At 43.9% G+C, this 72,089-nt stretch overlaps 1 protein-coding gene across 2 annotated transcripts; it reads left to right on the top strand.

The window, feature by feature from the left end:
- The first annotated feature begins 31,344 nt into the window (after positions 1-31,344).
- On the top strand, positions 31,345-61,817 carry ARHGAP36 (Rho GTPase activating protein 36). 2 transcript variants are annotated; one of them, XM_040999703.1, is made up of 12 exons: positions 31,345-31,535; positions 54,278-54,436; positions 55,729-55,794; positions 56,335-56,570; positions 56,789-56,981; positions 57,202-57,257; positions 57,562-57,712; positions 58,222-58,370; positions 58,541-58,717; positions 58,950-59,047; positions 59,195-59,301; positions 60,566-61,817. In XM_040999703.1, exons 1-12 carry the CDS (start codon positions 31,478-31,480, stop codon positions 60,721-60,723), a joined length of 1,608 nt encoding a protein of 535 aa, XP_040855637.1. In that variant the 5' UTR covers positions 31,345-31,477; the 3' UTR covers positions 60,724-61,817. The 2 variants fall into 2 exon arrangements, with proteins under 2 accessions (XP_040855637.1, XP_040855636.1); XM_040999702.1 differs by lacking the exon at positions 31,345-31,535 and having other exon boundaries at positions 54,184-54,436.
- Positions 61,818-72,089: the final 10,272 nt, after the last annotated feature.

Here is a 72,089-nt window from a genome sequence, read left to right as displayed (position 1 = left end):
TTGCACAATACAATCAAAGCAATGTCTAAAAATAACCAATGCCAGCATCATACTAAATGGGAAAAGACTGGAAGGCTTTTTCACCAAGATCTGGAACTAGACAAGTATGTTCACCTTCACCAATATTATTCAACATAATATTGAAACTTCTCACTGGAGCTATTAGGCAAGAAAAAGAAATTAATGCCCAGAGTGATGGCCCAGTAACTAAATCCTCACCTTGCACATGCCAGGATTCCATATGGGCACCAATTCAGGTCCTGGCCACTCCGCTTTCCATCCAATTACCTGATTATGGCCTGGGAAAGCAGTTGAATATAGTCCAAAGCCTTGGGACCCTGCACCCACACGAGAGACACAGAAGAATCTCCTGGCTCCTGGCTTTGGATCAGCTCAGCTCTGGCCATTTCATGCACTGAGGGAGTGAATCAGCAGATCTCTTCTCTACAAATCTCCCTTTGCAAAAAAGAAAAAAAAACCTTAAAAAATATATTTTAAAAATAAAGAAGAAGAAATTAAAGAAAGCCAAATTGGAAACAGGAATCAAAATTATCACTATTTTCAGATGACATAATTCTCTACCTAGGAGAACTAAAGAATCAAGAGAGTCTATTGGTCCTCAGAGAGTTTGACAGGGTAGCAAGGTGCAGAATTAATGAACACAAATCAGTGGCCCTAGTATACACAAACAAATCCATGGCTGAGAAAGAACTTGCAAGTACAGTCTCCTTTAAAATAATGGAGAGAAACCTTTAATACCTTGGAATAAACCTAACCAAAGGTGTGGAAGATGTTTATGATGAAAATTACAAAACATTGAGAAAAGAAACAGAAGACATTAAAAGATAGAGTGGTTTATTATGCTCCTGGGTCGACAAGATCAGCATCATTAAAATGTCCATATTACCAAAAGTAATATACAAATTCAATGTGATCCCAATGAAAATTCCAACAACATTTTTCTCAGAAACAGAAAAAGATGATACAAAGTTCATCTGTAAACGCAAGAGCCCACGGATAGCCATAGGTATCCTAAAAATAAAATTAACCTGGAGGAAGGACAATTCTAGGTCTCAATACACACTACAGGGCAATGGTCATCAAAATAGTGTGGTACTGACATATAAACTGAGAGGATCAATGGAACAGAATAGAAACCCTAGAAGAAAGCTCAGACATGTATAGCCAACTAATCTTCAACAGAGAACTGAAAAAAAATTCCAAGAAAAAGCCTGGTCTCTTCCAAAACTGCTATTGCAATAACTGGGTAGCAGCATACAGAAGTAAAACGAAAGACCCCCACTTATCATACACAAATATCAGCTCTAAACAGATCAAGGGCCTAAATCTGCACTCAGAAAGCAGCAAACCACTGGAGGAAACCATAGGAATCACCTTGTAAGATACTGGCATTGCTAAACACTTTCTGGAAAAATCACCCAAAACACAGGCAGTGAAAGCCAAAATAAAGAAATGGGACTATATCAAATTCAGCATCATTTGTATAGCAAAGGTAAATGATCAAGAAAATGCATAAGCAATCAACAGAAGAAAATCTGCACACTAACAATGGAGGAGTAATATCCAGATTTAAAAAGAGTTTCAGAAACTATAACACCAAAAACAAGCAAACAAAAAGCATGAAGAAATGGGCAAAGGAAATGAACAGATATATATTTTTAAAGGTTTACTTATTTTTATTGGAAAGTCAGATTTACTGGGAGAAGAGACAGAGAGAAAAGATTTAACTCCTCTGATTCACTTGCCCAAGTGGTCACACTGTCCAGGACTGAGCCGATCTGAAGCAAGGAGCCACAAATTTCCTCCAGGTCTCCCACAGGAGTGCAGGGTTCCAAAGCTTTGGGCCATATTTGACTGCTTTCCCAGGCCACAATCAGGGCAAGTGGCCACACATGGGAAATCAGGAAACACATGAGAATTGGAGCAGCAGGGATATGAACTGGCACCCATATAGGATCCTGGTGGATGCAAGGCAACGACTTTAGCCACTAGGCTACCATGCCAGGCCTATGAACAGATATTTGTAAAAGAACGAATTCAGAGAATCAAGATGGCAGAACAGGGTAAGGACACATTTAAACAGATGGTGAAATATTAGCCAGTGTGAAGCAAAGCGGGCACATTCCAGGAAACAGAAGAGGACAGAACAACAGCAGAGGGGCACCTGAAGACTGACAGACACAGGAAAGCAGCAGACACAACGGCGTGATGTTGCAGTGACTGATACCCGAGCGGCATTCAGTGAATGGAGATCTGTATTGCACTGGCAGTCAAAACTGCACCAGCAACCAGGTGGGAAGGAACTTTCACCAGGGAAGCTCAGGAGGTGGACCCTGACCAAGAACTGCCCATCATACTGGTCTATTTGATTTGACCATAAGCAGAAACAGAGCAGCAGATCCCTGATGGGCAGTATGGGAACAAGGTGGATTTCACAGCCCATTCTGCCCCCTAGAGCCGTATCGGGCACCATTTTATTTAAGGAGGCAAGGGCAAGGGAAAGTACTGCTCATGCACTGAGCTGGAAGTAAACTAATTTCTGGCTCAGCGAACTGCAACAACGTGACTTCCTAGAGGTTTCATCCAGAAGAGAATGGAGCAACACATTCCAGATTCTCAAAACAAACAATTGTCGGCCCAGGATAACGTGCCCAGAAAATCTTTTCTTTGTCTTTGAAAATAAAATTCTTCCACAGTCAAGAAAAGTTAAAAGAATTTGCCTCTTCCAAACCTGCCCTACAAATGATACTTAAAGATGTTCTCTTGAGAAAGAGGAATAGTGCCCACCAAACCGAAGGCAAATGCGAAGAACATCCCAGTAAAGTAACAGAAGACTAAATCAAACAGGACCAAATGACCACCTACTTATACTAACCCTGAATATAAATGCTTAAACCCACCAATAAAATGTCATAGATTATTAGACTGGATTAATAAACAAAACCCATCTATCTGTTGCCTACACACGACACATTTCACCAACAAAAATAAGCAGAAAAGATATCTCATGGATTTTGATGTTTTTGTTAGTTTCATCTGTTCAAAACACTTTCTTCTGATTAAATTGTTTAATGACTCATAGATCATACAGTAGCATCATTTTCTTCAAGAAGGTTCTTGGTTTTTTATTTCTTCAGTGACACATTAGTCATTCAGTAGCATGTTACTTAAATTCATGGTGTTGGTAATTTCTTTTTGTTTTCTTTCTGTTGTTGATTTTGTTTTGTGTTTTTTCATGTAAAGTGATATATAGTAACTGTGTAATGGAGACTATCATATCTAGTAGCATGTTATTTAACTTCATGGTGTTGTTAATTTCTATTTTTCTTCCTGTTGTTGATTTTGTATTGTGGCTTTTCATTTAAGGGGATGTACAATAACTGTGTAATGGTGACTATCATATCCAGATATCAGAATGCAATGTAGTATGCATCTCTACTTCCAAAGATGGACTCCGAATGAAACTGTTTACTGTATCTTGACAATAGGATGCTGGACTCTCTGCCATTGCCCATGCCTGCAATGATGGATATATGACTGTGTATGAAGAACTATAATATTTTAATAATATAGGGGAAATCAGTAGGGGAGAGAGGTTTTGGGGAGGGGATAAGGGAAACCACAGGGCCTATGGAACTGTACCATAAAAGAGCAATAATAATTTAAAAATGGAGAAAAAGAGGTAAGAAAAAGTTTCTGTCAACTTACTGGAGATCAGAAATTTCGGGAGCTTCCCTGCTAGGCACTCTTTTGGGCACTCTGGATGTGTCCTCTCCATCTAGCCCTTTTTTCCTTTAGTCACTTATTCCTGCCTGCAATGCCATCTAAGATGACAAACAATAATCCGCAAGCAGGAATGTGATTTGATGTTAAAGACAACGTGAGGGCCTGCACAGTCGTCCACCTTGTACTTTTCCAAGCTCAAAACTTTTTGTTTGTTTTTAAGGCCATTTAGTCTCTCATTTCTGCTTTTTTCATGATGATCTTCAGGTGGTTGCTCTGCCCTGTAGTTTCTATAGGTGACAGCAAAGAAAAGAGAGAGATTCTAGGATTGTGTTGAAAAGTATGTGGAGCGAACTACCTAGAAATCTTCATCTGGTTCTAACTTCTGCTTTCAGTAGCAGCACAATTCTTCATTGAGGAAGACAGAATAGTGTAGTGGCTCTTGGCAGTTTAGTCTCCTTGCAACTTAGATCACTGGGAACTCCAAGTTAGTGCTTCAATGAGCTGAGGGTTTCTGACATTGGAATGAATAAAGCTTTTATGATTAGATAGCTCAAGGAACTACCCATGCCCTTGATCTGTCTGAAACTGTGGTCATGTAGCTATTCAAATGCATTTTGTAAACCAGAGACTAATGCCAGAACACACCACATAATTATTGAATGTGTGGTCTGGGGCCTGGAAGGTTGCATCTTCAAAGCATCCAAGTGATACAGATGCACACCAAATTTTACCCATGACACTCCAGTCTTTCAGCTACGCTGTGGGAAAATAAGGATGCCACAATGAAGGAAGCTTGAGACCCACTATTTACTATGCCATCCTTTTGGGAGACTTATAATGCGCATTAGCCTATTAAAAACTCTGAGAAGCCCATTAAAAAGGAAGTAATCTTATATCCACTGATAGAGAATTAATTATATAAATAATCATATAGATACAATAAATTCATACGGTGTATTTTAAAGAAAGAGCAAGAAGGATCTCAAAGTACTAAAATGCAGCTTGTCATCAATGTTAAGAGTACAGGTTCTGGAATCAGTGGGAACAGAGCTCAAGTATAACTTAAGTTTTTTAATAATTATGACTTGGGAAAGTGCTCTAAACCTACTGTCTATTTACTATAGGGATAGTAATTGTACCCAACTCATGGGTCTACTGTGAGTTTCATTTTTTAAATTTTTTAAAGATTTATTTTTTTATTGGAATGTCAGATATACAGAGAAGAGGAGAGTCAGAGAGGAAGATCTTCCATCTATTGATTCACTCCCCAAGTGACCGCAACAGCTGGAGCTGAGCCAAGCTGAAGGCAGGAGCCAGGACCTTCTTCCAGGTCTCCCACGTGGGTGCAGGGTACCTAGCTAGGCCTTGGGCCATCCTCTCATGCTTTCCCAGGCCACAAGCAAGAAGCTGGATGGGAAGCAGGGCAGCTGGGATACGAAGTGGCGTCCATATGGGATCCTGGCACTTGCAAGGTGAGGACTTTAGCCACTAGGCTACTATGCCAGGCCCCACTGTGAGCTTTAAATGAATAAAAACATGAAGTACTTTCAGAATTATGCTTGGCACATGGAAAATGCTCAATAATTATCTGTTCTTGTAATCACTAGCATGGGAAACTTCCCATGAAATTGGGGAGCATACTTCAAAATGTTCCTAGAAAATGTACATTATGAAAAAGTCTTAAACACAAATATAGGTTTATCCCTTAATTCAATTTTGTCATAAACATATTTGCCATGAGCAACATATTTGTGTTGCTAAGTTAAAGGCAAACCCAGTAACAATATGCATAGAATGCTTTCATTTGTGTGAAGGAATTGTATATAATAGATAACTTCATAAACAACAAGTGTGAAAAGATACTAAATCTGTTAAACAAGTGATTACCCTTGGGGTAAGAGGCTGGGACGGACAATTTTTGCTTTACACATTTGTAAAGCTCTTTTCTTCTTTCCATCCAGGTTTACTAAAGTAAAATTGGCAAATTAAAATTGTGCACATTTACAGTGAATGCATTGGGAAATGATTAAATCAGGTTATTTAATATATCAGTCACCTCATACCACTTAATATTCTGTGTCTGATGGGAATATTCAAGATTCTCTCTTGGGGTTGGCATGATGGTGCAGCAAGCTAATTCTCTGACTGTAGTGCTAGCTTTCCATATGTGCACCACTACATGTCCTCTCTGTTACAGTTCCAATCCAGCTCCTTACTTATCACCTGCGAAAGCAGCAGGGTCTGGCTCAAGTCCTCGGATTTCTTTATCCACGTGGGAGACCTGGAAAGAAACTCTTGGCTCCGGCTTTGGATGAACTCAGCTCTGGCCGTTGCAGACATTTGGGAAATGAATCAGCAGACAGAAGATCTTCTTTCTCTGTCTCTCTTCTCTGTGTAATAAAAATCTTCTTTTCAAATAAAAATGAATATTAAAAAATAAAATATGCTTCTGAGAGATTAACAGAATCTTGCACAGAACTGAACTCCAGTTTGGATGGCGTAGACAATGAAACATCCTGAAGTGTGAGAGACTAGTTCTTTCTTATTTCTGGGGAGGCCCATTGTAGCTACCTAAGTTCAACTCTTGTTCTCTTTTGTTCCCTGTCAGCCTCTCAATTCTTCTGACTCATCGAGCTGTCTTTCCTGCTGACTCCTTGCGCCCTCTGTATCCTGACAGCCGCTCTGTATATAAACTTGTCTTTGTACACATGAATTTCAGATTCTTAGTGCTGGATATTGCATTTTATGTAGGTCAGCCCATGCTCTATCCTGTTGATTGTTACACAGCCTACCTCTCAGATCCAATCTGTTAGCTGGACCCTCCAGCTTCCCAAAATCCCGTCTCAGAGTGCACACCATCTGTTTTTATTCGTACATGAATCACTACAGAAGAATGTAGACTTAACTGGGACTGACGTAGAAACCTGTGACCTACCACTGGAGACCCCAATCCACATTATCAGCAGTCTCCTGTCAGCTCTAGAGTCTCACCTACAGACTGTATTTCTTCATCTGATCTACGAAGAGTTCCTAAGAGCCTAAGTCAAAAGCCCTGTTAAAATCCAGATACATCCTGTCTACAACATTCTCCTGATCTACAAGCCCCATAACCTTATCAGAAGAGTAAATTAAGTTAGTTCTGCCATGACTTGTTTTCCTAAAGGCCCTACTTAGTGTTATTACTAAAAGAGATTTGATTTGAGTCCAATTGCGGTTTCAATTTAGACATATTTACTGTATTTGCTTACCTGTTCAGTGTCCCTCCCTGTCCCCTCAAGGCTTGCCTGATGACTAGAGGTAATTGGATATATAAATTCATGCAAAAGGAGCAGTGGAAAACATGGGCATATAGTACCCTTTGCAATGCAGCAGCAAGAATGAATAACCTCAAAAGTAGAAGTGTTGATATATATGTGGGAATTTGGATTCCTCATGCTTGACATTGCGTAGAGAGAAATGGAAAGCATATTTTAACTAGAGGAGGATTTTTATATCGGTCACACTATAACATGAAGGTTATTTATCATTCTACCTGTGATATGGGTCCAGTAGTGGAGGACTACACTAATTTCTCAGGTCAATTGTAACAAGTTACTGCAAACTTTATGGCTTAATACAACAAAATTTTATCAACTCCCAAGTCTGGAGACCAACAGTCCAGTATCAATTTCACTGGGTCATGATCAAGGTTTTGGTGGGGCCTAGCTCATTCCAGCGGTTCTAGGGGAAGAATCTGTGCATAGCCTCAATTGGCTGCTGGGAGCAGCTGGTATTCCCTGGCTTGAGTCTGCAGCACTCCAATATCTACCTCCATGGTTGCATTGTTGCCCTTTTTTCTTTTTTAAGTAATCTGTCTTTGACTGACTGTTGTAGGGTACTTGTGATTGCTCTTAATGACCAGGTGGATAATCACAGACAGTCTTGCCATCTCAAGATCTCTAATTCCAGCTACCAAGTTCCAAGAAGGTAGTGTTAACAGGTTTGGGGGATTAAAATATAAATATTAAGAAGGGAATCATTACTCAGCCTATCATATGGAATCAAATCAAATGACTAATGCTGCATCAGTCCCTTGATTAAATAAAGAATGAAAGACAAAACTGGAATACGGAAAATCAAAGTTTTGCAGAAATTGCCTCTTGCCTTTCTCTCTTCTTATGAGCCCTGGTGGTTCATCAAGTTGCAGGTCTGTTCCCGTACCTAACCAGGTCCTGATCATATACACCGTGCTGGGAAACAGCACAGTACAATCCACTCCTGAAATTCATCTTTGCCAGTCTTCACTTATTTGGGTGGCTTTCGACCTCCACAGCATAATTGCTGACGCAGTTGAAACTTTCACGGGATGGGGATAGGAGATGGGAGGGGGAAGATTGATTGGCTCACCAATAACATTTGTCTCTTGGGCTGGCAGTGAGCACAGGGGAGCCATTTATGCAATCTAATTATTACGTCAATTGGGGGGATGGAGTAATGTTTCCCAGATGCCATTTGGCACCTGGAGAGCTGCAAATCAGCACTATCATATAAGCAACATTAATATAGACCATTGATTGGATTCATTGATCTTTTCCCCCTTCCCCTCCCTCTACTTCCCCCCTTTACCCACTCCCTCGTCCTGCTTTTGGCTTCTTATTTAGACTTGGAGCAGAGAGCAGAAGATTTGCTTTGCTTCTCCTAGTTGCCATGTTTGAGTAGGGAATCAGATTGATTAGATGTCATTTACAATTATATGTTCTTAAGGAGCGATTTGCATTGCTGAATTGCTGTTCCTTTTCCTAACCTTGCATCATTCAAAATATTCTCAGCCAGTAGGACTGAGAGATGAACTGCTAGGAAACTGGAAACAGGCAGGAGGGAAGAGAAACGGCAAGGCTGCTGTTAAAATCCTGGCATCCGAGCCTGTGGAGTTACATACTCAGGGCTTTTCCCTAGGACCTTCCCATTCATTGTTGCAATGGTTCCTTATGTCAAGAAATCGCAAATCCCATATGGGGGTTATTTTTCAGTTGTTCTTTTTTCATTAGCTAAGTAGTGTGTTGAGATTCGTCTCAACAAAATGCACGGTCCCACAGCCTAAAGAAAGAGAATCTTAGACTATAGGGAGGTTAATAGTAGTCCCTGCTCCCTCATTCTTCTTCCACATATACTTCTTCCTCTTACAAGCAGAATTCTACAATTTCTTTAGTAAGTGGCAAAGCAATTAAATTATGGAATTGGAGACAAATACTAAAATGTAGCTAAGCCAAAAAATTAATGCACATAAACCCAAAGAGAAGAGACATATGTGTGTGTGTGTGTCTCTGTGTGTGTTTAAGTTCATTAAATTCATACTATGGAGTAAATGGCAGCCGCATCAGACTCCTAGCTTGTCTGTGAGATCTGGAAAGGGCTTCCTAGTCCCAAGTCCAAACTCCTCAATTTTTGGAAGAATGGACTGAGAATTGACTCAGCCAAGATCTTACAGCAATGCTGTAGCAAACTCACTTCGGAAAGAAAGATTTAATAGAGGAGCACTTAAAGGGCATAGAAGACAGACCAGTTCTGGACAATTTCAAAACTGTTTATAAAACAAGTCAGTCATTAAAGAAATTAAAAGTAGTTCACCATCAATGCTCAAAAAATTATTCCTATGCTTCTGCCCTGGTGGTCTTAACATCTAGCTCAGTGCCTTGCTCAGAGAAAACTCTCAGCAAGTGTTTGATGAATGACTGGATGTCTCCAGAAATAGGGGAGATTATTCATTGAATCTTGCAGTCTCTCACCCTATTGCCTTTCAACTTATATACCTATTGTTTAAAGAGCTGTCCAGGTTAGAAACATTGCCCTTGGGTGGGATTAATAATTCTGTCATTGGTTGGAGACCTGGGTTGAACTCATATTTCTTGCCTTGCCCGAAGCATGAGAGAGGGGCTGGTCAGGTATTAGGATCAGAGATGATGGGATGCATGTGTTTTTGGAGTCCAGAGACACCAAGTCTGTCTCAGAACTATGGGTATTCTTCAGCAGACAATGCAGCTTCTCTTCCCTTCCCAATGCAGCCACCATCCCTTTCCCAACCATCTTCTCTCACTATATTGGGAGGAACCCTTTCCTGGCTATGGTTGAGGTCACAGAATGAGTAGATAGAGCATCCTAGGGTTTTTCACAAGCCACTTGGGTACTTACGGCCTGTGGAAAGGAAGTAGCAAGAGTTCGACATGTCAGTATCTGCTCTTAGCTTCAGTCCCACAGTGCCCACTCCCACCGATTCTACCTTCTTGTACTCCCTTTTCTGGCTCACCTGCAGTCATCTAAAGAGACTGGGTCCAAGCATGGCCCCAGTCCCCAGCATGCCTACCTCTCATCAGGCTGCCTTGATTAGGTTCCACTGCTCATGCCTTCTGTGTTCATGGCAAAAGTTTTCAATCAGGGATGACAATGGAGAGCCAGGATAGCCTTTGAGGCAGGGCTACCCATCAGCCTCAGAGGAAAACAAGATCCAGCAGCCAGGCCCACTCTTGTTGGCTGGTGGCTCAGCATTGGCTGAGAGTCGAGAGAGCCTTCAGTTGGCCTGAGCCAATGAAAAGGAGCCAAAGATACAATCTCTCTGGTCATTAAAGAGACACTTCAACCTGTGATTGGCCCAAGGATACTTCACCTCAGGATTCTCCCATTGGCTTGGAAGAGTCTGCTGGCAGCCAGATTGCCCTGTGGTGAAGAGGCACCTACGTAGGCATGCAGTCAGGCACAGCCTGCTGCTGAGCCCACAGGGGGAGAGGCAGAAAGAGGAGGAGATGTCACGTTCCTCCCTCTACTTGTGACATAAGGCCCACCCATTTCTCCTTTTTGTGCCTTCCTCCCTGGTCTGGGCCTGCTCGCTCTTCTGGTCCCATTCCCCAAAGGACTTCGATTCCCAGTTATGGTGGTGACTGGCAACACAGGGTAAGATGTAGCCTTTTCTCAGGGTTATTTGCATTGTCATAGGGTTTTCCTGGCTCTGAAAGGCTGTGATATTCCAAAGAATTCATAGGTTCATAGGATTTTGGTGCCCACAGGGGACTTAGAAATAACTTCCCACATTACAGATGAAAAAACTGAAAGGTGATAGGGTTTTGTCAAAGTCACACAGTGGAAAGTCTCCTGACCACAGACAAGGACATGTTTGATACATCACAAATCTTGAGCTGTGGTATTTCATGTACTTTTCTATTCTTTAAACCATAGGTTGTCTGATGATGGGAAATTCCTTGTCTCTCTGGGGAGCTCTTCAAACTGTAAATTATGGATTAATTAATGTTCCCAACAGATTTTTAGCCATGTCTTTAGTGGATGAAGAAAGAGACTTGCACCATGGGCTTTGGCTCACTGCTTACTCTCTCCTTATGATTATCAATGCACGGTGGCAAATTGACGGTGATCAGGGCTCTGGAGCTATGTAAGAAAGCTAGCTACCTAGGACATTGTCCTACTGGGGACTCTGGCCACTATCACCATCACTGTTCAAGATGCAGCAAGTCAATTACTAAATAAGAAAAGGTCTTAGCCTAAGTTCCCATCATGCTAATACAAGTGCTTCATTTTTCACTCATTTATCCTCTAAATCCCCTTTAAGTTAGAGACCAGCATTTATTTGTTCATCTGTAAGACGATGCCCTGAAGAGTCCTGAAATCCCGGCCATAGGTAGCACTGTATCATCAACAATAACAAGGATAAAGGGATTTCAATGGCTTAATCCAGCTTTCCCTTGTTGTTTCTGTTTCCTGATGCTTCTGCTTTCGTCATTCCTCCTTTCTCATCCTTCAAAGGCCAATCTTTTCCAGGGGTTTTTCCTCACTTCTGCTGTCCACATCCAGCTCTCCCTCGTTTAGATTCATACTCTCCTCCCAGCCTGTTCCCCAGAATGACATTTGATTATATCCCATTTTGTGTTTTCAGTCATAGGTTGGTTTGATGCATATCAGTCTCACCTTCTTATCCAGATCTTAAGTTTCATTAAGTCAGGGTACTTAAAAAAAAAATTGAAGTGTAGCTTACAGTGTCTAGTGGATGTTCCAATCAGTCTAGATTCATAGTCTTTCTAATGACACAAAAAGTTCAAGCCATGCGTAAGTTTATAATTCAAAATAGACAATTTTATTGTTGCACTTTTATAAAGAGATGGAAAATGAAAGCAAGCAAACAGAAAGGAAATGACTCAAATATATGAGAGCTAAGGTGACAGGTGAGTTTAAACTTTCCTGAGAGGGTACATCAGAAAACTTATGGAAAACGGATTTGAAAGATAAGTTTATTTGGGTGATAAGTATCTTAAAATCAAAGCATAACTTTCTCAATACATTTGCCATGAACATCTTGCAAGTTTACCTACTTTTCTAAATTTTCAATGAGGATCATGCATGACGCTTATGAAAAACAATAGCTATTTGAAAGTGAATCAGATTAATGGGTGCTAAAATGTGGACCAAGAAGAGAATACAGCTCATTTGAATCCCCGACACACATTCTTCTAAGGTTGAAAAGTTTGGGGTGGGAATATATCAAGCTGATAATTCACAGTATTCACTTTCTAGGAACAAACACCCCAGTACCCTGCAGCTCTAAAGCCAAGTCACCTTGCCTCGCCTTCCTTCCCATTCCTCTCCTCTCCTCTCCTCTCCTCTCCTCTCCTCTCCTCTCCTCTCCTCTCCTCTCCTCTCCTCTCCTCTCCTCTCCTCTCCTCTCCTCTCCTCTTCTCTCCTCCCCTCTCCTCTTCCCTCCCCTCCCCTCCCATTCCCTCCCCTCCCCCCTCCTCTCTCCTCTCCTCTCCTCTCCTCTCCTCTCCTCTCCCCTCCCCTCCCCTCCCCTCCCCTCCCCTCCCCTCTCCTCTCCTCTCCTCTCCTCTCCTCTCCTCTCCTCTCCTCTCCTCTCCTCCCTTCTTCTCTCCTCTCCAATTCACCTTTTCCACTGTTACCCTCTAAGTATTGATCCTGCAACTGGATTCTTGGTTTTCTTCTACTTAGTTTTCACATACTGCCACAGCATCTCCTGGGTCAGGAAGCCTGAAGGTTTGGCTTTGGTTTATGCTGTTGGTTCTTGCTTGCCTCTCCTGTCATTTCCAAGTTTGCCTCTAGAGAGCGTCTCAGTGTGATAGGACTTAGTACACCTCCCAGTTGGTTGGATGTAAAAACAACTAGCTCCATTCTAATAATAGTAGCTCATTGCTCTCTAAACACTGGCTGAAGAGCATGATGATCTCAAATTCAATGCCACTCAGTACCTTTGCAGAACCTGGCTGACAGCAGCATTATTTAACAATCACCTGAAAATGATATAGGCAGCCCCCCTTTCATTTCACGTTGGTGACGGAAGACTAGTCCAAGTATCTGCCATGCTGATTGTTCCTTTAGTTAAGGCTACCTTATTTATAGCCAGGAAAGAAGCTGGTAGGTTTATTCACAGGAGTAGCCACTATTGTAGACTGGGAGTGGTAGTCAACTGATACAAGGTAGGTCATCTATGAACTGGTAACAGAACTATGTGTTAGATTTTCCTGACAGTCTTTTTTTTTTTTTTTTTTTTTTTTTGCCAACAGTGAAACCTTTGGGTACTTTTGGTTTAAACTTATGAAACCCTTCTTAACTGTACATTTTCATGCACTGAATCCATCCATGCTTCTATCCCTTCCATCCATCCACCAAACGTATGACATACATACATACACATACATATATGTATATCATGACATAAATATTAATGTACTTGATATGGGGAAGTATGCACCAACTGCTAAGGGGATCATGTAAGATAGGAAAATTCACATGATCATACAGGCAAAATTTCACTTTCTGAAACTTATTTGTCTCTGAGGATTTCAGATAAAGGTACTTTGGTCCTGAAAGACCTCATGGGCTTCTCTACTTGACTCAGCAAGGAACAGAGGAAGTCTATCATACAGTGAGGGGAGTAGGTATTCAAGGTCTTATTGAGGGGAGGAGGGTTTGCTGAGGCTCAAGTCAAGAATGAGTCACTCACCTTTAGTACATATGGCATGAACCAGGCTGGAAACAGAAGACAAAATGAAGACTTAACTGGAGTGAAACAAGAATGGTTTGAGAATGAGGGAAATGTGTAACATATTTTTGACTTCTTTGCCTGAAGTCAAAAATCCTGAGATGGGTAGAATTCAGGATCACATTGTTTGCAACAAATGTTTGTCTTCAAATTTTTCTTACTTCTCTAATTTAAAGCATTGTTAAATTTTGAAATATGTTATACATAAGGGAAAAATGTATAAACCGTAAGTGTACATATGGTTTATTCTGCCACCAAGTTTTTCTTTTAAGTAGAATATGTCCAGTGCCCAATGTTCGTCTTGGATCCCTTCCCTAATCATAATTCCTTTCTCCCTTCCTTCTTGAAAGGTACTAATTATTATTTTACATAAACTGCTTCCTTGCTTTTATTTGTACTTATACACTTCAGCATTTCTAAACATTATGGTTATGCTAGTTACTGACTTTGCTATGATTACTCAGAATGTACCCTTTTGTATGTTTTGGCCTTTTCCATCAATATTCATGCATATGTGTGAAACTTATATTGTTCCTTCTCACTGTTGTGTAATGTTTCTTTTTGTGAATATGTCAAATTCATTTAGCCATTCTGCTATAGATGAGCATCTGAATCATGCCCACATTATAATTAGCATTACCATAGATATTATGTTTGACTTTTGATGCAGATGTACATACAATTTTGCTAATAGTACAACTACTGAGTCACCTGGCCTATACATGTTCCATTTGAATGGATGCCCCAGTTTTCCAAAGCGTAAACCAATTTATGTTTTTCTATCATTCCTAATCCTTGTCAATGACATGTATTGACAGAGTTTTGAGTTTTAATCATTCTGGTGGTATCTCATTGTGTTTTAATGCTCAATCTCTGGTAATTAATGAGGTTGAGCACTCTTTCCTATGTTTATTGTTCTTATACTTGTTCATGCAATTATTATTTAAGTCTTTTGTCCATTTACCTCCAACTAAGTTGCCCTTTTCTTGCTCATTCTTGGAAGTTCTTTATGCATTGTAGATACAAACTCTTTGTTACATGTGTTTTTAGTACATTCGGTAGCACTATTGCTTCCCACTTAATACTTTTTGAATCACATTTTCTTCTGTTGAGGCCTTAATATTGCTAAGGTCTTAGTAGACTCACATGGGCACTGGGGGACCCCTCACTTGGTTACAGCACTGTTACTCCCACCTTCCTTTCCTGCTTCCCTCTCATCCTTCCTCTTTCTCATCTTTCCTGTGTTTTTCTTCCTCCCTTCAAACCTTGCTCCTTCTTAGGGAGTTATTCATTATTTACAGTATGGATCAGAACAACAGGGTGAAGACTGTCAAATTTGTCATGTGCCACCACTGGGCAGAAAACCTTCGTTCTGGAAATTACTTGGAGACTATGTAGTTCTCTTGTCATTGAGGAGGAATGTGAAACTCAGAGAAATAAAGGGAACTTGCCCAAGGTCACACTGCAAGTTGATGGCCATGAGAGGACAAGGACTCAGGTCTCTTGCATCCATATCTTAGTTGTTTTCACTCTGCTTTGCTAAAAATGAACAGGACACACAGCTGGACATTGACTGGTGAGGTTTTTTTTCTTATGAAAATAAGTGCTATCTGTATCTGTGTAACAATGTAATCAGTACAGACTATGGCTCATGTCTGTCTGGACCCAGGTTGAGAGATCACATCACCTCTGCTACTTTTCCATCTCCTGGCTGTCAGAACCTGAAGGACAACAAATGGCTTGAGTAATGAGATGAGTTAAGATAGTGTCTCCCACGCTGAATTATGTGCCAGTTCCAGGACTACAGGATTCTGCCACAATCCATTTACACAAGAAATTAAATTGAAGATCGCAATGTAATATTCATATATTAAATCCTGGCGGACAATCAAAGTAATTAAGGCCAAATGCTCTGAATCATCTTGTGGCATCATGAACATTCTATTGCTGGATTTTTAGAAGGACTTATTTCTACAACCAATTATCTTGGAAATCATTAAGTCTCCTTTGGAATGTGAATAATCTGAAAGCCACCACAGTCTGCAATACTACTCAAAACTCTTTGCCCACATGAAAGAATTCTGAAATATAGGGGTGCTGGATGAGCAAAGACAATGATTTCCAAAAGCTGGAGTTTGGGGATAGAATCCAGTTTCTGACCATCACCCTCCCCTGTGGTGTTTTTCAAAAGGTGTGGGTATATTTAATCCCAAATGAAAACTATTAAAATGAAACAGGCTACCAGGTTCCTCCTAGCCACATACAGATTGCTTGTTGGGTATAGTCCACTGATTGATTTCAGAGATCTTAGCACAGGGACGTGGCTCTGGAGAGCCTCACAGTGATGAACAGGGTTGAGCTACAGACCTCCTCCACAATGCCCCACCATGGGTCCCTTCACCTCCCAAACTTTCTCCAAGCAGCCTCATCCCTTATCCCCCCTTTCTTCTCAATTGTCCTCTGTCCCAACTCTACAACAGCGCTGAACATAAAGTCATCTAGTTAGACGTCAATCTCCTTTCTGGAGAAGAAGTCAGAAGTTAGGTGTTGTGTCTTAATCTTTCTATTGTCCCCATTCATGACTCAGATGATACATCAGAGAAGGTGCATAGTACATGTGTGGTGGACGCATCAAGGATCAAAGAAGCAAGACAGTGAATTAACAACCAAATAAACGGCACAAATTTACACAACTGCATCTTTGTTGGGAAATCACAAATTGAGTACCACAGGAGCACTGAAGAGAGAAATCAAGCTTCCCCTTCTTCCTCAGTAAATATCTTAATTCTTTCCAAAACCAAAAGAAAAAAGCAATGCTATCAAACTATCACCAACCAATGAAACCCTGTGACCATAAACATAACTAAAAGGTAAATAAAAAATAGTAAGGACACTGGTGCTTTTAAGAATTGTATTCAGAAAGCGGTCAAATTCTTTTACCTGGCCTAATTACAAGATTTCTATGCATCTTGAATACCGCATACAAAAAAGGTCTCAGAATCATCAGTTTTGCCAGTGGGAATAATTAAAAGCGTACATATACGGTAATATGCCTACCAAATTATTTCTTCTCATAAATATTTATTCACAGCCTAAGTTTGTTGATGCTGAGCAGCATCAATATTTCTGGGCTTTAGCTCTCATGTGCCCCCTGTCTGCATTGATTCTGATTCACAGATAAGGTATTTGAGAGACATCTGACTGCATCATGTTCATGTCTCCCTCCCTGGCCCCAACGCAGAGCTTGCCACATAGGAGGCACTCTTTGGTGTGAACAGATGTATGAATATTAAGGGGAAGAGAAGCTCTAAGAGCGCTTACTCATTCTCCAAGCTTAGCTGCACAAATCCAGCCCCGTGCACTACAGCATCCTTGAACTTCCAGGCCAGGCTGATCCACCTAACAAAACAGTGTGCACTCTGCAAAGGCAATCGTCTTGTCCCCTGCTTATGCCTGGCCAGAGGAGGTGGCACAGTCTGCGTGTCATCCACAGCAGAAAGGCACGTCTACATTCATTTGTGGCTTTACTGAAAGGGCATCTTGAAACTGCATGTTTTGTATCATCACAGGCCTACTACTAGTCAGTGTCGGAAACTGTGCCAAGAAATATTGATACTGCACAAAATCAATAAACTGGGAGCACAGCTAAATATTTATCGGGGCAGACAGTGACGCCATGTTTGCTCGGAAATTCAATCGAGTTCTGTCCAATTACTGTGGGTTTACATTTGAACAAATTAGCTCTTAGTCATAGAATCCCCAATGTCAGAGCTAGAAGGACCTGGTAGGGAAACTCATCCGACCTTGTGCAATTCTGAGGTTTTCAAGGTTTCCTTTTGCAGGAAAAAAAAAAGTTTTAACTAGGGTCATCTCACAGTATTCTTCTCATTCAAATGGGTATTCAGGAGGCCTCTGTTGGATCTCCACTCTCAACTGCTTTAAGCTGCAGAGAAGAAAGGAAATCATGTGAAATTAACCAGGATCACGGCCCACTGGGGAAACATGATTTGGAGTGGGCATCAAGACAGCCTCCAAACTCTCCCATCACAACATGGAGACAGGGGGGTACTCCACCATCTGCACTATTGCCTGAAGGAGTCTTTTTGACATGATCATTTAAACTGGCCAGGGACATCTGTTCTCCAGGAGGGTGACATAATGCTTAGCAGGAGTGAGTTCATTCAAAGAAAATACACCACTACCAGTTGTCACCGAGTCCAGAGGAAATCCCGACACGGGAAGGTAAATGCCATTTATTAAGGCACTTACTGAAGGCAAAGAAGGGAGGACGGCCAAAGCTAAGGCTCACCCCTCTGCTCCCACTTGGTTTGGCATCTGCTTCTGACGCTGTCTCTTCACACTACACCCCCATTATGTCTCTGCTTCGCCTCCTGCTCCAGTGTATCAAATTCTTCGTCAGTTTGTGTCTACACCTCTAGTCTTTTAGCACCTGTGTCTTGGGACATACAACTTTTCACATGCTTCTTTGTTTCTGAATGTGTTTCTGACAGGCTAATGACGCAGGTGCGCATGTGTGTGGGCATACGCTCCCATATGTGCTCAGAACTCTGCCTCTGTGGCCCGAATTTCACTTAGTGTTTGTTTCTGCCTTTCTGTTCCCCTCTTTGGTGCTTTTACCTCCAGAGAATGGTTAATGGTGAAAGTAGGAGGGAGGGAGGGAGCTTTCAGAGCAAAGAAGGAAGCTTTAGACCAGACCCAAGGCATTACACTGCAATCACATGTACCCTGCAGTCCAAGAAAAATGATACTAACAGGAGAAAAACATTTCTGGTCCCTCAAAAGCCCTTAGTCTCTTCTATGTTTGTTAACTTTCTTCATTTGTCTTGCTCCAGCCATCCTCTGCTCCCTAAACCTTTTCCTTTCATTGTATCTTCACCTTTGATGATCTTAATTTTCTATTTTATTTTATTTTATTTTAAAAAATGTTTTAATTTGTAATGGCTTTATAACAGATTCAATGTGCTTTGTAGATATAATTTTAAGAACATAATGATAGTCCCTCCCACTCTCTTCCCCCTATTTTTAGCTATTGAGATAACATATTTTAATTTCACACTACAATTAAAAAGTTTGAATATTTGGACGAATAAGCAATTTGATAAGTAAAAAAGGAAAAGGACCTTAGTGGGAATGTAGACAGTGTCCCCTTTCTCGTGCTTGTTCCTAGATTTCATCTTTTCCCATGTACTTTCCCTTTTTTCTTGTTTTCCTTTCTATTTTTTTCTGTATCTGTTTTTATTTCTTTACTCCCCCTCCCCCCGCTGCCCCTCTTTTATTTCTTCTTGGCTCCACTTTCTGTATTTTTCTTTTTACTCTCTTCCGCCTGCTCAAAGTGTGTCTTTTCTGTTTGGCCTTGATTTTATTCATTTTTCTCTCCTTGTTTCCCTGCCCATCTTTTTAGCCCTTTCTGTCTGGGCTTCTTTTCTTTTCCCATTGCCCATCATTAGCTCTGTTAGTGACTCTTTGTATATGAATCTGTCCACCTCTTTTGTGCTTTTTTTTTTTCCAAAAATACTTTAATCATCAGGACAGAATAGCAGTTATTCCTTTCTGCCCCAGCCTAGGTGGTGGCTGGGTAGGATTCATGATCTGATTTCTCACTCACAGGTGGGTGGGGTCACTACTGCTCTCAGGAAACCCTCACAACCCTGCTCCCCACCTCACTCACCATCACCCACACCCTAATCTGCAGAGTCACACTCCAGCCGCCGCTTGCATTCCCTGCACGTCCCATGCAGAGCGATGAGCCCCCAGGTGCAGTGGGAGAATTCATCAGCCGGCCGACAGGGCTAACGATTTACTCCTGAGAAATAATCCATATCCGGATAATGGATCACCCCTGACTCTCTGAGACCATTTGTCTTGGCACTTAAATGGCACCAGCATCCAGGGGCAGAGCCAGGACTCTATCCCAGGTTCATTGGTAGTTGAATGGGGGCTGGAATAATAATGCTAAGGATTATGATAAGGAACACTTTGCATTTGCACGACACTTTCAAACTCTATAAATTTGGAGGGAATTAACCTCCTTCCACTCATCGCTCTTGCAGCTCACACTGTGGACAGTGCTTGCAGATTCAGAAACAGGGAACTTAAAGTGACTCACCTGGAGTCATCTAGCCAGTTACTGACCAAAATTGGGAGGAAAACTATTTTCCAACATTTCTGAGATTCTTTCTTCTGAATGCTACACGGCCTTTCAATCACTGTGTCTCACTGTTTGTGTCTGGAAAAGGGAAGGGAGTGTAAAGAGTCAGGATATTGGATGGGGTTCATCCAGAACCCTGGGTTTGAATCTTGGCTTTGCAGTTAACAAGTTGTGTGGCCCTGGGTTGGTTGCATATTCCCTCAGGCCCTCAACTTCCTCCTCCACAAAATGGGACTCCTAATAAACCTTCCTAATAAAACTGGTGGGAGGAAGAAGAGAAATTATGCACATAAAGTGCTTATTACAGCACCTGGCTCAGAGTAAAAGCTTCACGAGTGTTAGCTAGGATTATTACCACTGCCTGTGTCTTTGCCGTGTGTTAAGTGAACTCATGCAAATGCATGAGAAAATTGGTCTGGAGGAATAGAAGAGGTAATTGATGAGGCAGCTTCCACCAAGGTGTCCCTGGGGCCACTGATGGGGGAAGGGGTGTGCAAGGGTGAATTCTGATTGCAGGAGGAACTGATGATTCTCCTTGGGCTGGGAGATTCCAGCTGGCTCTGGGAACAGGCCAAGAGAAGGAAGGAGGCTAGGAATCTGTGCTCAGAACCCAAATACGCTGTATTGCCTAGCAGGATAGATGGCTAGGTTTCAATTGCAGCCTCCTCAGTTTCCTCCACTCAAGGCCTCAGCTGTCTCTGTTTTCCTGGGAAGCTTCCCTTCCCCCCAAAGCTGGACTGATGACTAATTCTTTCAGGGGAGGGGGCAAATATAAAAGCGAAAGACTTTATGGAAGGCCAACACAAACCAAAAATAATTAAGTCTTGCACAGGAGGCCTTTGTGTAAATGAAATTTCACTGTACAAATGGAAGAAGGATTATTAATATTTCCAATAATAACAGTGACAATCCATCTTTAGAACTCATTCTATGGCACGTGGCAGCTAGAGATGGCGAGAAACATCCCCAGGGACTATCTGCATGCAGAACCACAATGTGCATTCTCTGCCCTTTCCCTGGGATGGCACCCTTCCGGAATCATACACGGAATTAAGCCTTTGGTGAAATCATTCTGACACTATTGAGGCTCCCTGGAGAATGGATGCTGTGTGGAGGTGGTAGCACCCTGACGCAGGAAGGCAAGGAATTGAAACAACTCCCAAGCACCAAGGTCAGGAATGGATACATCTCCCAAGCAGCCAGGAGAACTGATACATCGCCCAAATACCAAGGCCAGAAACTGATATAGCTCCTAAAACACCTAGTGAAATTGAAACATTTCCCAAGCACCAAGGCCAGGAATTGAAACATCTCCCAAGCACAGAGAGCTTACTCCTTTGGAGATGAGAAGGGTTTTGTCAAAGCCTAATGACTTCTTAGTAATTCTCTTAATTGCTGAGAGTTCCAAGCTTACCAATTAGTAAGTATTTAGTGGGAACCCCTTGTGAGGTATCTAAAGAGGTTTGGCTGAGTTCTCGATGTGGTTGAGAAGAGAGACCACAGACACATGAAGATTTTTGACAATACAAAGTGGTCCATTGAACAAAGAGAGGCCACTTAGGCTTGCTGAGCTTCAATTTTCCTACGCTTTGGCAATGGCAGCCCCATGTTGTTGGGGAAAAACATTAGTCTTGGAGTCAGGCCACCTTGAATTTAAAATCTCAGTCACTTTCTAGATCAACAAGGGGTTCTTGAATAAATGATTGCTCTGAGGCACAATGGCCACATGTACAAATTGGAGTGTGGTAGCAGTCCCTACCTCATTGGGTTGCTATGAGGATTTTCATGAAAGTACACATGTAAAAAGGCTCAGCAGAATGTCTGGCTGAAAGTAAGCTCCCGATAATCAGTTCTTCTTCTTATAATATGCAGGAGGAAAGGCGGAGACTGTTTGGAAATAGAAGGGTTTTATTTTCCTCTTCAGCCCTTTATAGGCCTGACATTAAATTTCATAGGAATGCAAACCAGAAAAAAGAAGAACTTCTATGTAAATAATAATTATAAATCGGCTCAGTGATACCTTTTGTGTGCCTCACCAGTACTGCTCAGTAGATTTAGTATGATCAGATTTTCAGAACAATGCACTAGCAGAGGAGGTAAATTACATAGTCTTGTGATCTTGGACTCCTTCTCTGCACTTCAGTTTTCCCATCTGTAGAATGTGGCTAAGAACACCTACATCACAATGCTATTGTGAAAATTAAATTAAAATGTGTATAGAGCACTTGGCCCCGAATAGGCAGAAAACAAATGTTAGCTCTGTTCCACTGCTCTCATCTCTAAAAATGGGAATAAGAAAGAAAGAAATCAACCTCACAAGGCTGTTCTGAAGAGGAAGTCCAGTAAGTATAAAGGAAATGCTTGTAAACAGTAAAATCCCAATAATTGCCTTTATGGAACGTTTGTTATACACCAGGCAGTAGGCAATTAACAAGTCTTAATCAATTAATTAAACACCAAGTAAACATCTACCATTTGCAGGACACTGTTTTACAGGCTGCAAGTAATCCAGAGACGTAAGTGCCCTAGGGTGGATGAGCTCCTCCCTATCACAAGAGTGTGAAGGTCAGGGTCCTTAGGGATACTCTCCTTTGGGCTATCAGAAGAGAATGTAGAGCAGAAGGAGAAATGCGAGGTGAGAGTGCTCCGATAATACAGTGAATCCAGAGACAGATGAGGACAGATTTTTACTAATAAGAGGTGCACAGGGTGGCATTGTGTGGAGGAGAAGGCAGATCCAATTAGCACAGAGGTGTGTCTTTTGCAATTAGGTCCCAAAAATGACTCTGGTGACTGTCTTCAGAGAAGTAAAGCATGTGTGTGTGTGTGAGAGAGAGAGAGCTATTTTACTGCAGATGAAGGAAGGAGTGTATGGGGAAACTCCAGAAGACATCTTTGAAGGCTTTCAGGACCAAAAGCTGATAGACCAGGGATAGATGAGGCTCCAGGGTCAGCACAGATTGGTTTTCATGTAGGAACATTTCAATATCTTTGTGGGCTCTGGGGACAAAGAAGCACATGAGCAAAGAGAAGTTGAACAAGTGAGTGAGGATTATTGAACAGGCAGAAAAATTCTGAGACAAGACCTGTGAGGTTTGGCTACAAGAAATTGGTCTTTCTAGTAATAAGGAGAAAGTGCTCATGGGACAGCAAATGCTTTCAAGTGACTAGGAGGACTAAGAGCTGACCAAGGGCTGTCACATCTAGAATTAGGAGGCTCGAAAGGCCTCCAAGAGCAGCTGTGGAGTGGGAAAAGGTCAAACAGCGAATGGAGTGCACATACCACATACCCGAGAAGTTCTGTAGGTTTGGGGCTAATGAAAGAGAAGAGGTTGAATGTAGGTACAAGAGAGTGAGAGATCCGTTCAGGTGACAGCAGCAGAAGGCCAAGCTTCGGAGCAGTAGCACATGATTTTGAGTATAAATGGAAGAAAGCTATCATTCTACCATCACGACACTAAGACCCTGGGCCTAGTTTAATACAGAAGTCACCCAATGCATGACGTATGCCAAGTCAACAGCCTGTTTCCCCCCTTTTGCTGACACTGCTACTCCAGAGCCACTAAACAAAATCAGACTCCACAGTTGCTCAAAGACTTCCGTTTTCCTGCTCCTTGCTAAGGCACTATAGGCAGAGACCTGTGATCAGGCCCAAAGCTTCCTTTCCTGAAAGCAACAGGAAAGACTTTCTGGATGTACTGTAGCATTCAGCTCTTTGATTTGTACACACAGCCTGCTGAAAGCGTCACATCACTTTCCTGCCACTTGACTCTGTCATAGCCACATTCTCACTTCCCCATCATAGCTGTTCTCTGATCATATAGACAAATGCATTTCTGATGGCACCTCCCTATCCTAACCCTTGACTTCCAATCTGATAAGTCTACTGGGATCTGGAGGTGCAAACTGCAGGGCAGCTCCAACTACTGTATGCTTGGTAGGTGGGGAGGGGGCTAGGAGAAGTCAGGTGAGGAGGTACTTGAATGAGTGCCGATTTCAAAGTATCTTAGAAGATAAAGTCAGTCCTCCTCACCTTTGATCCTAGGGCTAGTTCAGGTGCTCACAGGCCAGTCTTGATGGTGCCTGGGATGTGTGAAAACAGGCGAAAACAGGACAAGAGCTCAACAGCTAGGAGAGGCCAGGGTGCTGTATCTCTTGTCCGGTTGTCCCAGGATTGAGTTACAGTGGAGAAAGACTTACTTGCATTGACAAATGGCCATTAACTGAGGAGAGGATTAGAAGTGAAAGAGGCTACAGGCTCAGAAATGTCAGCAGTTAGTATGCAGAATTCCTTCAGCTTATTTCCCCCTCCCCCTTCTCGTTTTTTTTTTTTCACTTCCCTCTATGCTCTTTTCTCCCTGCCTCTCCTTTGCCCTCCTCCTGCTTACTCCATCCACCCCTACCCACCACTACTGATGTGATTTCTCATGATCTACAGTCAAATGCCATTAATCCCGACAGGCTCACGAGGGTCCAGCTAAGTGGTCCTATGAACCAATCCTGTGAGTAGACAGACCAGGGGGAGCAGCATGCAGACAGTTCCCCTTCCCCGCCCCCTCAAGGGTAATAGCAGCTAAACCAATGAACCAGAGTGACTGCCCCTAAAATAATCAATAAATCACTTGGGGTCCGAGAGAGAGGTGGAAAACTCCCCAGCAAACATTGCTCAGGACATTTTCCATGACCTCCTCTGCCTTGAATGTCCATGGCACACCAGCCGCACAGGCCAAGACTGACTGCTCGCAAGGTGCCGCTCCCAGATTCCGGCCAGCCAGTTTCAGTTTCACAGGGAGGTCATTCATTCCAATGGGATGTGACAGGTGCCATCTTCAAGCTCCTGGCTCTGCTCCCAGCAGCAGGGACTGTCGCTGACTACAAATCTCCCAAGTGCCATGCTGGGCTGAATACAGTACACCCTGATGTTTTGCAGATGACCTTTCAAGGATCCAAGAACCCAAGTTGGCATGGCAATGTGATGTAATGGACCAAGCCCTGGACTAGTCTCATTTCAACCACTAACTTGCTAGACGATGTTGGGTAAGTCAATTCCCTTTCTGGAGCTTAGTGAACCCCCTCTTCTGGATCTCAGCAACTCCTCTAGTGTGATGTAAAGAATTTGGACTAGATTTTCTCTAAAGACACTTTCAGCTCTGATGCGCAAATTTGGAAATTTACAAAAAAAAAAAACCAGCTATTTTTGGAAAACTTCCAGCTGTAATTAAAATTGCTTTGGGCATTCCTTCTCTAAGGCTCCAACTTAGCTATTTTGTCCCCAAAGCTTTTAGTCTCCATTTCCACTCAGGATATGCAGTTATTTCCTAGCACCCAAGTTTTATCTAAAGCTTAAAGACCCCAGCAGGGCAAGCTTTTCCTACTGCTGAGCTAGCTATATGTTTCAGCATGGACAAGCCTGATGGAATCATGAGATGGAAGGAATGTTCCACTGGACCCTAGATTTTAACGTTGGCAAGTGGAGCAGTAGTTTGGGGGGATTCCCCCAGGCTTTGCATTTTTAGACTTTATAACATTCAGATTAAAGAATGGTAGAAGAAAATGCTTGCTAAATACTCTCATAACAATTTGCCAGATTTGTGTGCACTTTCTCTTTCTCTCCCCCTAACCCCAACTTGAAAGTATGTTGCAGTGATTACACCTCATGCCTAAATATTTCAAGCTGTTATCTCCTAAGAATAAGGATATTTTTAGTTGGGAAGATCATCAGACTGTCTTAGGACTTTAGCTCTCTCATTAAAGGGAAAACATACTGTCTTTGAAATCAAAAGAGGGTCAGGTCTCAACATTGAATTTTAGGCTGAATCAGGGGAAAGGGAACCAAGAGAAAGAGGAGACATGAACTGTGGTTCAGTTGCAGACTTGCTCCAAATCACTTTCCGTCATTTACTTTGTTCATTTACAAGGGGACTTCACAGAGTTCATGAACAACAGGATTTAAAGGCAAATTTACTTGAGTGCCTTCAATTTTTGAAATCTTTGCCTAGTTTTTTCATAAACTATGCAATTTCTATGCACTGCTTAAAGACCCCCTGGTATTTAAATGGGAACTGTGCTCATCTCTGTCATACCAACCTCCCCAAGCTGAAGCGGTACAAGGTTCTGATAGGAAATAAATGTAAGAGCAGCAAGTGGTTGCAGAGATGCCCTTCTGAGCTAGCAAGGCTCAACGGCAAGGTTTTGGCATCCCCACACCTTTGGTAGCTTGTATAAGTAGATGGTTCCCCTGCTAAGCCCCCAAGCTCTTGGACTAGAGGAAAGAATTTCCAACTAGAATGGAAATCTCAGTGGCTTGCTTTGCTCATGGTTTTTCAAAGGCATAAGCACACACCCTGGTATTTTGTAGTTCATTTTTTTTAGATAACTCCAACTTTTCCTATTGATTATGGCATAAAACTGAAAGATCACCTCCCCACTTTTTCTTTTTGACATTTTCCCTTGCCCTGCCCCACTTATTTCCTACTATTCCCCTGACCCCACCACTCTTGGGACTTCCAGAGTGTAAAAACTCTTTCATCTTGCCTACCCCAGCTCGAAGAGCAAAATACTTTATGAAATTAAGAGAGCATTTGGGATTTTAAACTTGATTTTATCTTTTCATTCAACCAGGGGGTTATGTGTGTAGGAGATGCACTTGCCAACTAAAAGCAATTTCTCTGCCTCCTTGGGGACTGAAGTGTAATCGTAGCTCTGTCTTTCTGGTGTCAGGATGAAACTTGCATTTTCCTGAGTGGTGTCAGCATACTGACAGACAGCTCCGGGGATCTGTAGAAGAGTACTGGAAAAGAACCAGCAGGAGGGCAAGAGATCTGGAGACTAGTCTGGGCTGCTGTCTCCTCCCTGGGGTGACTCTGGGCTAGTCACTTACTTTACCTCGCTTTTCTGACAACAGAAAAGGCACTAATATCCTCTCATTGCCCCTTTACAGTGACGGTGCTAGGCTAGGACTTCCGTCAGGCTTTGGTGATATGAGCATGTTTGGAAAGTAATAGAGCTATAGACTAAAAAAAAAAAAAAAAAAAAAGTGCTATAGAAGCCACATGTCCTAAGGATGTCGTTAAATAGTTGGAAAGGAACTTGCAGCTCTCTTTGTCCAATTCTATTTCAGAAATGAGGACAATGGGGCTGTTTTGAGGTTCACTGACACCCCCTCAAAGCAACCCTCTGGTTTCAGTGATCAGTTCCCCATGAGCCTGAGCTCCCCAAACAGAACAGAGTGAACAGAGTGATTGGGTCTGCGAGTCCTGGGACTTGGAGTCTGCTTTAGAGAGTGTTTAGGACTTCCGAGAAGGAGGTGTTGGCAGGTAGGATTGCTCATCTGACAATTCCCTCTATGGGCTAAGGGGTTTGTTTGAATTACTCCCGAAAATGCGGACATGTTCACAACAACCTGTGCGCAAAGGTGGCCAGGAAAGCTGAGACTCTCCTCCCTCCATAGTTTGAAGAGTAGAAGTCTGAGGTGTAGGTTTAGCAGCAGACACCCTCACGTTTACCCAGCCGGTTAGATAGCATGTCCAGCCTCACCCTCGATACTTTTTCTTAAAATGCCATGCTTTTTTCACTGTGCTTTAGTTGCTTCCTTCCCAGGGCCTGGAACCCAATAGGAAGGAAGTACTATGTCAACATATGCACAAGGATGTCTAGAAAGTCCACTTGGATGGCCTGTATGCTGATTTTAAACATATGTAGACCCCAACAGGAGTTAAGTTTCAAGATTTGTTCAATTTCCTGTGCTATGTGTTTGCCCATGTACCCAAAGGAAGTAGTCTGAGGTTAAAGTGGTCAATTTCCCCAGATTGCTGTCCACTTGTGGTTTCTGGCTAGGCTGTAGTGGAAAGAGGTGGTTGGCACCTTGCAAGGAAGGACTACTTTCTTCCCTATTAGAGGTCCCCTAATACTGGTAGGCATAACATCTCACACAGGGAGCCTGTGAAAAATGTTGCATTTTGGTCTCTAAGCCTAGAAATTCTTGTTCAGTAGGACTGCAGTGGGAGCAGGAATCTGCATTGTTATGGCACATCCAAGGTGATTTTGATGCACCTAATTCAATAGACCATATCTCTGGAAACAGTGATCCATGACAAGATTTAAAGGGATTTGGTTCTTAGAGTTCTTTTTAATTAGCAAAGGTTTTCTTGGCTGCCAAGAACTTTTAGGGTGTTTTTTTGAAGGGGGTATAAATGATAGGAAGGCTTCAAGTCTTCCTTCTCAAGGTCAACAAGCCCCCAGACTGAAGTCATTATTGCGACTGAAGACTCTAGGGCAGACAGGAACCTATGCTAGCAGCAGATGACTTGCTTGGCTCGTAATTGGGATTACAATGGGAGACTTTTAAAAAGCTGCAAGCTGTGCAACTCTATGGCTTGAACTGTAAAGAGTGAAAACAAAGATGCCCAGGGTTCCCTTGGTGAGTGTACACCTGGGGATGAGGAATTGCAGATCCAGGCTAGGAACCTGCTGTTTGCTCAAGGATCCCTGCATGCTTGCAACCCGTGGTGTGGCCATACAGAGAAAAGAAACTCTGCATTTCACTTAGACACCAACTTCCTCAATTTTTCCTGGATCATCAAGTGCCTTGTATCATTAATATATCATCCACCTGCAGATCCTGGGCATCCCCTGTCCAGCCCAATCCTTGATTGAGCAGAGATAAGGTTCCAAGTTTTCTTCTATAAGTACGAATTCCTAACTCCAAAAAATCATATGGGTTGATTAAAGAAAAATTAGAAAATGATAAATTTGAAAATAATAAAATAGTTAAAAATTACCTATAATTGTGTTGCTGAAATAAATCACAAGAACGTAGTGGGTTTATTTTTAGCCTTTCTTTCTTTCTATGTCTAGGCTCTTATTTATATCCACCATTTATGTTATAGTTTTTCTACATTTTGAATCCTGCCTTTTTATTTAAACATACAACTAGGGTATTTTCAGGTTATTATATACCTTCCAAATTATATATTTAAAAGTAACAGCATAATAGTCAATGGACTGAATCAGTCTTACTTACTGCCACTTACAGAACATTTGATAAATACTGGTTGAGTGGATTAATAGACAAAAGGATGAATGCAAGCTCCTATTATGTGATCAACATTTTCAGAGAGAACTTAACACTAAGTAACTGAGTGGCAGTGTAGGCTGGCCAAAGAAAGGCAAATATGGAAACTGTTAGTTTTGGTCCCTAGTCTTTCATTTTGAAAATATTTTTATTTCTCTCCTCCTCCCCCCCCACCCCCCAATCAGCATAGATGCTTTAGTTTTTCTGGGTCTGATTTATAACTAGTACCGCTGTCAGTTAACAGCTGAAAGAACTGAGCATCAAAGAAGTCAAATAACTCACCCAAAATTGCATAGCTAGGAGATAGCAGAACAGGCCTTCTGAGCCACATCTGTGGGCATACTTAGCGTAATTTCTCCATCACATCACACCTAACAGCAAAAGATACCAAATACGGGATTGTCAGGATTGTTGCTCAGGTAGGGTTAACCTGAAAGCAGAAAGATTCCAGTTAGCTAGGATCCTGGGGTTGAACTGGGTAGGCAGGCAGCCTTTGTACCCAGAGGGGGCCAGAGAGCAGCTCATTCAGTTGCAGGGGGAAGGGTTGGGCAATGAAACACAGGACTCCATTATGAATGAAACGCAGGAAGCCATTACAGAAGTTAGTGCTGGATGCGCTCAAGGCAAGAGACAAGGCTGAGATTTCCATACCCATAACCTGAAGCTGGATATTTCTAGATGTCAGTCTTGTTTGGCTTGGATGACTGGGTATTTGAACAGAGGGGATTGGTGAAAGAGCAGGTCTGGTCAATGTTTGTTGTTCTTGATTGCTTATAGAAAATAGAGAAAAATGGAAATGACTGAGAAATTGGTACAAAGGCAGAGTGGTTCCCAGAAAGGAAAGAAACTGGACAGAAGTCCTTCAGATTGTGGCTCTACTTGGCTAAGAACTGCGTGACAAGGTATGGGCAATTTTTTCCATTTTATGCACCCCTCCTGCTGCATTAATGTTAATATCAGTGGTTAGCAAAGCAAATGCAGTAACTGCTCTCCCTAAAGGACTCATGATTGCAGCGTCCGCCCCTGGCCGTTGGAAGAGAATTTTCCATATTTCTTTCTACATTCTTGCTAGCATTTTGATGGACAGAGTTCTGTTTTCCCGGTGGAGAAAAACAAGGCGCAGAGTCATGTCTACAGCTGCCATTGGAGAATTGGGGGAGAAATTAATTTGGACCCCTGGGCTTGAAGAGAAAAAAGAAATTTCACATAGAAGACTGTCCAACCCACTGTGTTCCAACTCTGGTGTCTGCTTCTAGGCCAGGACCGGGGAGTGGAGGAGAGTAGGGCTGAGGTACCACCACCAGAAGCCCCAAACACTGAACTTGCCCTAGCCTGTGCTCTCATATGTATTTAAAATGCAAAAATGCACAGCCATGAAAAAAAGTGCAAGGAGAACCAGCCCAGTACCACCCCCCCCCATTGAAACATCAAGTATCAAGTTGTTTCTAAAAATCAATGTGGGTGCCCCCTCCATGCTAGTATCCTGACAGACGCACGGCTGTGGAAGGGTAGCATCTGGGGAGAGGGCACCCCGACATTATACCTGTCCTTTTGTCTCGATTGGGAGCCAGCCTTCTGCAAACAGAAGTTCCCGGGCCAGAGAACATCTCCCTCTTTCTTGGGGGAAGGGAAAGGGGATTCCCAGGCTACAAAATTCATCTCCCATTCCAGGCTCTTGGAAGGGCAAACAAATCACTGCTCCTACTCCCACTTGCGGGCCTGTAGAACTGAGCCCTGACTTAAAAATCCAATCTGCAGCTACCCTGAAGGCTGAAGGGATTCCTCCCAAACACTGGCCTTAGCGGTGGGGGTGGGAAGGTTCCCAAGGCCTGAGCCAGTGCCTCCCGTTCACATTCCACGATTCCTGGAGCAAACAGCGCTTCCCGCTTGGATCGGGCTAAGATGAAGTCTTCGCTAAACCGTGGGAGTTTCCTAGAGCTGGGGTATAGTTTCTCCTTCAGATCTGTGCCTCCCTGCGACAGGTGCACCACCTTGCCCTCAAATTCTATCTTCTGGGGACAGACCCGCTTCCCTGCGTCGTGTTAAGGGTGACTTGGGAGAGCGGGGACCTACCCTCCCTCTCGGTTTCAGGTCTCATCGGGGCTGAGATGGCGTCTCCCCTCAGACTCTGGGCTCCCTGGGGTAGGGGCAGGAGCAGGGTCCCGCCCTCACAGCCAGAGCTTCTCCGGACAGTAGCTGTGTATTGGCCTCCCTGTGCGTGGGAGAAGGGGCTGAGGGACTAGCGGCCTCCCCTCTGGCGGGAGGGGGCTCCCCTGAGGCCCTGCCCCTTTCATGACATGCTGGAGGTGTCCGGTGACCAAGACACTCCTAGCTGGGTGCAGGGTGCGGCCCAGGGCGTGGTCACCGGGGGGGGGGGTACTTAGGGCTGGCTGGTGCGAGGGCCGGGCCGGCGCGGAGCTTTAGCTGCGAAGCTGCTGGGCACTCAGCGCGGGTCATGGCGTGGATCCTGGACTGCCTTTTTGCGTCGGCCTTTGAGCCACGTCCGCGGCGTGGTGAGTGGGGCCCACCGAGGCGGGGGGCTGCGGGGGCTTGTCCGGGAGCGGGAACGGAGGTGGGGGTAGGCAAACGGCGGCTGCAGCCCCGGCTGGGTGCCCTAGGGCTTGGCACGCCGCCCACGTTGCCTCCCTTGCCGCTGGCTTTTAGCTAATTGTTCCGGGCTCAAGGGACTGCCCCGTCGAGGCCCCGCATAAATCACCAGCTTTGCCGGGAACCAGCGAGCAATCGCGCTAATGGCAAGGTGGGACGCAGGCGAGCGCGGGGGCGGAGTCGCTGGCTCAAACTCCTGCGGGGACAGCCAGAGCTTCGGGGCTAGAAGCACAGGAGCGATGGCCTGCCATAGGGAATCCCGAAAGGCCTATAGATGAAAGTCCCTGGCTGTCCAATCCGGCCAGTCTGAGGCCAAGGATTCTGAAGATAAAGCTGGGGGGTTTCGTTTGCGCTGTTCCAATCTCGACCACGGCTAGAGCGTGGGCAGTTTATGGTCGTCGAAATTCAAACCCTTCATGTAAGAGATAGTGACACAGAAACCCAAAGATGGGAAAGGCCTGGTCAAGGTCATCCAAGGAGTTGGCAGAAAAAGTGGGTAGGCTTAGGTTCTGCGCTAACTGTCCATTGTCCCAGACTTTCTGACAGAGGAGGCCTGGGCTCTCTGGTCCTTATTTTCCCTTGGGTACTTAAGACCAATGCTTGGTTTCTCTATGCCTTTGTGGAGATCACAACCTGGGGGTAAGTATGTGGGTGACATTTCATCCCTTTCTGGGAACTGCTTCTACAAAGTGGATTTTAGAAAACTTTTTTTCCTCCTTAAAGTTCCAGGGAACTTTAAGTTTCTTTTTAAGATTCCCTAGAATCCTCACCCACATTGTCCTTCACTCTCCCTTCGTAGGCCCCACCCCTTCTGGGCTGCCACCTGCCCCCATGCCACCTGTTTTTCCATAGTCTCCACCTCCAAAATCTATATTGGTGGAAGTGCGTCATTGGTCCACAGCCAGCAGTAGACTAAACCTGGGGTTGTCTCCTCTTTCCTCTGCCTCCTCATGGGTAGGAGTGGAGAAAGAGGGAGGCCAGGGCCTTGGGCCACTTAATTCAGCAGAGATCTCTTTTGCTTTCTTGCCAGCTCCATCACCCTGCGGAGACTCATCCCAGGAGTCTGACCTCCTGCTAGGGTACTGCAGTGTGCATGCTTAGCCAGTTCAGGTGCAATCCCTGGCAGGCCACAGGCTCTCAGCAGAGAGATCTGCATGAACACAGGCAGTTGATTTTTTTTTTTTTTTAATCTTTCATGCGGTTTTTCAGTTGATGTGATCTTGGTGAATTTGAAAATATCTGGGAATTTCATTAGGGATCTACTAAGGGCTGATGGATACTGTGCCTTTGAAAAGAGTATGGATGGAACTGCTGCACCCCTGCCTGGCCTGCAAGATTGTCCTGTGACTCCAAAGAGATATGAAGGCCCCTTGGTTAACAATCTCATGGGAAATAGTATGTAACACACCATGCAGCTTCATCTAAAAACAATGATGTTTAGTAGCATTTGAAAGCTTTTCACTTAACAGAGCTCAAATCTTTGTCCTGGGAACTTCTGAATCTGGCCTTGGCACTGACCTTCGTGACCATCCTTCCTAGGGAACAGTGTAGTCCCTCTCTATTCCTCCCACTCGCGTTTACTCCTATTCTTATCAAGGCCAGACCTCTCCAGCTACTTCATCTGTTTCACATGTGACGTCACTGTAAGGCCCCTACCGACATCTCACTGTTCTTCTTTGAACATGCTCCAAGTTATAAATGCCCAATGACCTGGCCAAAAGAAGATTTCCAGCTGTGCCCCTATAAATATAGTCCTGGAGGGCTGACTTTCCCTCTTTTGGAACCTATGCCACACCCCAAGTACACACATACATAGCCATAAATATACCCGTACATACACACCCCACTCTCATGCCACAAGCCACGTGCCAGGGAATAAACACACACACCACATGCCCCCTACACACACACACACACACACACACACACACACACACACACACACACACACTTTCTATGTGTCCTATTACCTTCTTCACACAACATAGTTTACTTACATATCACATGTATGTTCTACTCATAGATTTTACATTCATGTCACAGAACTCACACAAAGCATTTACTTATATTGGAATTATTTTCAATTAAGCCATTCTTTAAAAAAAAAGTAAGCTCTTTTATGAGTCTGCATTCAATATTAGTTTCTATTTGAACTGAGACTACTTTACAGTTACTGGTGTATTCCCAAGTCTGTGAACCCTGTTGCCTATATATCCTGAAGTTAAGAGAAGTTAATACAAGGGGACTTCTGAGAAAAGGAACCTGAAAGGTAAGTTAATTTTGTTTCCCCCAAATTCTTCAGATACATGCATAGTTCTCTCGTAAGGCACACCTCCATGACCTTCCTGTAGACTTGGATCTCTCTCTTTTTTTTTTTTTTTACTAAATGATCATGTGATTCCATTTTCCATGAACTTTGTGGCCAAAATGCTTCTCATATGATAGCCCCTCAGGCTCACAGTACATTACATATACAAGTTTACTTACTGAAGTCATATCAGATTGAAATAAATAATCCTTGAGTATAGAGGTTTTGACCAGATAAGAGCCCACTTCATCATCCTTTAAGAAATGCTATACAATGTGAGGGTAACATTAGGAGTAACTATTGTTCATTCCTGGGATTATAATCGCCCTGGGTGCCTCTTTTCATACTCCTTTTGTAACTCCTCAAGGGTTGGGACAAGAGTGTTAGCTGGATGCTAACTAGGCAGAATAGGGGAGATAACTGACATGTTTCTTCACCTCTATCCCTCTTATCCACAGGGACATTCTATCGTTGGCATGTCAGAGTAACCTGAGGGTCACAGTAGGTAACAGACAACCAATTGTGGGCATCTGGGGAGAGACATCCTTGGAGTCTGGGGCAAATGGGGTCCCAGAAAAACCATCTTTCCCAGGGAACAGGACAACATGTTTGGCCCACTTGAAATTCTCTCCCCAGTTCACACTTGGCATTGCATGTGGTCTCAAACAATTGGACTTCTGCAAAGCAGCCAAAATTTTACTGCTGAAGGGACCCTGGAGCCCACTTTACATACAAATTTGATCTTTTCTTAGAGATGGGACCCAATCAGTTTGCTGTAATCAGCCCTGGTTGAACTGTAGTAGGCATCAGTTTCTAGAGCTGAGGCAAGCTTGTCCATGAGACACCTCACTTGCTTGGTCAGGGTGTCAGGCAAACATCTCCCTTCAACAATTGGCAGAAGTTCCCCAAGTTCTTTTGTGAATGGCATGTTTGCACCTCAAATGACATTTCCCCATGAGAAACGGGCCAAGTTAGCTCGCACTTTCGGGATCATGAGGATGAACTGCAGAATCCACGTGCTTGAAACTGGTCAGAAAATTATCCTCTTGAAAATGTACCTCAGGTTCCAGCAATAGAGCTGACATTCACCAAGTTTAAATAGCAGGTGATGGAAGGCACATCGAGCATTGATAGGCCAGGACACCAGATCCTTGGGGATGACTATGAAAGTGAGGAAAGCAACATTGTTCCTTTGTTTTCATTCTTATCTATTAGGACAAGATAAATGCCCAACAATAGTAGAAATGTGAACTAATCCCTGTGACATATCCACTTGTTCCATAGTATGCAATCATTAAAAGGGTGTTTATGAAAACGCATAATAACAGGGAACATAATGTGATTATAACTATGTTAAACACACATTTTTTGAAAGGCTGGAAGAAAATTCATCAACAGGGTGAAGGTTAGAGATTTCTACCAAGCTGGTGGGGTAATAGTTATTTTTTTCTTTTTTTCCCCCGAAGTCTGTATATAAAGTTTGATCTCAAATTACTCTTATAATTTAAAAAGGGTTTTCAAGGTCTAATTGAGGATCCGTGATAAGTAAATAATCTATGTAATGCCCTAGATTTCCTCTATGCATAGTTTCATCTCAGGATTTTTTCTGTTCAAATTTGTTTAAATGTGTTGACTGAGTCAAGCAAACAACATCTTTCTAGTGCTCATGAAATGGGCCCCTCACTTTTGGGTAGAGAGGGAAGAAACACAATTGATTTGAACCTAGGTCCACTCTTACTGTGTTGCTATTAGCAAGTGACTTAACCACTCTCATGACTCTTATATCTCTTTTGTAAAAGATTTTATTTCTTTAAGTGAGATGGGAGGGGGAGGGAGAGAGGGAGAGAGAGAGAAAGATGGAGATCGATTTCTCATCTGTTGGTATACTCCCAAAATGGCCATAACAGCCAGGGATAGGCCAAGCCAAAATCAGGAACCAGGAAATTCATCTGGGTCTCCCACATGGCTAACAGAGACCCAGAATGTTAGAGCATCTCCTGCTGTCTTCCCAGGCACATTAGAAGAGGAGCAGCTGAATTTAGAACCAACACTCTGATATGAGACATAGCATTGCAAGTAACACTACCTACTGCACCACATGGTTAGTCCCTATTATATCTTTTAAAATGATGTCAAGAGACCTACATGTCTTGATTATTAATAATAATGATAATAGTTACTATTGCTGTAGATGTTGTTATATCAAATGTCTTCTATGGCTCAGGTGTCAGAAAGCATGTGCTCTATTTTCTCTCCAAATATTTATTATTTGTTACCATCAGTCATTTTACATAGTAAAGTATGACATTTAACTGTCATGACAACTTAGTGAGGTACTGTTTAAATATAAAGGCTCAGAGACGTTCAGTAACTTGCTTACTGTCACACAGTGGCTGAGCCAGGCTTTCAACCCCTTCAAGCTTCAGTGCAATCAAAAAAGATAATGTTCCTAGCATGATACGTCCTGCAGATCTATATAAGGAGGTCAGTGTGAATATGATGCTAGTAATCCCTTGCCCAAAGCCTCAGTTCCGATCTCTGTCTCATTTAATTATCTTTGACTTTCCTTTCTGCAAAACGGTGTGCATTTCAGGTAGGAGAGGCAATGCAAACACCACCTGTGTCCTCATTGCACAGATTCTGAGTCACTACAAAGCGATCTCGCCTTCCTTCTGGCAGGATCATTTGTTCTCACATATATCAGCAGAAGGAGGTAGATGGCACAGCTGATGTGTCTTGGCAGCACCTGTCACATCTCAGATACACCTCTTGAGAAACAGTCGGCTTCCCTGGCATGGGCACCCAATAGCCACAGCTGGCAGATCCCTGCCTATTAAGGAAACTTAGTGTTAAGGAACCTCATTAAATGTGATGGGCATCTCTGGAACCCCTTTTCCAATTATGTCTGTCCTTCAGTGTCACCCCTGCAGTATCCCTTCTCAAACTGGAGGTTCTGCGGCCTCCTTGGAAGCAGATAGGGTTTGAGAACTGCAGAGGTTCCCTCAAATTCCTAAATCATCATAGATTCCTCATACAGGGTCTTGCTGGGGGGTGGAGGGCTGGGAGAGCAGTCTCAGGTTAGGGAGGGGTAGCATGCAGGATGACAAGCACAGATGAAAAGAAGGGGAATGTTAAAGGCAGTGTCCAGAAAATGGCATTATCTGAAAACCAATTCCAATTCTCAGAGTTTCCTGTCCCAAATCATGACACCCTTCTATTTTGTTAGTGTCTTTATCCTTCTCTTCCATTATATCCACTGCCTCCCATCTCCCTGACCCCTTCCTGATCCTAAGGTCTTAACCTCCTCCCCTGCTCCTTCTACTCCCTGTGCCAATTCAGCTTTAGCATGTAGTGACCTGTTTATGTCTCTAGAGGGAAGCAAAAGGCTCAGGGAGGAAGGGGCACAGATTTGGGGGTCTTCTCCCACTTCATCATTTTTGTCAAAGGGTTGCTATTGTTTTCCCCTCACTGGAAACAAGTGCATAAGGGCTCATCAGAGTTGTACTTTGGGTCCTGCAATGTATACCTCTTGATCTTGTTCTCTCCCCCATCATCTCAGCTTGCTGGCTGTTGGCCGTTGTATGGCCTTGTAGGGTAGAGAGTCTGACAAAAGGAGACAGTGGTGAATCTGAGCTGGCATTCTGGCTGGGTCTGCAGCTGGGTGAGGAGTGGGAGTCTGGCCATGTGGAGTATTACAGTTCAAGCTCGTGTTTCATTAACACTGTCAGGAGAAACTACAGGGTGAGAATTGAACTTATAGGCTGATTATTCTGGGGTTGCTTTGGGCTGATCAAAACAATATGGCAAAAGAAGAAGGGACTATTTTAAGAGTGTCAGACAAACCATTAATGAGGAAAATTGGCAGCTTAGTCAACTCCACACTCTGAGCACCCTGGCTAAGATATTCTGAGCTATGTGACAATGCAAAACAAACAAATAAATAAATAAAAATAAAGGAGGATGGGAATGAACTAATCCTGTGAACTTGACCAGTTACTCTGTGTTTGGTCCTTGGCTGGCACTTTACAAGGTTTGCCTCTTTAGTCATCCAAATAATTCTAAGGTAGGCATTATCACCTCAATTTTACAGCTGAGGAAATGAACACAGAGAGGTGAAGCAACCTTCCTTTGGTCACACAGCAAGTTAGTGATCAAGCTAGGCTATCAAGTCAAAGCTACCTCATCCCAAAGTCTGCAGACAAGATGAATGACCCAACCTTTGAGGGCTTTACTGTGTCTCTCTGTGTGTCCGCAATAAAATACACATCTTGATGACATGCCTCTATATATTCTTGTTTTTAGGATGAAAGCAAGCAAATGGTTGTTTGCATTAGAGAGTACCAAAGGTCATTAAAGTGCTTCCTTTCCTAAAAATTCACCCATAAAATCTTCACTTTATGGGAATACAGTTCTATAACTCCAAAGAGAGACTTAGGGTAGAGTAGTGTGTGTGTGTGTGTGTGTGTGTGTGTGTGTGTGTGTGTGTTGGGAATGAGAGAATGGAGAGACCTGCATGGGGAGATGAAACTGAAGCTAGCGCTTTCAGAAGAGAGTTAGATGGCAACTTGTTCCCCCGCCAGCCAGAAAGAGCCTTGACATCAGCTATAGGGAGGAGATTCCAAAGTTTGCCTCAACTCCTTGAACAAACTTCATTGAGATAAAGCCAAGGGAATCTATGGCTTGCAAGGCTTAGAAGGCACTCCCCCATTTCCGCCACCTAAAGGAGACAGTCTCGCTGCAGAATAACTTCAAGCAAAGCTTTTCTTGTCCCCTCCTCCCTCTCCTCCCACCCAGGATGAGGTGCTGACTGAGACCCAGCTGGAGGAAAGCTTTATGGATGTTCCCACTGCTTTTCCTCCATGTACCAGGCTCATTTGTGCCAGTTGAAAGGGCACAATAATAACAGTGGCAATTTAAATCGTGCTTCTCCCTGCCCCCCTGAAAAGTGCTGAAGTGAGTCACCATTGTTGAATGGCCCTCCTCTCTCCACCCTTCCCTGACCTCTTTGTAGCAGTCCATTCTGGCTCCCTGGGGGCTAAGCTAGGAGCCAACCTTTCCAGCTAGGTCCTTTAGCTGTGACTGAGCTGACACCACACCCCCATCCCTATTCCCCAAAATGCATCCCCTACTAGAATGTATTGTTTTAATCTGGATTTCTCTGATGAGGATGCCCCAATAGCCTTAGAACAGCATGAATTCCATGAGCCTAGCACTGTGCTCTTCCAATCATGAACACTACAAACGGGCCCACTCAGAATCTCTTCTGCTGGGGGCTCGGATTGTTTTCCTGGGTGCACTTTGATACAGAAATAAGCGGTCTGCCTGAAACACACACCACATACCAACTTCTGGTGCTGCCGCTTAAGAACTGGTCTGGGGGAGCTGACAAATCTTGCCTTATTCCACCCTGGCTGCTCACCTCCATTCCTTGCCACTCTCACCCCAACTACCTCCCACCCCTGATCCTGTGGCTAGAAAATGCTCATTCTCAGCTCTTTCAGCACCAGCCCAAGGAGAGCTCCAAGAACTGCAGAAATTCTATGCCTAGTGTAATTAAAACTTTGGGGTGTCAACACAAAGCAGGTAATTAGATGGGGAAAGTATCAGCTGGGTAGAGAGAAAAAAAGAAATCATGCTTAGTACTCCTGGTACTGTTGGCAAACTCAAAAGAAAAGACTTATTGGGAAATGATGCTACTTGACAGAGATTTTGATAATTAGCAGAAAGCGGGGAGGGGGGAATGGGGACTCTGTGGGGCTGCCTGGCAGCAAAGAAAGCTTGAGGAAGCACAGCACATCTGAGTTCAAATCCAGCTCTGCCTCCAACAGTCTGTGTGACTTTGGGCAAATTACTTAACAACTCTGAGCCTCATGTATGAAGTATTAGAAAATGGTAATGACTTCCCTACTTCACGGATCATTGGGAAGACTCAAGGAGATCATTTTGGTAACACTTAGCACGGTCCTGATCCACAGTAATGGTAATATTATGATTATGATTAATTATTCTTACTATATAGACCAGGCATTCTGTGCAGCAGTTCTGAGTTTGACAGGAAGGACCACTCCTTGCAGTCAGATGTGATCATGTAATGAACAGTGTGAAGAGTGTCATTCTGGTGGCTCCCAAGAGGGAACCCTTCATCTGGAGGGAGTTGGTACAGAAAGGCAGAAAAACTTTTGTGATTCTTGAGTTAGGGCTTTTAAAATAAAGTAGGTGTCTATCGTGAGGTCCCAGGGGGGTGTAACTGCTTCTAACCAACTGGATCTCCCGCACACAAAGCCCAGGTGGGAAAGAGCCAGGTACTGAGCAAACAGTTGGGCTCCACTGGGCAGACCTCCCAGGGGAAGAGGGTCGGGTCAATGACCAAGAATCTTTCCAGTTTACTCCCACCAGCCCAGCACGGAGAGCGCAGCGTCCTACCTGGCTAGTCCAGTGCGGTGCCCTCTTCTTCTTTCCTCTAACCAGCCAGGTAAGCTCACACCAGGCCCGGGACCACGGGGGGGAGCACAGCAGGGGGCAGGCACCGCCCCCACCCCCTCACCAAGGAGATCCGGCCAGCGGGGATCTCTGCCTTGTCGCTGGCCCCCTCCTTGGGGTCCTAGTCCCAGTCTTGGAGCAACGTCTCCCCTCTTGCTGCCCCTCCCCCATCTCTCTCTCTCTCTCTCTCTCTCTCTCTCTCTCTCTCTCTCTCTCTCTCTCTCTCTCACACACACACACACACACAGAGTCGTCTCCGGGACTCTTTTAGACAACCATGGGCTCACATTCTGTATTCATACACTCAGGCGGGATCCCCTTCTGAGACACACCAGCCCTCCAGCCCTCAGTACACTGGCCACATTTGTGCACACCACACACATAAACACATGAAAAGACACACCCAGCACCTTCACACACAAAAGCCTTTGAGCACACCCCTTCAGTAGACTCACAGGACACTTTGCTCAGGAGCACTTTCACACATTGCACATGACACACAATGCCTGCAAACTCACACTGGCACACAGAACCCACACACACTGTCCACGAGCTTCAATGGACATTCTATCCCCTCCTTCCCACACACATGCTGCACACATATTGACACTCACCATAGCCCGACCATAAACTCCGGCAGAAACACCCATGAAACACATGCACTTCCAGACCGCACCCACTCAGTCACACTATCGCTGTGCAGCAACATACAACCTGCAGGCATGCACAAACACCGCAGGGACACATGCTCCACGGCAGAGCACAAAGGCAACATACACCACCCCTAGCATTCGGGTTACACCGTGCACCGCGCACACCCCCCTCAGCCAGCCACACACCGAACGCACACACGCTCCTACTGCACCCGCGCGCGCGCGCACACACGCTTACATGCATACATACATACACACATGGCTCGCCCCCGCCTTCCCTCTGGGCGGAAGGGAAGGGGGCGCAGAGGGGAGGAGGGGAAGAAAGGAGGGGGGTGGGCGGGCCAGATGGCCCACACGGACGTGCTTTTCACTTGGACCTGGAGCGGGGAAGGAGAAGAGTTTGCCCCCTGTTCCTCATTCCTAGGGAAAGAAAGTGAATGAGTTCGGTCAAGGCAGATCCAGTAGAACCCAGGAAATCACCGAGTTCCAGGCAATCAGCCGGCAGGCGCTAGGGCTCCAAGGGGACCCTGACTCCTGTTGGAGGCGTCTCCGCCCCGCACCCTCCCCGGGGCTGCTTCAACGCCTTGACCTTTGCCCGCCCCCCTCCCCAGGGGAGTGCTGTTTCCTCTCCCAACCTTGTGAGCAGGGGACTTTGTTTGGGTTGGGGGTAGGGTGGGAAGGGCAATTGGTTTAGAAACAGTTGGGAGCTGAGCTCCGCAACAGGGCTTTTTGCGAAACCTGTTCTAGCGTGGCTTTGGTGTGCTTCGGGAAAGGTATTTTGCAAAGCAACCAACTTTCCTACGCAAAAGGCAATGACTGTGAGAAATCTCTGTCCCCTCGCCAGACGCATAGTAGGGCCAGGGCACTATAAATGTCCCTCTTTTCCTTTTACGTCATGCAATCTGCAGGAGCAGTGTGCAGCCCGCGGCAGCTCTGGGACAATCTTCACGTAGGCACATCAGCCAGCCCTCCCAAGAACGGAGACCTCCAACGGGGCTGTCGCGGGCGGCAGGGGGCGGCAGAGCCATTGAAGGTGTCTTGCGCTTCTGGTTAGTATAGCCCCTGTGGGGAAACTCTGAGGTCCCCTGCCACCACGTGCGGGCGACAAGAGTCATTCTGAAATGCTCCGCGGTCACGAGTCCACCTGGCTCGTGTTCTCCGCTTGCTCCTTTTCTGTGGAAATAGGCAGCAAGGAAAAGGGAGGTGGAGGAAAAGGAGCCCTCCCGCTCCTCGTTCCTCAGCGGCGCCTGCCTAGTCGAAAGCCTCTTGTAAAAGTGCACAGGCTTCGGAGTTACCGGCTTAAATCCCAGCACCTGAGTAAGACATTGAGGTTTAAAGGAGGTGACATTGAAATAGCTTATCCCACCTAAAATGCCCAAGATGTCCATTCCATCCTCGCCCCCCTCCCCTTACATTCATCAAAGTGATAAAGCTGTGAGAGCTTGGAGGAAGGGATTCAGATGCTGGCTGGGAGACCTGGCCACCAGCTAATGCCCCCAAGGCAGACTAGAAACAAGGAGGACTGGTGATGAAGAACTGTGATGAACTTTGCTGATTTCTTCAGCCCTGTGTTCTGTGTGAGGCAACTGTCCATACCAGTTTTTCAGCGGTGCCACTCACTGGTCACAGGAAGTTCTGCGTGGTGACTCCAATGCTTGTGGTAAGACCTTGCCACCTCTCACCTCTGCCTCTCTAGCGACTTCTTCACTCGACCTCTTCAAATGCTCCTTCCCCCTCACCCAGGTGTCATATTAATATTGTTAGTCTTCAATATTTAAAAACCCAGCATAGACAATGGCACTTCACAAAGATGGTGGAGATAGAATTCAAAGTGTGAGTTTATGTGGGTGCAATTTTTCTCCTCATAAGTGGAAAATAAATGTTATGAAAAACCTAAGCATGGACTTCAAAATTGCCTCTTTCTGCATCAAAAGGAACTCCTACTTGACATCCTATCTTTCCATGAGTTTTTTGAGGTCCCCTGTGCATACCTTGGGTGCCAGGGATGTGTCCTGCTGCCTTGTATTGCACTAGTGCCTAACAGAGTGTCAGACATACATGCAGCAAGAGCTGTTCTGGGTTGCATCCCTTGGAAGAATTAAGGAATTATCCAAAGGAACCTCAAGAGGAGAGTCCAGTAGAAGCCCTACGAACACTGTGATGCTGGTAGTAGTGGCTTTGGATCAGAATCAAGTCCCTCCCTCCTCCTAGACTGCCTGGAAGGGCATGGTTTCACTGCGGCAGAGGCTTCTGCAGTCAATTAAGAAGAAAGCTTCTTTCCTGGAGGGCAGAGGCCCTGGCCAGCTAAAGTGAGTCACCACCTCAGAGTTGGGCAGCAGAGGTGGCGCTAAAGTGGCAATGAATCAGTCCAAGATGGCATGGGAAGATTACCTGAGTGATGATGAGAAGAGATTGAAGCAGGGAGCTTGAGTCCTTGGACTAAGAGGCAGGGTGCCTCCTGCATTCCTAGCTGTGCAGTCGGTCAGCTCCTAAGGGACCTCCCCCCACCCCCCCGCCCCTGCCAAGTCTCCAAGGATAGTGCCGCAGCAGTTGGAAGCAGAAAACTCCTTTCCCAAGGACAAAGGTGCTTAGGGAACTTGGGTTCTGACCTTGAGCAAGCTCTTCCCCACCCCTGCCCTTGGCTTTTGAAGCAAGGTAAGGGCTCAGTGCTTTAGCCATGTGAGTCCACCCACATATATCCACAGAGCTGTAAAATAAGCATTTATTTTCCTATTTTGTACTTGAGAAAACTGAGTCTAAGTGACTCTCACTGACCTGCCTTCTCTAATATGTCATGTGGTCTCTGTGTAATTATGTTAGCAAGACAGTCACTGTGATTTAATGCCCCAACCTGCCGGTCCCCTCTAAACTGATTCCCTGTGTGCCCAGTTCAAATCACACCCCACAGCTATCCACAGCACCAGGTCCTGAGAGAAAATGTGAAATTATCTTCCATCTCCTGGAACACCTACTCCTCCCTTCCCACAACCCTATCCCCAACTCAAGTCTTGCCTTGGCATATTATTCTAAGCCCACACATCAAAAAGCACAGAGATGCATGCCCACATCAGCCCCTTATCACAATGTAGGGAAACCGATGGCAGAATGCTACCATAGGGAAGGGGAGGAGGGTCAGAAGGAGGGACTTCAGGAGAATTGAGAGAGAGAGGGAAAAAGAAAGAGAAAGAAAGAAAGAGAAAGGATATGGCAAAGTATGGTAAAGATGCCAGGGACAAGTTGAACTAGGCTCAAACTGTTGCTCCCTCCCCTTCTCCCTTCTCCCAATCTGCTGCTCTACTGTGTATTAAGAGGCAGTATCCAGCCCATTTCCTGCGGGAAAAGAAAGACAGAGCCTTTCCTTCAGTGGAAGGGGAACTCATCCTGAACATTCAAATGACACTCCTAGGTTGGGTAAGGTATATATTTCCTGGGGGAGGGGCTAAGATGGGAGCATGGTATTTGACAAGAGTGCCACCAGTGCCATGGATAAGAGAAACTTACTACTTGATCTAATTTCCAATCCAGGCTCCTAAAAGCACCCCCTCTGAAACTTTGGGACAGCTATAGTAGCTGTGTATGTCTGGAGTCAGCAGCTTTATTTTGTCTTTTTGCCTTCTCACCTTTGCCTGGACTCAGCGTCCCCCTTTCCTCCTGCCAGATTCACATGTAATTACTGTCTTTTTTGACTTCCCTCTCCTTTTTCTTCTCCATTCCCAAACTTTTATTGTCTATTTCCTTGGCTCCAGAGGGGAGAATATCCTATTGGGAGGGGTTATAATTGTGTATCTGAAATCTGCCCCCTGCAGCTGAGATCTTTTGTGTATAATCTCATATTATCTTTGTTGCATCACATGAAAATATGGAGCCTCTGTGAATAATATATTTCTGCTTGGTGAATGGTAACTTGTATACATGATTGATGAGCTGCACATTAGAAGAGTCATTAAAAGTTAAGATGGCTTGGGCAGCTGTGGATGACCTTCAGACTTCGCACAGATATGTAAAGAAGTCAAAAGTTGAAAATTTTGCACACTGTACCAGTTTCTGCAGTGGGGTGAGGTGGGTTACTGAGGTCATTGCCATGCAGGTTGACGGAGGGCTATGTAATATCAGCTTCTGTTTGCTCTTGCTGCTTCCGCTCCTTGAACTTTGACCCAAATGACCTTTTGGTCATTGATTTCAGAAGAACAGAGGGCCTAGGCAAATGTGGGAAACATGGAGTAGGAGCAGGAGAGTCAGGCTAGGAGGGAGTGCGGAGGGGGGTGCTTGTACAATGCTGTGTGCAGGTTGGCTAACAAAATATGCCCCCTGTCCTCCACTGTCGTTAAGGTGGAAGGGAAGCAAGGCAGTTTGCAAAAAGTGTGCTGAGCCAGGACTTTGGGCCTTCACTTTGGCTGTGCCACTGATTAACTCTGTGCCCTTGGGTTTTTTTTTTTAAGCACCCTACACTTCACTTCTGCCATCCCTTCACCTCTAATGTGAGATCTCCTGTGGCCTGGACCAGGGGACTTTGGGAGCACTCAGAGGAAAGGGACCCTGGGGCTGCATCCTTAAATGGGAGATTGGTTTTGCCTAGGGGAGGGGGTAGATTGTGGGGATACAGTGAGAAGTAGTGGGAGTAGCCCTGGGAATTCAGCAAACAGGTATGCGCAAGGCACTGAGCTGGCTGCTGTGTAGAAAATTGCTATGATTCAGCCCCTGCCCCACCGCAGAAAGCTTTAGAGAGAGTGGGGGAATCTGAGCAGCACAGCCAAGCGCTAGCAGTGCCTGCAGCTCCTCGCAGGACTAGCCGCGGCCACATCGCGAGACAGACTGCCGCATCACTGGACCGACTGCCTAGCATCGCTCGCGCCTCTTATTCCCTGGCTGGACCAGGACAGTCGCCGAGAGGTACTGCTGCAAGGGGCAGGGTGTCAGGGGGCCGGCGCGTGAGGAGGTCCCGGCATGGGGCAACCAAGGGAGGAGAGGGTGTTCCAGGTGGATTGCACGACGTGAGGGAGGGAGAGGAGGCCTGTGAGTGCTGAGCCCCTAACCCAGGTTTGCCAGGCAGTGGCTCAAAGCTTTGTGTTGTTCTGCTTTGCGGGCTTGCAGCGGAGAGTAGTTTTGGCGCGCCGCAGGGTTCTTTAACTTTGTAGATTCTGCTTTCAGTGGAACTACACGGGGAGGCCTGTGTGTAGCACCAGCTGAGTCAGAGAGGGTCCTGCCATAGTGTGCTGTGCTGTGGCGGTCGGGGCTTGCGGTGTGTGGGTGGGTGGGTGGGGGGGGGTGGAGGTTGTCAAGCGGCGGGGGGGGGAGAGAGAGAGAGAGAGAACGTGGAGTCCACACCCCACCTCAGCAGCCCACCCTTTCCCCCATCCCCATTACAGGTACCCATCCTAGCTCAAGGGTAAGGATTTGCATCCAAAAGGACGCTCAGTTCGGGCTAAGCACGAGAGGGCAACAGGCTCAGACGTCAGCAGTCTGGCGCCCTTGGGCCAGTGGCAGGACAGGGAAGGGGGCACTCTTTAGCGTCCTGGACTTGACTGAGTCTCTTAGAATAATCAAGAACTTTGCAGGTGTGAGCGCTGTGTCTCTATTGTGCTTGGGGTGAAATGGGATCTTGATATTTTGTACCCCTTGTCTTTTGGGCTTGGAGAAGTTTGCCGGCTTGTCCTTTGACACTCAACTGCTTAGTAACTAAGAAGGCCTCCTGACTCTTGCTGTAAAGTTTTCATTCCCTGCATCATAGCTCAGACAGTGGTCTGATTTTGAAATTGGATGGATAGCCAGGTGTGCAACAGACAGTGGTGTTTGCAAAAATATAGTTATTTTAAATGCAGGTTTTAAATGCTATTTCTATCATGAAAGCTACAGGGGAAAAGAAAGTATCTTCCATAACCTCAATTCCCTATGAAACCCACTCAGACAGGATTTTGAGAAGGAAAACTGGCATAAAATTGGATGCTTGTGTATGTCTAGGGGGGATATAATCAAAAGAGAAGAGAAACAGTGGGAATAAGGTGGGGGATAAAGATGGAGGAAAAGCTGCCATCATCGGAGATTTTGAGAATTTCTTTATGCTGAGGGTTTCCTTGACCCGACCTCTGTTCTGAAAGAATGAGTGTGGGACATCCTCACTGGCCTTTTCTTTTTCATGCCCATTGCATGGAATTCACAGATGTGGTTTAGAGGCAAATGCTGGTTGCACCTCTCTTATTCAGGGTATCATTCGCCTCATTACTTTTCTTGAAGTGAAGAAGGGCTGAGGAATTTCTTGTGTGTGGAAATATTTATGGGTGAGAGTGTGAGGATACGTGTGTGTATGTGTATAGATGCATGTCTGTGAGTGTATCTGTGTGAAATGGAGAGTGACTTAAAGGTGGAGGCTTGGCAGAGAGCTGGGGAGTTCAGATGAGAAAAACGAACTGCAGTTGCCTGAGTGTGTACTGAAAACCTACAGCTGAGTAAGGGCCTTCCTGGTGAGCATGGACTGTGGATACAGTAAATCTTAATATTCCATAAGGAAATAAATGAGAAGAAATGAAATTAGTACAGGGAAGCATGATGTTAGAACCATGGCCTTCTCTTGACAGTCCTTCAGACACTTGACAATTATGTGACCTTCAACCAGGCTACAAGATCTCAATGTAAGCATTGATGGCTTACATAAAATACTGAGGAAGTTGAAAATATAGACCAAACTCCTTCTGAGCTAGGGGTCAGCTGTACTATATACCCTGAAGTTGTTTGCTTTGCCTCCCTGATCACAAAAGATTCAGTGAAGAAACAGTTCAACTTACCCCTCTGTTAGTACATTTCTTGTTGACAGTGGGTGAGCACCCATTTTCAATTTCAAACGATGGTGTAGAGACATTCTTCAACTAGCTTCCCAGACTGTACCCATTGCAGGTATCTTTATTTCACGGTTGGCTGAATATTTACCACAGCCATAACTAATAAATACCGTGATTCTTAGTAAAATGTTTTGCTTCAGGTCACATAGTGAATGTGTGAACTTACAAGTGATGAGCATGGAGTTTGAATCCAAGTACCAATCTGTATTTCAGAAGCTTTCCAAAATACTAGGTTGGGGTGAGCTGGGTTAGAGATAAAGAAGGGTGAATATATAGGGCTTGTGGTGCTTTTCTCTCTTATTTCCTCCTTTCCTGCATCTTTCATGACAGGTTTTCCCAAATCTGTCTCTATCTCTTTATCACTGGTATCTTCATTCCCATTTCTTAAGGAATAACACAGAGCAGTATATGAATGAGACCTCAAAAATCCAGCCACGTCCTTAGGGAAGAAAATAGTCTTTACTTAATCATTACAACTGCAGGTGGTAAATGTTGGTTATGGATATCAAGAAATATCATTGTTCAGTGGTAGGGAAGGGCAAGATCAGCTGGTTTCCAGATGACATACCTCCAGGGCATTGTTGTCCAAAATGAGGTAAGTCACAGTCTCTTCAGGACCATAGTTTGCTGTTATCTTTGAAATGGGAGGGAAATAATCCTCACCATGTCTCCTTCCCAGGGTTGTTGTGAGAATAAAATGGTATGATTCATTTATTCATGAATCACAACTAGCTGTTTTAATTACAAGCTCTTTACGTTCCCTTAATACCTTAGAATCTAAAAAGCTGCAATTCACCCAATAAACACATTGAACACCTACTGTGTGTATGCTAGAGTCTGCAGATAATGGATATGTGTATAGCTTTTGAGAAAATGAAAAAGCATAAGACAAATTAGACATTAAATATTTTTACTGCCTATTGCCAGGACATCATAATTTTTTCTTGTCTCTTTCACTAAAAGCTAGTGGAAGCAGCCACCTACAGGGGAAAAAAAAAAAAGATATGCATGACACATGACACAGCTTGGGATACCAGCACTATTATGCATTCTAATACACACTGAAGAAAATAATCACAATATCTACACCCTGTTGTATCTGATGTGACATCAACTTGTTTATAAATATTGTGTTTCATAATTCTGAACTAGAGTTGCTCAATAAAATTGTAAAGTGGCATCCCACATTCTGTTGAATGGCAAGTGCACTTATTTTTACCAGGATGAAATTTGTGAGGACTGCCCATTTTCAGATGTGACCTCTCTCCCAATTTATGGGATCAGGCTTTGGGCTTTGTATGCGTGAATTTTCTTATTTTATTATTTTATGATACTAGTCTCACTGTTATTAAGGGCAAAGCTGGATGGGGTAATGGGAAGAACCTTGAGACTGAGCGTAACTGGGTTCTAGCCAAGCTATCTTTGAGCCTCAATTTCCTGAACTGTAGATAAGTTTTGGACTAGGTAATGGCTAAGGTCCCTTTCTGTCTCTGAACTACATTCTAAGAGCATTCACATCAGAATATTAGCATAACCATAGTTAACTAGTTCCTGAGTTTTTTTCCCTGAAGCTAGGGATGTTTTGAATATATTTTAGCAATCCTGTCTCTAGTTTATGAGCATCTGCTGTAGCATGATGGGTTAACTCTATATATTGCAGGACACTGTCCCCAAATGTAATTGTCTCGGGGTATCACTACGGCATAGGATAAAATGAGCCATTTTGTTCATGGCATCTGCAGCCTTTACTGAAATGGAGGTTATAGGATAACAACTTTAAGGCTAACTCATTAATGCCCAGGGACGAATGAGATAATGTGTCCGCAGACCAAATTGGTGCCCCAAATGCTTTCATCTAGAGACCTGTATCTCTTTTTCATGCTGCAGTGTATTAATGGGGATGTCTTTATCCATTGTCACTGCTTCTAGATATTTGAATAGTGTGGCTGCAATGCTTTCTGAGCATCAGGCCTCATTCACTATCAATTTCTCCAACTCTAAGGATCTCCCAGAGGCTTGGAGCAAAATTCTGATGATGCCAGAAAGTGTCTAATTTGTAAGGATTCAAACCACAGCACCAGTGTAGCCGGGGATTTTTTCTCATAGGTGTTTACTAGTGAGCATGCACCATTCCCAACTATTTGATGGGGCCAGTTGAGTAAATTAGCCCTCCAAATTGTGAAGACTGTGGATTTATGCCTAGCTGAAAGCATTTTCGTCCTCACAATGCCAAAGCAGGTGACCTTTCTGATGTTAATTTGTTTCACCATCTGTGCCATGCATTTTGTGACTATGTGAGGAAAGGGCTTGATGCTACCCAAGTGTATTTTCCCTTTTGTACTGCTGGGGTCTTGATTTGGGTGTCCTTCTGCTCTTTGTTCAAATTATATCCTAGCCCCATTTACTGATCCACATGAAATTATATGTTCTTTTGCTAGTGACAATGTAAAATTGGATGGTTTGAAAGAGAAATTAATTTTGGGATAAACAGCCATTTTACTAACCTGACTAGTGGCATTGATTTCAATTGACCTATACAGTCAATTCTCCTAAATTTTATAAGATGATATTTAAATCTTTGACCTTGATGAACTTGGAGCGTGAAGTAGAAAGACCTGTTCCCAACAGTCTTCTGAGATCTCCTTGCCTGTGTTAAATTAATCCAAATGTAGTAGAGTGAACAGAGTAGGTCGTTCAATGCCTTGATACACATTCTAATTTTATGTAATTACTTTTGAAGCCTGGAGTTTGCCAGCAAATCCAGGCCTTCTGCAAAGAACTGCTAGTATCAACATGCTTATTAAAAACCAATGTTAAATATCACTCATACATAATTCATGTAACTCTCACACAGCCACTTAAATGGGTCGTCTCCCCCATTTGACAGAAAAGGCTACTGAGGCTGAGAGAATCCAACTGCATTTCCTAGGATCACGCAGCTAAGAGACCATGAAGCTTGGATTTGAACTCAGCTCTGTTTGGTTCCAACTCTAATGTCCAGACAGATAATTTCTCGAAGATAACTGCTTTTGCAGTAGTCTTTAAAAATGAAGACTGAGGCCCTGTGCCAGGCTGTTCTTCCCCTCCTTCTTGGTACCTTTTTGGTCTCATAAGTCACTTGAGGCTTGTGCCGTGGCATGCTGAAGGGGAAAGGGAAAAACACTTTTGAGCAAAAAGAGATCTCCTGACGCTTCTCTACAGCAAGCCTCCTTTTGTGTTCAGCTTGGTCAGTCAGGCCTGAGGACCAATGGGATACTCAACTCTCAAGAGCCTGTTCTGTGCCTGTTTCATAGTGCCTAAGGTGCTTACTCCTCCCTTCCGCATTCCACCCAGTGCCTCTGGTCTGGGCACACTGTGCTTCCTAACTCTGTTCCTGTCTAATATCCTATTGGTGCTTTGCAAAGATTGACAGCAAGCACGACAGTGTGAGTTTTGCAGAACTGCAGCAGATGACTGCTCTTAAGTTTAGCCCTGTATGTTCGAGCAGGGAGGGAATGACAAACGGTTTATTCTAAGGCCTTTGATTTCCTACGGAATTGTAAGTATAGAGGCTGACTCATCTCTCAAAAGCTTTCTCTCTCTCTCTCTCTCTCTCTCATTTTTGGGGCTGGTGTTGATTTGAGGTTTTACTGCTTGCTCTTACCTTGTTTTTTGGGGGGGAGGGGAAGGATTTATTCTCCTCCTGCTTTGAGGGAAAAGAATCAGCTCTGCTCTCTGGTTTACCAGAACTGGTAAACCTCGATATGAAGGAATAGCTGGAACTCCAAAACAGGTACAAAAATGACTGTATTTGGGCAAAAAAGAGGGGAGAGGGATGTTAGCAAATTTAAGCCAGAGCTTGGCTGTGTGTGCCAGGATGAGACCCTGGACTGAAGGGCTCTGGACCTGCTATCTTGAATGGGGGATGGTTAGAGGCTTATTCTGAGACTGTTTAGATGCATGTACCTTTGGTTAAAATTGTCACTTTGTGGTTGCAGCATGGTGGTTGTACTTAGGTGTTCATTTTGGGTCTAGGGGATGGTGCTTTAAAATCCATGCTAGGGGTTTTTCTCTTAGCTTAGTTCAAAAGCTAATAGAAGACCCCTTATCCTTTCTTGTACCGCCCCTCCTATCTGGCCAGTACGTCTGTCATCTTTAAAAAAAAGTAGGCAAAAGAGAATTTTGGAGGCAAAATTCATTGTGAGATTTTTTTTTTTTTGGTGGTGGTGGGGGGGGAGAGGATCGGAAGATCGCTCAATTATCTGGGTTATTGCCTTACTTACCTTTCCTTTGTCAAAGCCACATTACCTGGTCTTTGAAATTTAAGCTCCTCTGTTTTCTAAATAATATATAGACTATTATTGTAAATTTTGTATGAGAAATGGAACATCAGAGAAAATGGTATATGAATATTTGCCTTTATATCAAAAGATATCAGTTCCCCACGTGCCAATATATCCTCTCTGTTGGCAAGCAGCATGTACATATTCACCCAAATGCCAAACCTGGGAGCTGTCCTAAATTCTCTCCTCTCCATTACAATAAAAACTACCACCAAAGCCCTGTCAATCCCACCCATCAAATTCATCCTCTGTCATCCTCAACCAGCCCTGGTGATATTGGCGTGGACTAGCATCCTTTGCCTCTTGGGTGCTCCCTACTCTAAGTAAGCTTCTTAGATGCTCTGATTTTTTCAAAAGTGCAACCCATGCGTCACTCTACATACAGCCCTGCAGCAGTTCCCTGCTGCCTTCAGGAGAAAGTCCAACTCCCTTAACATGGCTTATAGGGTCATTCATGAGCTCATCCCTGCCTATGCAGATTTATCTCCTTCCAATCCCTTTCGAAAGCTTCTAGAAGATGACCTCTCTCCCATTTCTTTCTCTTTGCACAAGCTGTTCTTCTCTGGACACTGGCCGCCCCCACCACCTCCACCCCTTGTCTCCAGGCAGAGTTTGATATTTTCTCTTTTTAGTTATCAGAACACTTTGCTTATGTTTCGGCCGACTCACTTGTCACAAGGTTTTGTATATTGTTGATAACCTATGTTGCTCTTTCACTGCACTGTTAAATCTTGTCTGGAAAAAAATAGTACTGTGTTGCTCATTCTTTGCATCTTTAGTGCCTGGCACAAAATGGGCAATTAATGTAGGTATCTGGTCTGTTTTTTTTTCCCCTTTGGATGAATGGATTAAAGAACAAATGGATAACAGAGAATGTGCAGAAAAGCATGTTGTGTGGCGAGTGAGGAAAGACCCACTGAGGCGTATTATGCAGTCCAGGGACAAGTAGGAGGTGGTGGGTTCCACCTGGAATGGGCATATGGAACAGGTTTGCCATCACATCGAGACAAACTTCACTCTGATCACCACTTTGATGTACAGAGTCTCCTAGAAATGGTCTGGCAATGATATTAGTTTGTTTTAGTGCAAATGTCTTTTTCCCCCCACAGAAAGTAATGTAATAAAGTTGTACAATTTGTAGTAGATAAGAAAAGGCAAAGATACACAAAATCTTACTTTAATTCAGAGGCTGTTAGATTTTGGGTACATTTCCTTCAACCTTGCACGCTTCCCATCACACAGTTATAATCAACACAAGCTGGAATATTTATTGTTCAAAATCTCTTTGTCAACATCATTTTAATGATGGCATGATTTTCCATACTGTGATCATTACATAATTTATATAATTAATCTTATTACTGGGCTAGCTTTTTCCTCTTCTTTTAATTAATTAATTAATTTTAACTGTCACAGCCTCTGTGCATGTAGTTTCTTTTTTCCTGTCTGTAGGAAAAGTTCACTAGGGATCTATTCCTAGAAGTGAAATGACTGGGTCACAGGGACTGGGGATGAATTTTTGGCTGTAGACCTATGTGCCCAGCTTGTTTTCTGAAGGAGTTGTATAAATTTACAGTGCTTCCAGCCTAGCAGAATATCCCCCTTTTATTCAACCTGGACAGCACCAAGTATCATCATCACACGTCAAATAAACTCTTTCAGTGTTCTAATTAGTTGATTAAAATACTATATTATTCTTATGTCAAAGTGTTTTTCAGAAATTGAAAGTTTAAAAACATTTTTTTTTCCTTTTGCCAGTTCGAATTCCTCTTATCTGCTCAGGGCTTTTTTTTTTTTTTTAAGTTGGATTTTTTTTTTAAATAAGCAACCAGAGGCAGCTCAGCTTGAGGGTGAAGCCGCCTCCCAGTTTTCCCTCCTCCCCTACCCCCCTTATAGTTCTCTCCACCAGGTCCAGTGACAATTGGATGATGCAGCCTTGATAATCATCCGATTCCAGAATGGGTGGCTGCATTCCTTTTCGGAAGACAGCAAGGACACTGTGCCCCAGAATCATGCCCCTTTTGCTGTTGTTCTCTGCCTTCATTTTTTTAGTGAGTGTCCTGGGTGGAGCCCCAGGACACAACCCTGACCGCCGGGCGAAGATGGTATCTATACACAGCCTCTCCGAGCTGGAGCGCCTGAAGCTGCAAGAGACTGCTTACCACGAACTCGTGGCCAGACATTTCCTCTCTGAATTCAAACCGGACAGGGGTGAGTTGTACCCCGGAGTGTGGCGTCCTCGCTTTCGGGCGAGTGGATCCCCCGGGGCTAGACGGGGCGGACTTTGGTGGGGGGGGGGGTCCCGGGAGATGGGAGGGACTCCTGCCTAGTCTGGGACCTGATCGGTTCTCCTGGTGCTTGGGGAAGTGAGGGAGCGGGAGTTGAAGGCTGTTTGTGGAATTTCGGAGAAGGTAAAAATGAGTTGAGTTGGGGTGGTCTGGGACGGGAAGTGGGTTGAGGGGGACAGTAAGACAGACAGATGTCCGGGACAGACAGATGGACAGAGGACAGGGGAAGCGACAAGCAGACCAGGTATGGTGCGAGAATCGGGCAGATCGGGGCAGAGACGCAGAGGGACACTCTTGAGAGAGGACCCGGACAGAGATAGCGCGTTTGAGAGAAACAGCGAGATGGGGAGAGAGACACGCGCGAAACCCGGAGAAAATCGGGAGGGCGGTGCGGGCTCCGGGGTGGCGGCAGGAGGTGCTCTGCGCGCGCTACCCTACAGAGCCGGCTGCGGGGAAGCCGGCGGGACACAGCACCAGACCGGGTTCGAGCGCACCTCGGGAGGGAATCTCGGGGGTACTAGACGCAGATCTGGCCGCCGAGCCAAGGCGGGGAGGGGTACGAAGGAATCGCCTGAATTGAGGGACGCTCCAGGAGGATTGGAAAGTGCAAGGGGACTGCGGGTTTGCTAGGCACTCGCGGCAGGCGCACACTGAGCGGAGTGAAGCGAGGGGCGAAGAGACCCCGCGGGCAGCCGCGGCAGAGGCTCTCGGAGCGCGGGGACAGTCTGGTGTCGCTGCTTCTCTCGCGGAACCGCAGCGCGCGGAGCCGTCGGCAATCCGGGTGATCACGCACGCCGGCCGTAACTTGGCGACCCCGACCCGCGGTGGCGCTGCGGGCAGCCCCTCCCCTAGCCTGTTGCAGGATTCGGGCGCCAGAGCCCGGGAATTTCTGTTGGAAAGTGTGTTGGGGAGCGACTACGAGTGCGTAGCAAGATCTAAGGAGCGCGTGGCGCCTGAGATCTTCTGGTTTGGTGAAATTCTTGGGAATCTCGTGCGTGCTAAAAGACATTGGTTCTGCTCTCTTAGGAGGGGAAACTGAGGCAGAGAAGACACAAAACACTTTGTGAGGGTTGGAAGGATGCCCTCTCCCCAGAACTCCCCCCCCCCCGCCCTTGTGGCATGTGGATACACAGCGATGTTTTAGTCACTTGTAAAAGCTTATTTGGGTGTGGGTGTGAGTCTTTTTTTTTTCTTTTTCTTTTTCTCTACCCGTAGCTCTGCCCGTTGACCATCCAAACACCTTGGAAAAGTGGTTTCTGCTTTTGAGAGGACAAGAGAACGGTGAGGGCACCTGCGCTTTCTTTAGGACAGAAACTGAATGCTGGCGTCCCCCATTCTCCCCATCTTGGGGCGCCCCTATTTTCTAGAAGACTGGGAGGTGTCCACTGACCCCAGAGAAACCCCTCCTCCCTCCCAGAAACCCCTTGGGGGTGATATCAGGAAATGGCGCAATAGCTGCAGGCGCCTGGGGCGGTCCTCTCAGGCCTGCCTAAACCTTCCCGCTGGCCCCTGCCCAGACAGATCAACCTGAGGAAACCGCCCTCACTGCTTCCAGGTGGTTTGCCCGGTAGGACTTCCGGCGGCAGGGATCTTGTGCCCCGTCGGGGTAGTTGGTTGGGGCTGAGATTTTTGATCAAGGCACTGCTGCGGGGGTCGAGGGTCTTCTGGATTTGCTCCCCAGGCGCTGCGGAGGTGGGGTTGGCAGGGGGTGGTAGCTTGGGGGAGTTACAGCCCGTGTAGTGCCCGCGGGCTGCTCAGTGCTGAACCCGCCTTTATCGCCGCGGGGCTTTGACGTAGGGCCTCTCTCCCTGCCTCTCCAAGCAGTCTCTCTCAAGACTTTTGGCATTCGTCTGGAAGAGGTGCTGGTGAACGAGCTTACCCGCCGCAAACATCTGGAACTGACAGCTACCATGCAGATTGAAGAAGCCACCGGACAGGGTGCCGGCCGTCGTCGGGGAAACGTGGTGCAGAGGGTGTTTGGCCGCATCCGGCGCTTTTTCAGCCGCAGGAGGAATGAGCCCTCTTTGCCCAGGGAGTTTACTCGCCGTGGGCGTCGAGTGAGTTATCCCCCTCCCCCAAAGTTTCAAGCAGGGGAACCTACCGAGGGGTGAGGGGTTGTGGGGCTGGAGGGGTCAAGGTCTGTGCCCTCACAGGCCGGGAAAACTGGACAGAACTGGTAATGAATGTCAGCCCGTGCTCTGGAGGGTCTGAGTATTCCCCCTTTCCACTGCCGTCCTCCCCCCATGCTAAGGGCCTTATGGGCTTCTCTCTACAGGGTGCCGTGTCCGTTGACAGCCTGGCAGAGCTGGAGGGAGGGGCTCTGCTGCTCCAGACCCTGCAACTTTCCAGGGTTTCATTTCCCATTGGCCAGCGCCTTCTGGGATCCAAGAGGAAGATGAGTCTCAATCCGATTGCTAAACAAATCCCCCAGGTTGTTGAGACTTGCTGCAAATTCATTGAAAAACATGGTAAGGGGGCTGGAAACAGTTAACTAAAGGAAGGAGGTGATTAAAGGGAAGGGAAGAGTGTTCTAGAAAAAGGGAAAAGGGGGTCCTCATGGGAAAGGTTTGAATAACACTGCCCCCCTCTCCCAGTAGAGCCTGAAATACAGCTGGGGAGAAGGGAAATGCCACAGGGAAGAAGTTCCAAGATGCTGAACAATCCCTGGTCTTTTCTTTTTTTTCCCAGGCTTAAGCACCGTGGGGATTTTCACCCTCGAATACTCTGCACTGAGAGTGAGTCAGGTAAAATGGCCACACATGCTTGTTTGTTGGGTGAGAAAAAAAAAATCAGTGGAGGTGCCCCCTCCCCCCCCCCCCCCCCCCCCCCCCCCCCGCCCAGCCATACACCTGACAAGCGTTTCATGCCTGTTAGGAGAAGCAATGTCTTCTTTCTAGCTCTCACCCCCCCACCCCAGCACATCATATTGTGGTCTCGGTTCATGGAAGCCTGGATTTATTGAAGGAATAAACAAGATGGAGCCTGTGCTGGGCAGGGCAGACATTTCATGTCTTGTCTCTCTATCTCTCTTTTTTTGTTTTTCTTCAGCTCCGTGAAGAATTTGACCAAGGTCTGGATGTAGTGCTAGATGACAATCAGAACGTGCATGACGTGGCTGCACTCCTCAAGGAGTTTTTCCGTGACATGAAGGATTCTCTGCTCCCAGATGATCTATACATGTCCTTCCTCCTGACTGCAAGTGAGTTGTTGGTTGGGGAAGGAGAGCAAGCAGTGCCAGGGTCCAAGGAGTCTAGGGATGTTGCTCAGGCTACAGGACCCCACGGGATTAGGGAGGCCAGAAGAGCACAAGACAAATACCTCTCTGCAATATATACAGTTACTATTTGTCAATTTAAAATAGAAACTTAAAGAAAAAGAAAACTCTCCAGTAAACTTGTTTACTAGCTCTCGATGCTCCATTTGAAGTCTGTTTTTGGAACATTTCTTAAAACTGTGTGTGCCCTGTTGGGCAAAGAGGAACTTAGGTTCTCCAGTGGAGACCTGATGTTGATGGACGTGCTTCTTCTTTCAGGGCTCCTGAGTGCAAATGCTTTAGAAATAAAGACAGGTGGCCTGGGTACTTTCTCCATAACTGTCATCATCCGTTTTCAAGCTGAATCTCAGCTTCTTTTGTATCAGGCTGCTGCTAAGGCTAGCCACCATCCCGCTCTCCACCCAGCCCTGACCTGCCTGTTCTCCTTCCTTTAGCTCTGAAGCCCCAGGATCAGCTGTCTGCCCTGCAGTTGCTGGTGTACCTGATGCCACCCTGCCACAGTGACACCCTGGAGCGTCTGCTGCAGGCCCTGCACAAAATCACTGAGAACTGCGAGGACTCCATTGGTGTTGATGGGCAGCTGGTAAACAGATCTGAGAAAGGATAATGAGAACTAGACTAGGGAACATCTGTGTATGGATGTGGTATATGCATGGGAGGGAGTAGAAAGAATTGAATAAAGAGAAACAGGTACAATTTGTACAATTACATGTACTGCCTGAGGGTCAATCATCCCTGCTTCCACTTACCTAGGTTCCAGGCAACCGAATGACTTCCACCAATCTGGCTTTGGTGTTTGGATCTGCTCTTCTGAAGAAGGGGAAGTTTGGTAAGAGGGAATCCAGGAAGACAAAACTGGGGATTGACCACTACGTTGCTTCCGTCAACGTGGTCCGCGCCATGATTGATAACTGGGATATCCTCTTCCAGGTAGGTAAAAGTTTTAAATATACTTGTTTTACACATCCTGCTCCCATTCACAAGCAGAGAAGTGTACATGGGCAGCCAAAGCAGGCAGCTGCAAACTCTCCCAGCTAAGAAATGCCTCCTGTGTTGGATGGTCCTGGTGCCTTCAGTCCTAGGTCCTGGATACCTGAAAGAAATGAGTCTAAATGAAAAGGAGCTGAGTGGTAAAGGTTATAGTTGCCGGTTTTATTCTCAGGTGCCTCCACATATTCAGAGACAGGTGGCTAAGCGTGTGTGGAAGTCCAGCCCTGAAGCCCTTGATTTTATCAGACGCAGGAACTTGAGGAAGATCCAGTAAGTGATTTTGGGGCGGGGGGCGGTGTAGGTTGTTTATACTTTGCCTGAAGCATATTCTTTTCGGAGGGCTTCCTACCCAAAATAATATTTAATCAACTTAAGTATGGCAACTCAGGCACTTTTCCAAATTCCTTTCCCATTCAGGAGTGCACGCATCAAGATGGAAGAGGATGCGCTACTTTCTGATCCTGTGGAAACTTCTGCTGAAGTGCGTGCTGCTGTCCTTGCTCAAAGCAAGCCTTTTGATGAAGGTCAGTTCCCCATGGGAGTTCAGGTCCTTGATGAAGGTCAGGGTATTCTGAGTCCCCTGAGGAAGCTCTATCATTCAATGAAGAGATAGTGTTTGAATATTGAATCAAGGAGTAGTTTTGGGGGTAGTTCAAGCTGTTGAGGTTCCCAAATGATCTTGACATTCAAGGCCCACATGTTGAAGTCATATCAGAGCTTGATGAAGATGATGATAGTATTTTGAAATTTGATGCTCTCCCTCCCCTTGAAAATATTTTAGAGCCTGAGGTTGAAATTCTAGAACTCATTGAGATCCCAGATTTTGAAGAAATGCCATTTTTTTACATGGTTCCAGAACCTGAAGGAGCTCCAGACGAGCAAGATCTCCTGAACGCTGGAGAAAATTTCAACGATGACATTGATGAAGGACCAGAGTTTGAAGACCCCCAAAGCCTTGACATCGCAGAAGTCCCGTACCTTGATGTGATTCCGAATAATGAAGAAGCTGTGGACACTGATGAAATCCCAGGTAATGAAGAGCACTTAGACATTAATGATATCTCAGATCATGCAAATGCCTTGGCAGTGATGAAACCCAAGATTCTGAAGAGGACTCCCCAGACACAGCTAACATTGTGGCCCTGGAGGCTGAAGATGTCTACATTTCACTGAAATTCCAGACCTCCCCTCACAACCCCAGAATCTGGCTATCAATTTTGAAAAAGTAATGAACGTGGAAGAAATCGCAGTGCCTATAGATCTGGGCCCTTAAGAAGTCCAGAATTCTAGAACAATTGGGTTCCACAAAGAAGATGCGAGAGTAACATTTCTTGTAGATATCACTCTTCTTAAAAACAGCTCTCAGCCTGGCTACATAGTGGACTCTCAATCCTCCCCAGAGTCGGTTAACAGGGATACCTGCCTTTTCTTTCCCATTTTGTTGTAAGTTTCCAGCTCCAGCTTTGTTACTCACTTGCTCAGTAAAATTAGTGAAACTGTAGGAGAGTGGTGCCTGTTGGGAGCTTGCTCTTTTCCCCATCTCCCCTGTTCATCTGCTTTGAGTATAGGATTCCTGTGCTCTTTCTGATCCCTAATCCAACTCACACCTCCCAGTGAACCTAGATTGAGAGATCTGTTTTCTACTGTTAGGTTGAAGTTTTCCCCTGTATCAAATGTTGGGGAATCGTTTCTGCTATATCTTCTTGCTTCATACTGTTTTTGAGACTCAAACAGGTTTCGGGTGCTGTGTATGAAATTTAAGGAGTTGACATTTTGACTGTTTTCCAGGTTCCTCTGAGGAGTCCACTGTGCCTGTCAGCGCCTCTCCTTCCCGTGATGATGAGGATGAAACGGATCATCTCCCCATTCCGGAGCAGGATCGCCCATTGCTCCGTGTGCCCCGAGAGAAGGAGGGCAAATCTGGCATCGGCTACTTCTTGCCTTAGATGTATTTCCTTCTATAAGGTGATAGCTAGGGGAAAAGGGCGGGGATAAATCAGATATCACAAGAAACGTTAAGGGGACTCTGAGAAACAAAGATTGGAGGGTGAGCAGGAGTTCCACCTGATGCTCGGGTCAGGACGGGAATTCCAAAACACACTGCCAATCCCTTCACCGGGGAAGCTTGTTCTCTGTAGCCAGTAAAGGCAGAGTTATTTCTGTATTGTACGCAAGCTCCCTGGTGCTACCTTGCCTTTCTCTTTTACCTTTGATCTTGGCTTTCTTTCACTGCAACCTTTCCTTTAATTGATGTAACATTTGTGATAAATGCCTGTCCCAGAGAAGCTCACAAATCTCGAGGTGCTTTCCCTCCCCCAAAGGGGATTGCATGTTTTTCCTGACTTTCCTACCCTCCTTCCGAGAGCTCAACTGGAAAGGCCCTCAAGAGGCATGCTGAAACGTTAGGTCAGCCTTCTGACAGCTGACAAACAATTAATGCTGAACTGTGTCACACCAACTCATAGCCGTGTCCCCGCAGTAACTCCATCGCCTCAGGATTTCCCATCCACCTCAATTATTTAGACTTGGTGGCTCATCAAAGAGCCACTCCCAAATTTCTGTGCAGTTTTGCTCAGGTCACACCAACAGGGAAACCTCAAGTACAATCCTAACTAGTTTTCTTGGGTCAAAAATTTAGAAGTAAAATTAGATTTTATTACCTGGATCAGTTTTAAAGGTAGCTGACACTCACATGTCGTTGTCAGCAAAAACAGTTAATTAGGTACACACATCTTTCCAAGTAGTTAAAGTCACCTGATTACAAATAATACCTATTTTTACCATAGTTCCTCTACACAGAACACACAAATTTGCGGGACATGCACTGGTAACACACAGGTATGGGTTATGTCTGACATACAAAATTACAGCTGATCTTGAGGGGTAACAACCGCTAAATCTATAGAATGAAGAATGTATTGTATTGAGGGATAGAAATCGATCATACACTGGGTAACAACCACAGAGCTCGAAGATTTGTGATTGTTAAAACTTCTCTGGCATTTAATCATTAATAAACATCTGTGTTGTGACAGCAGCATATTCATGGCTTACTGTGTGTTTTTATCCTCTTTTTTGAGAAATTGGAAGGTGGGTTGGGAAGGCTCTGATTGGAGAGCTGAAGAAAAGGGGGGGGATAAGAGAAAAAAGAATGGGGATTTATGTGGGATAGAGAGGATAAAGGGAGGGATGACATGGAATGAAGGGATAGAGTAGCATAGACTAAAAGGGAGGGGGAGGGGGGCAAAACAAATTAGACTAAAATAAAGACTAGGGATGAGGTGGGGCAAAGGAAGGATGAGGTGGGATAAAAGGGTGTGAGTGACATAGAGTAAAGAAGATGGGGTGGGTGCACTAAAAGGAAGGCAGTAAAGTGGGATAGAGGGGAAGGAGTGAAGTTAAATAAAGGAGCAGGAATCATATAGGATTAACGCGAGAAGATAACATGGAATAAAGATGCTGTGGACTATGTGGGAGAAAGACTAAACAGGAAGGGTGATATGAAATAAAAGGGAACAAAATTGAATCAAGGAAAAGGACTACAACAAATAAAGTGAATAAATAGTAATCAAGGAAATAAATATCGGCAAATAAAGGACTGTGACTAAAGGGGAGAGCAGAATTACAAAAAAAAAAAAAGGTAAGGTAGAATAAATGGTTAAAGAGAGGAAGGAGAAGTATGGGAAATAAATGAAGCTGTAAAGGAGGTCTATACGAGGTAAGGAAAGCAAATACAGGGGTGATCACTAGGTATACGCCAACGGGAAATTCTTCCCGCGTCAATAAGAAATGAAATTAAGGAATCATTTGGAGACATGTCTTCCAAGGGTGAGAAGAATATTACTATTTGATTGGCAGGACCTGCAATCCATCCTGAAAACTTATGGCCTCATGACCCACTTGGAAATCTTCAATGTCTGAAATGGTGGCTCTAAAAGTTCAATTGCATATGTTCTTTATTTCTACACACTTTGAATATTATCCCATACAGCTCTACAGAGAGCAAACATGTAGCATTTGGACCCATTCTTCTCATAATCATTTTATAATAGTAATTATGTGGATAGTTAGCACATATGTATTATGGTATTCTTCCAAGCCATTTAACATCATGTTAAAGGCTTTACATGCATCATTTAATTTAATATTCACAGTACCTCTGGAGATATATGCTATTGTCATTCTCATTCTATTCTTGAGAAAAATGAGATGCACAGAGGTTAAAAAAAACTTGTTTGTGTGAGAGAGCTGGCCAGTGGAAAAACAGGATTCCATGTTGAAGTTTTTTTTTTTTAAGATTTATTTATTTTTAATAGAAAATCAGATTCACAGAGAAAGGGAGAGACAGAAAGATCTTCCAACTCATGATTCATTCCCAAAATGGCAGTGATAGCTGGAGCTGAGCCGACCCCAAATCAGGAGCCAGGAGGAGCTTCTTTTGGGTCTTGGACAAGGATATGAGGTCCCAATGCTTTAGGCAATCCTCTGCTGCTTTCCCTGGCTATAATCAGGAAGATAGATGGGAAGTGCAGTAGCTGGGACATAAACCAGTGCCCACATGGGATGTCAGTGTTTATAGGTAAAGGATTAGCCAATTGAGCCATTATGTTGGCCCCAGTCCTACATGATTTGGTCTACCATATATTAACTCTGATATCAGTTCAAAATTTCTCTCTCAGTCACTCTGCTATAGCCATGCTGGTGTCCTTTCTTATTTCCCACAACTCACTAGGTATATCCTAACCTCAGGATCCTTGCACTTGCTATACCCTCTGCCTGGAGCCCTCTTCCCAAGACGCCTCTATGTGATGCTCCTCCACTTAATCAGAATGGTTGGAGCTGAGCTGATCCAAAGCCAGGAGGCAGGAGCTTCTTCCAAGTCTCCCATGCAGGAACAGGGGCTCAAGGATTGGGGACATCCTCTACGACTTTTCCAGACTGCAGCAGGAAGCTATGTTGGAAGTGGAACAGCCAGGACATGAATTGGTGCCCATATGGGATGCCAGTTCTTGCAAGGATAGGATTACTTTCAACATGTAAGCCAAAAGTTTTTTCACTATGTCCAATATCTTTATATATGACAAGCTGTTAGGTAGCAACTTTGGTATCTCAGGTGGACACTAGCAGGTCTTTCTGGGTCCTGCAGAGAGTGGAGCAAGAAGATAATATACAGTCTGTCCATTCCAATCCTCTTGTTTAATAAACTGGTGACATGCCAAGTTTCTGAGTCAGGGCTTACCTAGATCAGAGCTTTGGGGATAAGGTTCTGACAGGTCATTTACATGAAATTCCATGATCATGTGGGGGCCAAAATAGTACAATACGTGCCATGAATAGTTCATGGCATACTGTTCCTGCTCAGCTTAAAGACCAATAAATAAACCAGAAAACAGACATGGAAGTAGGTTGTTTTAAAACATGGCCTTCTCTTTCTGGCCTTTTTGAAAGCAGATTTTTTATAAGAGAAAGTGAGGGAATCCCTAAACGTACAAAATGTATCATGGAAAACAATAAACAATTGTTTTAAAAAGAAGAAAAAAGAAAGATTTTTTAAGAGTTCTATTTAATTATGCATAAACATTGTTTATATAGAGTTCCAGAGATTAAGTATTCTTCTGGTGGCCTATTAAGAACATGTGGGGAGTGAGCTAGCAGACGGTGAGTTTATCGGTCTGTCTCTGTCTCTCAATGTGTGTATGCTTTTGAAATTGAGGGGAGTTGAAGGGAAGGAGAGAGAAGGGGCAGAAGCTACAGCAACGGAAAATATTGAATAGGAACAGCCAACACCTGACAGGAAACCTAGGGCCTCAATCCTGGAAAGGAAGGAAGGGTCAGGTGCTGCTGACAACTAACATGAGGACTCACAGTGACCACTCGATTTGGCCCTTCTCGGGACCCCAGTGGCCTTGATAACAACTGAGTTTAGCAATTTTTTAAAAACTAGCAGGCATTTCTAGATTTGGTTTTCATGTGATTCAGTAACAAAGCACCTTTGCTTTTCTTCCTCCACCTCTCCCTAGATCTCATTTAACAGGGATCACAGGAGGCCCACAAGGTGGTGAAAAAAAGAAAGAAATTAAAAATGGTTTCACTTTTTTGGAAAATAGTTTGATAGTTTCTCAAAAGGTTAAGCAGAATTATCATATGACCCAATAATTTCATTCCCAGGCATTGAAGTATACCAAAGAAAAATGAAAATAAGGGCTCATGGAAAAATTGACATACAAGCATTCATAGTAATATTATTCATGATAGCCACAAAGTAGGAAGAATCCATGTGTTCATGAGCAAACAAAATGTGATCTCTCCATATAATGGAATAGTAATTAGTCACAAAAAGGAACGAAGTATTGGAGCCCAGCGTAATAGTATAGCTGTTAAAATTCTCACCTTGAACGTTCCAGGATCCATATGGGTGCCGGTTCTAATCTCAGAAACCCCGCTTCCCATCCAGCTCCCTGCTTGTGACCTGGGAAAGCAGTGGAGGATGGCCCAAAGCTTTGGGACACTGCACCTGCGTGGGAGACCTGGAGGAAGTTCCTGGTCCTAGCTTCGGATTGGCTCAGCTCCAGCCATTGAGGCCATTTGGGGAGTGAACCATCGGACAGAAGATCTTCCTCTCTGCCTCTCCCTCTTTCTCTGTATATCTGCCTTTCCAATAAAAATAAATAAATTAAAAAAAAAGAAAGCAGATTTCACATTCCTTCCCAGTGCTGAGTATGAGTCAATGGGCTGGCGCTGAGAGTGTTTGAGATGAAGGTATGATGTTCTTCTTTAAATTTTATTTTTCATGATACAGTTCTTTTTTAAAGATTTATTTATTTATTTTTATTGGAAAGGCAGATATATATATAGAGAGGAGGCGAGACAGAGAGGAAGATCTTCCATCCGATGATTCACTCTCCAAGCATCCACAACGGCTGGAGCTGAGTCAATCCGAAGCCAGGAGCCAGGAACTACCTCCAGGTCTCCCACGCGGGTGCAGGGTCCCAAGGCTTTGGGCCGTCCTCCACTGCTTTCCCAGGCCACAAGCAGGGAGCTGGATGGGAAGTGGAACTGCCAGGATTAGAACTGGCGCCCAGTGTGTTCAAGGCAAGGACTTTAGCCACTACGCTATCACGCCAGGCCCATATTTTTCATAATATAGTTCTATAGGCTCAAATATTTCCCCTCTCATTGTCCCCATTTCTTTTCTCACCGTAACCCTTCTCCCCTATATTTTAACAATAGTATAGTCCTTCAATAACAGCCACAACTCTATCATTCTACTATTTAAGTGTATCATGATATTGTAGTTATAGACAATGGCAGAAAGTCCAGCATCCTATTTTCAAAATATATTTAACACTTTAATTGGGAGGCCATCTTTTATTCGGGAGTACAGATACATATTACAAGTATCTTAACTTCTTGGTATGCTAGTCTATATTATACAGTTCCTCTAGATGAATATATGTACATTCATTTTTACTTATATATCTATTGAACTTGTGTTTTGCATGAAGGCTACCTTATACTAGAGAGAAAATAAGATATTGGTCCCATGGTATCTACCTTTGCCTCCCTGGGAGATCCATTGCTTTAAGCCCTTTCTTCCAGTTTCATTTCTTTCTTTATCCAACCTTGATCTTCAGTTACATTTATTTAACAGCGATGGCATCTTCATTCCACACTATTTAGCCTCGGCTCTGGGTCCCTCCCAACAGCTAAATACTCCCACCACGGCATGACCTCTGTGGGAGAAGGGAGCAGCTCCCCACATGTTGGTGCCTCTCCTAGTCAGAATTCCCACTCTCAGCAGGCCGTCCTCACTTGCCCAGGTCATCTCTCTTTCTCTCTTCCCACCTGCGTGCCACCCACCTGTGTACCAAGCTTCCTCATCACGCTCTTCAAGTCATAGCCCACTCAACCTGCCTCTCCTAACTCCCCAACAATTATTTCAAATCTTCCCAGAGGGCATGGAAGCTGCCCTCATCTCCTTGCCTCTAAATCTAAAAACATCTCTGTAGATTCACTGCTCTCAATTCACATCATATAACTTTTTTTTTTTAGTCTCACAAGTTTATATTCTAGTTCTTCTACCTTTTCTGCATGTCCCCTCTTCTGCCAACTTCTCATCTCTCCTGAAACTTTATTTACTCCACTGTCAACGTTCTTGCCTGAATCTTCAATGTCCCCTCCCCATTACTTCTACCTCAGGCCATTCACATATATGTCTACCAAGTGTAGAAAACATTCCTTGATCTTTCAACATCCTGTAGCAATTGGCTCCTTTTTCTCTGCACTGATCTCATTGATAGAACACTGTGTATCTTTTTTCTTAAGAGCTTCCCATTTAGTGGGGCCCGGCGCAATGGTTCAACTGGCTAATCTTCCACCTCCATGCACAGCATCCTATATGGGTGCCAGCTCATGTGCTGGTTGCTTCATCTCCTATTCAGTTCCTTGCTAATGCACCTGGGAAAGCAGAGGAGTATGGTCCAAGTCCTTGGGACCCTGCAAACAATATAGGAGATCTGGAAGAGGTCCCTGGCTCTTGGCTTCAGATCAGGTCAGCTGTAGCCGTTGCAACCACTTGAGGAGTGAACCTATGGATAGAAGATCTTTGTTTCATCTCTCTAAATTTGTCTTTCCATTAAAAATAGATCTTTTGTTGTTGTTGTTGTTGTTATTGTTAAGAACCTCCCATTTATGTTTAAGTTCGTAGCAACTAGACATCTGTTCTCACAATTCTGAGAATGGTGGCATAAGTTACCACCAATACTCCACCATTGCAATCACCAAACTTTGGTAGTACTCTCTTTGGTCTCAATTACAGCACCCTCTTCTGGTTTTCTAGGTCTAATTTTAAAATTAAACTTTAAAAGTATTTTGATTTAACTGCAGATTATCATGAAGTCTTAGGAGACAATGCAGAGAGGTTCTCTGTACCTTTTTTGCATTCCCTATGGTAAGACCTTGCAAAAACTACAGTATGATATCACAACTAGGATGTTGGAAGGGATACAGTTTAGATATAGTAAAGTTCTAGCACCTTGAGAATGTCTCTGTTGCCTTTTCATAGCAAAGTATACACATCTGTCTCTTGTCCTCTATCATATCCTCCTTTGAATTTGTGGTAATCTCATCTACTTCTCATAACTAATCCTTTTTTCCATTTTAAATACATTATATTAATGAAGATATATATATGTATATGATGCTTTCTGAATGGACTTTTTCATTCATATCTTTTACCTTGAGATTAATTCAGCTTACATGTTTATAATTTTTTTTTGTTTCTGTATAATATTCCTTCATGTTATGGATTTGCCATAGTTTGTTAACCATTCATCTGCTGGAAAACATTTTGGTTGATTCTTGTTTTGGGCAAGCACAAATACTGTTAATGCTGTTATGAACATCAAGATTTTTAAAAATAGTATTTATCTATTTTCATCAACTTGTGTGAAAGGGACAGAGGGACAGAGGGAGGGGGAGTCAGAGAGAGTCAGAAAAAGAGAGAGAGAGAATGAGAATCTTCCATCTGGTGATTCACTCCCCAGTAACCGCAAAAGCCAGGGCTGCTTTAGGCAGGAGACCACAATTCATTCAGATTCACTCATATAGGTGCAGGGTCCTACTACAAGAAATTCATCTGCCTCCTGTCACAATATGCATTAGGAGAAATTGGGATTAGAAGGAGAGTGTTGGCTTCGGCAGCACATATGCTAGAAGTGGAGCAGCTAGGACTCAAACCAGTTGTTCCAGATATGATTTGCAGGCATTCCAAATGGTGACTTAACTGTTGCACCACACACCCGCCCCTCATGTACAGATTTTGAGTGGGCTAATGTTTTTCATTCTCTGGGAATAAATGTCCAGCAGTGCAATTGTTGGATCATCTATAATTGCATGTTTACTTTTATAAGAAACTGACAAACTGTTTTCCAGCCTGGCTAAGTGACCTTGTATTTCCATCAGCATTATATGAGTGAATCATTTACTTCGCATATTTGCCAGTATTTGGTATTGTCAGTATTTTTTTTTTAACTTCTACCTATTCTGATAATCTTATAATGATATATTACTGCAATTTTGGTTTATTTGTCTAATTCCCAATGAGACTAACATCTCTTCATGTGTTCGTAATTGCCATCTGTATACTCTTCAGTAAAATACCTATTCATTTGGATATTCAATTGCTCCAGCATCATTTGTGGAAAAGACTATCTTTTGTTTGTTGAATTGGCTTCACATCATTATCAAACTTAGTTTATTGGTTTACATGGGCCTATTTATGGGGTCTTCACTGAGTTGCATTGATCTATTGATATACCAATTACACATTGTATCAATTGCAGTAGCTTTATAGTAAATAAATTTTGATATTAAGTGCTGTGAGTTCATCATGTCTGTTCTTCAGTACTGTGTTGGTTATTATCATGTATTTGATCATGTAACTTTTAGAACCATCTTAATATCTACAAAATAGCTTGGTGGATTTTGCTTGGAACTGGATGAACTGGATAGAAAACTTTGGGAAGAAATCACTTAATTTCCTTGTACTTTCTAACCCATGAAACCATTTACTTGGTCTTTTACTATTTTCTCTTCTTACTTTATTCTTATTTTTCTTCTCAGTGTTTCGTGGCATTCTGCACAATTACACTTAATTTTAGCACTACTGAAAACGGTATTATATCTTGTTTCAAATTCTAATTGTTCATCGCTGTTATGCAGGAAAACAAATGACTTTCACATACTGATATTTTATCCCATGTCTTTGGTACACTTGTTCTTCATTCAAGGACATTTTTTCTTTATTGTAGATCTTTTGACATTTTCTGCATGGACAACAGTTCCATTTGTGAATTTTTATTTCTTTTTAATTTCAATTCATGAATTTTTATACTTTTGTCATTTCAAGAACAATATCTAAACAAAGTCACACATATATGAATGTATGATTGTTACGGCTTATTTTTTACTGGTTAGAACTTCTAGTGCAATGCTGGAAAGAAGTTGGGTTAAAACAATAGTCTTGCACTGTTCCTGATCTTAAGAGGAAATTCAACTAGTTTATCACCATCAAATCAGTTAGCTGAAGTGTGTATGTGTGCATGTGAGTTTATTTATTTACTTATTGGTATCATTTTGAGGGAATTAACATCATTCCTAGCCCATGGAGATTGTTTTTGAAATCATGAGTGGGTGTTAGATATTTGTCAAGTGCTTTATCTTCATCTATGCAACATGTGGATTTTCTTTGTTGGCTTGTTGATATGATGGAGTGCATTTATTTATAATTAAATGTTGAGTTAACTTTGCACTGGAATATTTGCATTGTCTTTTTTTTAGGATTTTGAGTATATTTTCGTGAGAAATTTTCATCTGTGGCGTTGTTCACTTTCAATGTTCTTATTTGGTTTTAGTGTGAGAATAATGCTAGCCTCATTGAATGAACTAAGAAGTGTTCTTTTTGCTTCTGTTTTGTAAAAAAATTCAAGAAGAATTGACACTATTTCCTGAAATACTGGATAGGATTAATCGGTGACGCCACATGAGCCTACTCAGTATATTTCTCTTTCTATGGATTTTTCTAGTTGATCTCTTTGAACCAATGGATCTATTTCATCTAAATTATATACAGTGTGGACAAAGAGCTAATTGTACTGTTCTGTTATCATTTTAAGATCTGTGAAATTAGTGGTGATGATTTCTGTTTCATTTCTGATATGGGCAATTTGTGTCCACATGTTTATTCTTGTTGAACCTGGCTAAGAGTTTTCAGTTTCATTTGTCTTTTCACAACAAAAGATGTCTTGGTTTTATGGTCAAGAGTGAGGTTCTATCTTGGTAAATGTTCTATGTATACTTGACAAGACTAAATTCTGCTGTTCTTGGGATGGAGTAGTCCATAAATATCAAATATGTCAAGTTGACTGACAGTGCTGTTTTGGAACTCTATATGTCAACTGATTTTTTTACCTGCCTGATATATCAGTAACATTCATGGATTGAAGGAACAAGTTCTAGTGTTTCAGAGCATGGTGGGGATGACTATGGTTCATGACAATAACCATGCACTGTATGAAGAACTGTAGAGAAGGGCTGGTAAGCTCCAAGACGAAAGGTAAGTAAATGGAAACGCTAATTTACACAGTAAACATCTATTTAAAATATTGTGCTTTACCCCAAATAGTATACAGGAATCACACATCAATCAAAATACCACTAATGATAATAATGTTCATAAAAAGAAAAAAAAAGATACATGTCAACAAACAAATTTAATCTATATTTGTGCTATAGTATTTTTTATTTCTGGCATTTAAAATTTCTTATGTAGAACTGCCATCTCTCTGCTTACATTACTTATCTGTTCTTGCATGTTGACTTTTTTTTCAGTAAAGTTCTTCATATTATTAAAATTTACGCCTGATTTTACAACTCCTTTCTGATGATCTCAACATTTGTAATATAGCTGAGGCTTATTCTGATGCAGCTAATTGTCTCTTTTGTCTGTGATTTTTTTTCTTACCTTTTCCGAGTGCCTTTGTGATTTTTGTTGAAAACTGAACATGTATTTGCTGCTAGGAATTAAGTTACAATAAGCCTCTAGTCCAGGATTTATGTTAAACTGACCAGGAGTTTGGGGCTTATCTATCTATCTATTTATTTATTTTTGTAACTCTAGGTGACTCAGGCTCTGAATTTTCCTAGTGTTCTTGTTTTGTTTTTCCAACTGGCCTTGTGTTTTCATAAGTACTCCTCTGAGCATCCATGTCCTGCATAGCCACAGGACACTAAAATGACATTGGAGCTCAGTTGGTGTGGGTTTAAGATGTGGATTAGGGGGAAACTTTCATAATCATCTAATGAAATTTGTCTGTTAATGGGTCTGTGCCTCTGGGCTGTGACCTTTACAAGTGTTTCTACAGCCATGAGAGCCTTTTTTCATCCTGTTCTCTACTTTGTTCTATGGTTTCATTGCTTCTCAACTATTTCCCCGAACCCCTGTCTCTTAGAAGCTACATTTCCCTTATTTGAGCCAGGAAGTCTGGAGGATGCTGGGCTATAGTGGAGTTGGACTCCTTTTTCTGAGATCAAGTGAGAGAATTCTAATATGACAAAAGCAAACCTGGGGAGCTGACCTCTGTTACAGAGAAGACTCTAGGTGTATTTCAGTATAGTTTCCCTTTAACTTACTCTTCCAGAAACATTTTCTGGGAGATTTTTTCCTGGTGCAGGGCCATCCTAATCATGAGGATCTGATGGGTTTTCTAGAAGTACGTAGCAATGTAGGTCCCTGCTAAGACTTTGGGTCCTC

Source organism: Ochotona curzoniae, unplaced genomic scaffold (assembly GCF_017591425.1).
Source record: "Ochotona curzoniae isolate NIBS_2020 unplaced genomic scaffold, NIBS_Ocur_1.0 scaffold_1852, whole genome shotgun sequence".
Classification (NCBI taxonomy): domain Eukaryota; kingdom Metazoa; phylum Chordata; class Mammalia; order Lagomorpha; family Ochotonidae; genus Ochotona; species Ochotona curzoniae.
This window is presented reverse-complemented; position numbering and strand designations above follow the sequence as displayed.

What these genes read in the sequence shown, in the direction of transcription:
- ARHGAP36 (XM_040999702.1), top strand. Translation starts at nt 54,184, where the DNA reads ATGGGTGGCTGCATTCCTTTTCGGAAGACAGCAAGGACACTGTGCCCC. An exon ending in CAAATTCATTGAAAAACATG is followed by an intron (nt 56,982 to 57,201) that starts GTAAGGGGGCTG and finishes TTTTTTTCCCAG; the next exon opens with GCTTAAGCACCGTGGGGATT. An exon ending in GTCCTTCCTCCTGACTGCAA is followed by an intron (nt 57,713 to 58,221) that starts GTGAGTTGTTGG and finishes TCCTTCCTTTAG; the next exon opens with CTCTGAAGCCCCAGGATCAG.